General features: G+C 39.2%; 1 protein-coding gene across 1 annotated transcript; it reads left to right on the forward strand.

Annotated features, from left to right (window-relative positions):
- The first annotated feature begins 26,814 nt into the window (after nucleotides 1-26,814).
- LOC139178828 (sterile alpha motif domain-containing protein 1-like) lies at nucleotides 26,815-44,335 on the forward strand. Its single transcript, XM_070777612.1, has 4 exons — nucleotides 26,815-27,297; nucleotides 27,692-27,753; nucleotides 36,140-36,201; nucleotides 43,404-44,335. The coding sequence occupies exons 1-4, from the start codon at nucleotides 26,815-26,817 to the stop codon at nucleotides 43,424-43,426; spliced, it is 630 nt and encodes a 209-aa protein (XP_070633713.1). The 3' UTR covers nucleotides 43,427-44,335.
- The last annotated feature ends 27,754 nt before the right edge of the window (nucleotides 44,336-72,089 follow it).

Genomic DNA, 72,089 nt, shown 5'->3' on the forward strand with positions numbered 1-72,089 from the left:
AATTAACAAATACTTTTGACACGCATTCCAAATGACACCGTCCTCAAAATCTTGTCAAACAGCATCTTACAAACTGAAACGCCATTGGGCTTTTATGCAACAGCACCATAAGATTTGGAGGCTGCAATGTTAAACAACATTTGCAAACAGAATTTATATGTTGATATTTCCATATCAAACCTTCAAAAGACTATGCAATTCCACACATTACAGAATCTGTTCCATTCCTTATTAAAAATATAACTGCTGCTTCTTTCTCTGACCTTTTACCACAGCCCTTCCATCTCTGCCAGGATGGTTTATTACACGTTGTCAACCCTGCGTGTCATTCCTGCATCCATCACAGGAGAAGAGGAAGATCCTAGAGATTCCACCCCTCTGGCTTCAGTCAGCACCGCACCCAAATCATCCAGGGAAGACAGCTACACATCGTATTTCTAAAAATACATTTTGGGGGGTGATAAATTTTACTAACAATCTCTAGAATATTTTATTATGGTTTAATTCTATTTTCTTTAACTCAGCAGAGATGAGGAACAGAATAATTCCTTGAACTCACTTAAAAATGTTTGTATTGTCATATTTCTAAAATTGCAGGGTTTGATTATTCCACCAGTACCTCCACTTTCTTGGTGGTTTAGCAGTAAAGAATCGCTTACAATGCAGGATACCTGGGTTCACTCCCTTGGTCAGGAAGGTCCCTTGGAGAAGGAAATGGCAACTCACTCCAGTATTCCTGCCTGGAGAAGCCCATGGACAGAGGAGCTTGGCAGGCTACAGTGTATGGAATTATAAGAGTCAGACACGACTTAGTGACTAACCCACACCTCCACTCAGAAAGGATGGTTCATTTTCATTCTTCTTGTACCTGAGACGCCAAGAGACCCTTGGTGTCCCTCCTCTAGAGACCTCTCCAGTATAGCTGTTTTGCATTTTAAAAATGTGTTGCTTCAATTTAGAGCATAAACACTGACATTTACTCATTGCTTATTTTGCTATAGATACTGAAAAGTGTTTATTTCAGTCCTTCCAGTGACTATAGGATCATTCCTATCATTACCCCATTTTGAACTGAAGAAGCCAAGGTTTAGAAAGAGAATGTCTTTAGTTCAATTGTTGTTGTCAATATCACACTGCTAGTAAATGTGGCACAAAATCAGGATGGAATCCTAGATCTGTCTGATTCCACAGACACGGCTTTTGTCCACTAAGTTCTGCAACCTGGAGGACAGGGTTTGTGTTTTTAAGTCCTCTTGCTTTTCCAGGGTCCAGCACAAACTCTGATACTGAAGAGAATCTCATTCAAATGTACACTGAATGAAAGGAGAGCTAAACCAACTCTAAACAAAGTGTGAAATGTTTACATAAAAATCTTCGTTGTATCTCTAGCAGTGGTCATGTCTTGGTTTAGCTGTGACCAAGCAAGCCTGGCTACTTCACAATTTGTTTGAATGTCAGGAAGTGGCTCAGACAGTAAAGAATCTGCCTGCAATGCAGGAGACCTAGGTTCAATCCCTGGGTTGGGAAGATCCCCTGGAGAAGGCAATGGCAACCCACTCCACTATTCTTGCCTGGAGAACTCCATGGACAGAGGAGCCTGGAGGGCTACAGTCCACGGGGTCCCGAAGAGTCACACACAGCTGAACAACTAACACTTTCTTCAGGTCTGAACCAGACATTCAGAGAAAACAAAAAATTAGAGAGTAAATACACTTATAAATTAAACAGTACAAGGGAACAAATAAAGACAAGTTACTTGGGAGGACAAAATCAGAAAATAAAACTTGCCATCTCTTGAACTAGTTTAATTTTCAAACGTCTCATTATTAAGGCCTTTTTGTAACCATTCTTTTGGGTCATTAATTAATTGATAAAGGGTGGCAGAGGATGAGATGGTTAGATAACATCACCAACTCAATGGACATGAGTTTGAGCAAACTCCGGGAGATAGTGAAGGACAGGGAAGTCTGGTGTGCTGCAGTCCATGGGGTCACAAAGAGTTGGACACAACTTAGCAATTGAACAACAAAACCCATGTTAAAATCTGTTTCTCTCACTCCTTCCTATTGGAGTTGTTCCTTTACAGAAATAAAAGAATTCAAGATGCAAGTAGTTCTGTTGGGAAAGCCCATTCCTACAAAGTGTTTTGAGTGAACAATCTAATCTCCTTTGAATGGAGATTTTAAAGTGTCAGTTTTATTCCCAGTACCATGATTTCAATTTCAATTAATCAAATATACATTTAATTTATAGGTTTATAAATTATATGTATAGGCTTATTCTTTCATATCGTTTAATATTAGTCATAAACTAGCATTTCAACTGTGTTAACTCTATTATATTTAGGGATCCTTAAACTTCTTCAGCAACTTCTATTTTCCTTCCACTGTATGCTTCCAAGTTTACTGATATTATATTAGAACAGCTTTTTCAATTGTGCCTTCTTAAAAGTCTTTATTTAAATATGCAATATAACATCTGACTTATGATACAAGTTGTCAATTTTCAAATGCAATAAAATACACATAAAATGAGGTTTCCCCCAGAAAATATCTTTGAAACATAATAAAACAAAGGCTTATTTGAAATAAATGCTCCTTTCTAGGGTATATGAAAGCAAGCTGAGTTATTGAGAAGCTAGAGGAGCTCAGGTTACACTCTTAACTTCTGAAGAGAACATCATGAAGGAAAAAAGTAGATGTTCCTATATGTCCCCTGGCATCACGGCCATAAACTTAACATTTGAGATGTCCTGGATTCAAACTGTCAGAGCCTGAATACTGGGTTGGTTGGCCCAGGGCCCAATCACCAGGATAATTTTTTTCCTCTCTGCTTCTTATACAACGAAGAAAGACTTTAATAAATGAACCCAAAATGCGATTGTATTTGCTAGAACTCTCTCTTGCTTTAATGACTACAATGACTTTTTCAAAAGAACATAGCTGCTACGAATCACACCTGGCCAATTTCCAGTTGGGAAATTCAATTTTTTGTCTAGCTATGTACTCTGTGAAATGCCCCTGGATAAAGAACTAAATGATCAGTATAAATCTGTGTTGCCTTGATAATCACAACAGTTGGAGGCAAACTTCCTCTATTACCTTTGTCTAATGTACTCTTAGACCCTAACCAACGGAAAAAATGGAAGTTTGGTAGTTTTGATATTTTTATCACGTGGGATCAACCACACAAGCATCCTGGATTAAAATGAAGGTTTCTGTATTTTCTATTGTTGTTTAGTAGCTAAGTTGTGTCTGACTCTTTTGCAACCCTATGGACTGTTTGTAGTCCATCAGGCTCCTCTGTCCATGGGATTCTCCCGGCAAGAATACTGGAATGGGTTGCCATTTCCTTCTCCAGGAGATCTTTCCGAACCAGGGGATGAACTCAGCTCTCCTGCATTACAGGTGGATTCTTTACCACTGAAACATCAGGGAAGCCCTTCTGCAATCCTGGGGCATGATAAATTCTCATTTGCGTCCCACAGTCAAGAATCTTGGTTGAATTGAGCACACAGGTGCAGTAACACCTGGAGACCCTGTCATATATGAAGAAGAACCTTGTCTCATTAAGACGTTAAAAACAGCATTATGGTTAGAATGTTACTTCTTTCAGGGCACATAAATAATAAAAATTCCAAGGTTACTAGTTAGCTGAAAAGCATTAATGAACTGTTCTGGAACACTATTTGAGGAGCTGTGCATTTTGGAAGATTTAACACAGCTTCAAAGAAATAATATGAAAATCCCAGAATGAGCTCAGGTACTAGGGGCAATTTTGACTGAAATAAATAGCCAACTGTGAGAATAGAACCATTAATGAGAAATAGTTATCATTAGGCAATTGTTCAAAAGTCACCTATTTTCTAGCAAGTGCTTCCCCATTCCATTATTAGTTTCTGATTTCTGGGGAAAATATATTTTAGAAAGGTCAAAGTATTTCACTGGAAAAATGAACTATAAGTGTGAAGGACACAGGCATGACAACGTATAAAATGTGGAAAGGCTGATTTTGCTTAACGGAGCCTCATAAAATTCTCCCAGGGAAACCTATCTTCCCCATGTTACCAAAATGGGGAAAAATCAAGTTAGCAAATCGCATCCTCTCTCCGGCTTCCCCTAAAGCCGTGGAGGATGGCTTCTGTGATTTAGGAGGCCTTTTCCCTCCTTGGTGCCAAGGACTAGCTTTTGCAATATTACCTTGAGGATTTAGCATCTCACCACGGCTGTTTCTGACTCTCCAAAAATGAGGAAGATGAATTATTTAACATCCAGGAAGCACCAGCTGTGTTTGCTCCTAAATGCTGAGCTTCTCCCACCAATGGAATTTACAATTGAAATAGGTTTCTAATCTAAAATGGACTACAATTTTGACAAGCGAACAAGCCTGAAGAGCTTCTCCTCCTCTGAGAGGAGATATTGGCGAGCACGTCTTCGTGGATTTCACTAGGCGTCCTAGACATTCTCTGGAGATAAAAGCCTGACGCCCTGCCAAGTGGGCTGAGCACCCCTGACATGCAAGGCACATGCTCCCAGGCTACTGAAGAAGAGGATTTACAACATGCAATATGAGGGCTTCAGGTTAAATAAAGACTATTTTCCTGATGGTCTGTGTTACAGAAGGTGGGAAGAATTCTAAGAGGACTCTTTCCTTCCATGTTCAAAGAATTAGAGTACTGGTTCTCAGTGGGGAGCAATTTTGCACCCTTTGGGTGCTTACTATCTGGAGACACTGTTTTTGTTTGTCGCAACTTGGGAGAGAAAGCCAATACTACCACAGTCTACAGAATAAAGAGCAGGGATGCCCCTAAACACCATATGATACACAGAAAATGAAAAAAGGGTTAGTGGCTCTGTCGTGTTCAACTCTTTGCAACCCCATGGCCTGAAGACCGCTAGGCTCCTCTATCCATGGGATTTCCCAGGCAAGAATACTGCAGTGGGTTGCCTTTTCCTTCTCCAGGGGATCTTCCCGACTCATGGATCAAACCCAAGTCTCCTGCACTGCAGGCAGATTTTTTTTTTAACATCTGGGTCACCAGAGAAGCCTATGATGTACAGAACTGCCGCACAACTAAGAATTATCACACTCAATGTCAAGAGTACCTAGAAATCTTACACAGTTTTTCAGTTCTCATAAATTTGGGATACTCAGGGAGTCCTATAATTCACTGTTTCAAAAGGGCTTTCTATAAGTCTAATTAGTGTACCAGGGCCAGTTTGAGGAAAGAAAATAATTCTCATTTGTTTAATGCAAAAAAAAAAAAAAAAAATGCTGACTTACCACCCAGTGGGCACACTCTACAGACTGGCTCTTCTTTTGTCTCAAGTGTTATCCCTATACTTCTTCAGCTGTCTCTAACTTTTGCTTTTGGAACTAGCTCAAATCCTACTTTATCCTTAAAGCTTAGGAAAAGATAAAGGTGATCACTCTTCCGAATTCCTTTCTATAGCAAGCAGTGTCTGCATTCTCACTGGGCACTTACTGCCTTATACTCAATGTATACATGTGACATGTTAATGAAGTTGTAAATTCCCTGCTAGTAGGGACAGAAGACTGCTTCAGAAACACAGTCAACTCTGACTTTGCGCATAGTAAGAACTCTATCAATGTTTATTTGTCAGGTCTTCAAATATTATGGGTACCCTCAGCATAGTGGTTACTAAATAAAATTTAGAAGAACTTTAGCCGCCAGTTTCCTCCAGTCTAAATTTGGGACAGGAAGAGGTCATTTAAAAATTACATCAAATATGTTTCTACTTACAATGGTTCCTATTCCACAAAACTGGGATGTGGGCTTTGATTTCTGGTCTTTTAAAACACTGGGAATCAGCATGACTTATTAGAAAAAGAAGAATTATTTAGGGTCAATTTAAGTTGTTAATAGAAAAAGGAATAATGAATCGCCATAATAAAGAGAGAGAGTTTTATAACAGAAAAATGTCATGATATTAGGTTTATTAGGACTTTAGAGAGCTATTCCAAGAAAGTGGCAGAAATTCGATCAATTAAGTGAGGTGCACATAAATTGAACTTAATAAAACTGCCTAAATTGCTTTGGAAAAGAAATGCTATGGGGAATATACTTTTATTAGTTTTGGGTGAGGATGAATTGTGAGTCCTTTTCCACTTTTAATCTTGAGTTTCCCATGAAAACTTTCAGGAATAACGTTAGAAATATTATGTGCAGCCAAACTAGAGATTGAGAGACCTATATGATCAGTGGTCAACCGTGTGGTCAGTGGTTATAGGAGAAAGAGTGGCTGGCACTGCAACAAGGATGCAGGCTTCTTGTCGTCTGAATAAATTTTGACAAGTTACTTAACCATCTGTGCCTCAGTTTCTTCCTTGTGAAGAGATAAAAAATAATATAAGGTAGCACCTCACTCGACTGCTGGTGAGAACCAAATGAATTCCTGCCTGTTATCTGGAAAGGTAGCAGCTCCACATAACAGAGTCCTGGCTCTTTCACATTATATGTTAGAACTGCTCCCATGGACCTTCATCACGAACGCCATGGTCCATCCTTGGCTCCAAAAAACTCAAAGAAAAAGAGTTGCCAACTTTCAGTCGTACTATGTGTGAATTCAACAAACAACAACAAAATCTCAGAGAAGTAGTAATTACTAAGATAAGTAGAGCAAAATAAGTGTGGCTTTAGGACAGTTAGACAATTATGTCTCGATTTTCTATCCATAAAGATTGAATTCACTGGGTGATTTTTTAATGCTCCACTTCACTTTGTTAGTACAAAAAATCTTATGAAAAAAGAAGGCACATTTTCATTTTATGTTTCTCAACACAGAGACTTCAAGTCCTAGAATTTGAATATAAACATTAACTCTCCGAAGCATACATCTAACATCCTTTCGATCAGCAAAGACGTGAGATACATTTTGTTGATTTTATTTACCCATCCTGTTCCAGAGAGATTTAACTCATTTGTTTAGTGGAAACAAAATTGCTGATTTACCATCCAAGCAGGCATTAAGTCAGAGATGTTTATTAAATCAGACATTATCCCTCCGGCCCCAAAGTAAGAATTAACCTATTCTTTGCCCTTATTAAAAATGCTCAATGTTTTATCAGTGGTTTTACGATTTTGTTAAGGTAACTGTGGGATTATTTAGCCAGCAAAATGATGCATCTATGTAAGTACAAGGCGTCTTTAATAAATCGTGAAACAACCTTCTTGTACTTGCATAGATCCTTTATTTTTGCTGGTTAAATAATCGCACAATTACCTTACCAGTTACTATCACTTGGGAAGAAAGACCTGAGGATAGGAGGACTTGGGGGGATCATGGAAAGTTCCAGTATCCCACAATCTTCTGGCTAGATCTTGTGGATGGTGAATAACCCTCATGTTTTTCATTTTGATATTTCTTGGTCTGTACCCATAAAATTTTTCTGCTTTGTATTCACTTTTTAAGTCTACCGCATTATTGGGATTTTATGCTGACTTCATAACCTTCAGAGTAACCGATCACAGCAAAACATTTCCCTGCTGACAGAAAGCAGCTCTCCCCTGACCTTAGTTTTAATGAATACATTTCAAAAAATAAAACATTTATTACCAATTGAAATAAGCATTCCTGAAAGACCTCTCCCACTAGGAAAGAGTATTTGTTTTTATTATAGAGCCCTGGAGGATTCTGAATCTAATGCAACACCAGTTCTGGACTTTTCTGTGCTCTGAATCATTTTGAACTAACCTTTAAGATTCAAGTTACCATGCTCTACTGCTACTTTCCCACTTGGCCCTCTTCCTCACTAGTCTGTAGGTTTCTAGGAAAGAGGGTCTGTAACTTTTCTCTATAACTCCAACACCTAGCCCAGTGTCTGAAACAGTATAAGCATAGCATACATTTCTATTGAGAAAAGCTATTCACTGGGGTAAGACAAATACGGAGAGATTGTTTGGATCAGGGAAGATAATTTGTATATCTTTTGAACACAACATTGGTGTTCAAAACTCAGGATACATCAATTTCCCAAAACTTAAAAGTTTGCTAAAAACAAAAAGGCTGTGTAGTAGCAAATGAGGTCTATGCATAACAGAGTATTCAGTTAAACAGAAGTCCAAGAGAAAGTACTAGTCATTTCCAAGGTCATAGGATGATTAAAAAATGATAGCAAAGACCAGTTTTCTTTTTTACTGAAGGAAGAACAAATAGAAATACCTGTTTTAAATAGATATGAGGAGTAATTTTCTTCTGAAGAGATAGTGAGTAGTTTATTGAAGCAATTTATATATAACAGGGCTTTCTGAAACATGTAGGTTAGATAACCTTCCCAGATATCTTTCAATGAAGCCTTGTAAAAATATGTGCACACAAAACAAGGATTAGGTCAAACTCCCTTAAGGCATGTCACAGTAACTATTTGTGAAAAAGTAAGAAAAAGTAAAAAAATACTTTATTCTAGAACAGTAAATAAAAGAAAGGTCAATTCCTTATTTTATTATATATGTTTCTGCAAAATATAAGTATGGATTCAACTCTGTAAAATACTTTTACAGATATTAAGATAAAATATTTAATAAATGAATAAAATAAAATATTTAATAGAAAGTGACCGTGGGACACCAAATGTTTGGCTTTCCTTTTGCAATGTATAATTTCCAGTTACTGGTGGCCAGTGTTGCATACCCACATCATTCATATTGATGTAGAAAACATCCTTTCACCTCACTGTACCAGGTGATTTATAATTGCCATTTAAAAATAATAAGAGAGGGAGTATAAGATTTGTGAACCCACTGGGATGCCAATGGAAAGCTTTCTACTGACCCAGGAAGGGCACTTAGATTTTTATGGCTCCTCTGTAGTTTGAACTACTTTAAATATTCATTGCACTTTAATGAACATACTTTTTCTGTAATTAGACATCGTGTTAATATTGTTTTATATGAATGGACTTGCCACACCGATCTGGGGGCGCCAAGATCCGTTTATGAAGGAGTTAGAAGTCTCAGGCTTGCTAAAACTAGAGTTAGCCTTCCCAGAACTCATTCATCTAGAAAAGGATAATAGTATTTTCACAGATGAAAAGATAGAAGGTGTGGGATTTGGTTGAAGATTAAGTAAATTTCAACTAAGTTAAGACTGGGAGTATTTTGAAATTCTTTAATATGATACTCTCCAAGCTTGAGCATGCTCAGTCACTTCAGTTGTGTCTATTTGCCACCCCATGGACTGGAGCCTGCTGGGTCCCTCAGTCCATGGGATTCTCCAAGCAAGAGTACTGGAGTTGGTTGCCGGGCCCTCCTCTAGAGGATCTTCCTGACCCAGGGATCAAACCTGCATCTCTGATCTCCTACATGTAGTTTCTTTACTACTAGCGCCACCTGGGAAGCTCTTTAAAGCTTAATATGGCACAATTAAAAAGCCAAATAGTTAATTCACTTGATCCTTCATTTATTCAATACATATTTCTTTATTTCCTGCTGCTGCTGCTAAGTCACTTCAGTCGTGTCTGACTCTGTGCGACCCCATAGACGGCAGCCCACCAGGCTCCCCTGTCCCTGAGATTCTCCAGGCAAGAACACTGCAGTGGGTTGCCATTTCCTTCTCCAACGCATCAAAGTGAAAAGTGAAAGTGAAGTTGCTCAGTCGTGTCTGACTCTTAGCGACCCCATGGACTGCAGCCTACGAGGCTCCTCCATCCAAGGGATTTTCCAGGCAAGAGGACTGGAGTGGGTGCCATTACCTTCCTACTACATGCTTATTACAAAAATAGGCTAACAATGAATAGTATTAATTAACTGGTTACAAAGTAGCAAACACTGTCTCAGGATATGAAGGAATTTAGGTCATCCTAATGGGCTACAGTCCATGGGGACACAAATAGTCCGATACGACTGAGTGACTAAAACACACACACACACAATGGAAATCAAGGAGCTAATAACAGCTTCGTAAGAATTGAAAGCCTATACTTGAAATAGACTTATTTGAGCTATCAAGATTCATTTCCTTTGGCTCTATCACCATAATAATAAATATTTACAGGTTTTCTTATTAATCTCCTGGAAGAAGTATATTAAGAAAGGATGCCTTCTAAAGTGTCAAGGGATATATTTTCCCAATGATTGGCAATCCTGGACATCTTTGGAGCAGAGCAAAATGATTAAGACATCATATTTCTGGCCAATCAATACCGGATTAGGGAATTACAAGACAGAATGAAGTTGTTTACTTTAGCTACAGAGCTCTTGTGGAGGCAGCTTACGTGCCAAGGAAATGGTACTGTGATTGATTGTGTCAAGGCAAATGCTCTCTTTTTTGAGACCCAGATTAAGACTTGAAGTGGAGGGTCAAAGGAAGCGGTATCATTCCCTTATCTTTTCATCCTATGAATCTGTAAAGGAGGTGAGTAGGACAGGGGGATCTTTTTCTGGTCTAAGGTCTCTCAGTGTTTCTCAACCTGGTTATCCACTAGAATCATACAAAGAGCTTAAGAAAACACCAATTCTCAGGCCCCTTCTCCAGAGATTCTGATGCAGTTGGTCTGAGGAAGGGACCCAGACATCATTTAATAGGAAAGTTCCTGAAATGTTCCTTTTGAGAATCATTGAGCTATACCAAATGAAAAGCACTAAAAATCACTTTGTAATAGGACAAGCCACATGGTACTCTTATGAGCTTACTCTTGGCTGTGGTCCTTAACAAAGCAATTTACAGCATTTTGTAGTTGGTCTATAAATAAATCAGGTCCTTCTAATTTCTATCCAAGGTTTTCCTTGGGACACCTGCTCCCCTGGAACTTGTTGACCTAAATTTGTATCGTGCTTGCATAAGTGCATATACTTATGAAAGCTACATTTTAAATCACATAAGAAAATGTTCTTTTTCTCCAGCTTCTGTTGACAAGCCAGAATATTTTGCTTTCTTCCTTTTGTCTGCTAAGGAATGTGGAAATCCAAAAACAGTCCTAGTCTACTCTCAAGATAACAGTAAATGAACAATTAAGTAAATTATGCTACAATCACTTGCCAGGTTTTTGAGCTACAAAAAAATATTATGTAAATTTTTATGGAAAAATTTAACAGTCTCAAGAAAGACATGAACTCTGTATAGCATCTATGTACTTCACAGTCAAAGACTGGAAATCAATTGTTTATAAAATTGGTCAATAGGATTGTGAGTGAGTTTTCACTTGGTGTTTTTATGATGTTGATTTAGATTAAAAAGTTACAATTTATTAAGAAATCACTAAGTGTCTGAAAATTTCAAAATATGGAGAGTAGATACTAAAAACACTTTTAGTGTCATGTAAAAAATATTAATAATACTTTTTTACATAGAAAAACTGGGACAAAAACACTAAATAACACATCTAAGGTCATACAGTAATAAATGATAGAATTAGATTCACACATAGATCTATTTCCTTTTTACTACCCTCTTCATCATTATTTAATAATTTCAAAGGGGGGGCTCAATCAATTAGAGCCTCCCCCATCTCAATCCATTAAAAACTATGACCCATCTCAATTTAAAAAAAAAATTGCTGTTTTAAGCTAAATGGGTCACACTGTCAACGCTTATAACTTTAACATCATCAATAACTTAAGGATGCAGAGCTGAGGGCAAAAAGGGAAGTAAAAATCTTATGTCAATTTAGTTACCAACTACCAAAATATTTTTTCTGTCAAGAAGATGAGTAGGATAACATCAGTTTATAAACAACATTTTGAGATAAATTAACTAAAAATGTAAGTGAACATTGTTTAGCAAGAGACATGCTGATGTGATTAGTTGATAAAAGATGTCTTAAGTTTCATAGCCTAGAAAGGATCTAAGTCCTTAAAAATAATCCCCAAGGGCACAATGGTTGAAAAGAATGTAATGATAATAAAGTCAAGCAGCGAGTACCAGTTTTGTGTGCTATTCCCTTAGAGAGGCATGCTTGATCTACAAAGAGGGGTCATTAAGCTAGTGCAGCCACTGAGCTCCTCACGCCCCCCAGGGAGCCAAGCAGGGTGTTTGTCTCCAGGGGCACTTACTGGGGCCCCACTGACCCTAACCTCACGCTCCGTTGTTCAGGCTCTGCCTTGCCCACCCAGGAGTCTGTTCTAGAGAAATCATCCCCCAAACTGCATTGTGCAAGAAGACCTGGAACCTGGGAAGGGAGAAATGACATGCTAGACTTTTTGTCCCTTTCTTTTACAATATTGCTTCTGATTTATGTTTTGGCCTTTTGGTCAGGAGGCATATGGGGTCTTAGTTTCCCGACCAGGGTGTCGAACCGGAGCCTCTGCATCACCAGGAAAATCCTTCCCATTTCTTTCTAAGCAAGAAATGTGAAATGAAAAAAAAAAGAATATATGGACATATATACATATATATACATATGTATATGGAGAAGGAAATGGCAATCCACTCCAATATTCTTGCCTGGAAAATCCCATGGATGGAGGAGCCTGGTAGGCTACAGTCCATGGGGTCACAAAGAGTCGGACACGACTGACAGACTTCACTTTCACTATACATATGTAATTATATAAGTTTACCAAAAAAAATGTTGATTAAAATATACAACAGAATGGTGATTTCTTGCTTTATAAATAAAAGATGACTTGCAGATAAATTACAAACAGAAAGTTTATCAGTGCAGGGATGGGGGACTCATTACCTATTTTTAAATTGTTTTTGAGAGTAATTTTAGCAGTTTTGTTCAAATGATCCTTTTTTAAAGACTTATTTTTCTGAGTGGAACATATGTCACAAGAGAGGATAACAACAGCCCAATAAAAACATATCTGGTTATTAAAACAAGCTTGATAATCTTAAAAGAAAAATAAGAAGGGTTCTAAGTAGCCCATGTGCTTAGTGCTGGTGCACAGACGTTTAAGAGCATGCTTCATCTTTGATTTTAATGCCACATTTCATACACAGAAAGGGTAACCGATCCTGTCTAGGGGTTTAGCTTTGGCTTGCTAATATTCTCACTGAACAAATTTTCACTAACCTGCTGCATCATCTATTTTCTTTCTTCCTCCCTCCCTTCCTTTCTGACATAGGACTTCTGCTCTTCACTTTTTTAACCAATTCCCTTAGTTTTAAGAAATCAGTTTCACTCTTTACCATCACATGAATAGAAACGATAAAATCTCTTTACATTTTATGACCTTCAGTATTTCTGCTTAGGAAGTGTGAAAGTGTTAGTGTCTCAGTCACATCTGACTCTTGGCGACCCCGTGGACCGTGGTCTGCCAGGCTCCTCTGTCTGGACCGTGGTCTGCCAGGCTCCTCTGTCCACGGGATTCTCCAAGCAAGAAAACTGGAGTGAGTAGCCATTCCCTTCTCCAGGGGATCTTCCTGATCCAGGAATCGAACCTGGGTCTCAAGCATCGCAGGAAGATTCTTTACCATCTAAGCCACTAAGAAAGTTGAATTTCTGCTTATGATACTCTCAGTCCTACATTTAGCATGGGTAGCTAAATAAATATCCCTCTCTCCAATCGAATGATTCTCAAAATTGAGTAATTGAGGGACCCTTTTAAAAAAGAAGCAAACAAAAGTCTTCTGAAACTATTCTGTGGACCGAAATTATTTTATGTATCATAAATTAATGTTTTCAATATAGATATGGTTCTGGCAAATGTGGGCAGTTTTCTTTTTTAAATTTTTAAAAATTGAGATGGAAGTGACATATCACACTGTATTAGTTTTAAGTATACAATATAATGATTTGATATGTTTGAATATTGCATTAGTTAACATCCCTCTTTTAGTAACCTTCAAATATACAATACAGCATTGTTAACTATAGTCACTGTACTGCACACTGTATCCCCAAGACTTATTTATCTTATAACGTAGTTTCTTTAATTATAGTTCCATTTATGTATAAATATTTTCATCTTCTCATAGATAAAATATAAAACAAAAGACGTCTTCTAAATGGAATATTTATTTAGTGCAGTTTTGAATGGGTTTCTTTCATTTATCCATTCAGTTTTCATTTCACTAGCAAATGAAGACTTGGAACTATTAAAATGACCAGTGTAAGTTATGTTTCCTCAGGACAGAATACACATATGAAGTCATATGAAAAGGAACTTAAATTTCATCTGCTTGCATCCCTACTTGAATAAGACAGAAACTCTGGCCCCTGAAAACTTTGACCCATTCTGGGAGTCTTTAGAATATCTTTGTGCTGTGCTAAGTCGCTTCAGTCGTGTCCAGTTCTGTGCCACCCCATGGACTGTAGCCTATCGGGTCTCTCTGCCCATAGGATTCTCTAGGCAAGAATACTGGAGAGGATTGCAATGCCCTTCTCCACGGGATCTTCCCAACTCAGGCACCGAGCCTTCGTCTCTTACACCTCCAGCACGGGCAGGCAGATTCTTTACCACTAGCACCACCTGGGAAGCCCCTAATATCTTTATTATTTCCCAAATTGGCTTTCACGCTCTGCTCTCTGGCCCCCTGGCTGATGGTGACTCCTGTGCATTACAACCGGGGCTAGTCCCCTGGCATTCTGAAGTCTGTGCGTGGGTCTTCAGATGTGACTCTGTGAGTTCCCACTGTGCTACGCTGCCAGATAAAATACAGGACGCCTAGTTAAATCTGAATTTCAGATAAGTGAAGAATGCAATATTTAGAACATACTTATACTAAAAACGTAAATTTTTGTTTATCCCAAATTCAAATTTAACTGGACGTTCTGTATTTTTATTTGCTAAATCTGGTAACCCTTCCAGGTGCTCAAGCTGCCTCCCTGCAGGCTCTCCTGAGCTGAAGTCACACGTGTACCATGTACAAGTGGAGAAAGACTCTCCCTATTCTTGTGGCCCCTTGTTTCCTAAGCCCCAAACAATCTTGCTTGTGGCTCATGCATCTCAGGACTACTCAGAGAGGCAATTCTCAATGACGTTACCAGTAGCTATCTCTCTTTAAGGTTTAGGCACAGCCATAGAAGGCAATGGCACCCCACTCCAGCACTTCTGCCTGAAAAATCCCATGGACGGAGGAGCCTGGTAGGCTGCAGTCCATGGGGTCACTAGAGTCAGACACGACTGAGCGACTTCACGTTCACTTTTCACTTTCCACTTTCATGCATTGGAGATGGAAATGGCAACCCACTCCAGTGTTCTTGCCTGGAGAATCCCAGGGACAGGGAGCCTTGCTGGGCTGCCGTCTATGGGGTCACACAGAGTCGGACACGACTGAAGTGACTTAGCAGTAGCAGCAGTATAGAAGGGGAAGGGGATGACAGAGGATGAGATGGTTGGATAACTCGATGGACATGAGTTTGAGCAAGATTCAATAGACAGGGCGGCCTGGCGTGCTGCAGTCCATGGGGTCGTAAAGAGTCGGATATGAATGAGCAACTGAACTGAACTGATAGAAGGGAAGGCTGGCTGGGATGGGCTTTTTTTCCTGTTTGCTTTCAACTTCCCCACATACCAGCTGGCTCCACGTAGGCAAATCAATGTATGTAGTGAAAGCTACCAGCTCTACATCAGGCACATACAGTTTAACAAAGACTTCTTAGAAGTCTACAATACAAGTTAGAGTGTGATTAAGGAAATTGCCATCAAAGTACCTCTTAAAGTGTATAAAAGTGGGTTCTACCTTTGGAGGCACTTTGGAGAAGTTCCATGGAAAAAGCAACTTTTAAGAGATGTGAATTTGACAGTGTGAAAGAAATTCCAAGCAAAAGGAACATTATGAATGAAGGTAAGAAAACAGGAAAATTCATGGTGGGTTTTCTTTGGTTTGGTTGCTGCATAAGATGTACTGCAACCTGAAACTTCAAGTAAAGTTAGAGGCCTGGCTAAGCAAAGTTCTCAATGGCTATGGTCAGGAGTTTGCCATTTCTTCTCTAGGCAATGAGAAACTTTTGCAGGATTTGGTTAGAGGAAAATATATCAAGAGATGTATAACCCTATTACACAGGTTAGGTTCCAGGTGAGAGAAATCATGTGATAGAGACTAGATTATTACCTAGATAAAACAGATACAAGGTAATGAAAACCCAAGGGAGAGACAGTGAGAAAGAAAAGGAAAATAAATTTGAAAAGGAGAACTTAGTCTTCAACCTTGCTAATCCATTATAATCAACAGAGGAGATTTAAAAAATTTCAGTGTCCATGTCACCTCTTTACTGAGAACCTCTGGAGATGAGATCCACATATCAGCATCATTAAAGCTCCCCTCATGATGCCTACATTCAGCCAAGACTGAACATCTCTTCTGCACAAGAGAAGTTCTCATATTTCAGCAGGAATCAGAAGCACCTAGAGGGCTTGTGGGACCCAATCCTCAGTTTCAGCAGATCTGGTCCAAGAATGCACATTTCTAACAAGCTTTCAGGTGATCAGGATACTACTGATCTAAGGGCCATCTTGGCCTAGAATGAATCAGCTCCTACTGTTCATGTCTCTGCTGGGTGGGAGTCTAGGGAAGGGAAGAGTTAATCATAGTGACTGAGCCCGAGTAAACGACAGAATAGAGATGCCATTCAAGGAGTTATAGACGTGGAAGAGAACTGATGTTTGGCTTGAATGAGAATATTGAGAACACACCAGGAAAAAGACTGTTCCATGGGAATAATTATAACTGTGGAAGTAGCAAGGGGAGTCAGCCAGTAAGAAGCAAAGAGACATCAGAGATGTAAGAGGAGAACTGAATGTCACAGAAACCCAGAGGGGATAAAGGGGTCAAGGCTAGCTGTGCTGAAAGTGACAAGAATATACAACTTCTGAGATATTTCCAGACCCAGTGGACACTGAAACCAAGGTCTCAGTTTCCTTATTTGTTCATTACTGTCCTTAGCAAAGACATGTCACATTCAGAATGAAGGCAGCTCAAGTTCTTTGGAGCAAAAATCAGAGGAATCTATGCCTGTCATACTCTACTTACTAAGGAAATAGCAATGACTATAATAGGATAGAAACAACTTCAGTTTTGAGGACTGAAACAAAAAAATATTCATCTAATCAAGAGATCACTATAGAGAATGGACTGGTGCTTGTCAAGGGGGAGGGAAGTGGGAGAAGGTTGGAATGGGAGTTTGGGATTAGCACATGCAAAATGCTATATACAGAATGGATAAACAAGGTTCTATTGTATAGCATGGGAAACTATATTTAATATCCTGTAATAGAGCATAATGGAAAAAAATATGAAAGAGAATATATATATTATTACTGAGTCACTTTGCTGTACAGTAGTAAATAACACATTGCAATTCATCTATACTTCAATAAAAGATAAATTAAAAAAAAGAGTTCACAAGAAAAATCAATTAACCAATTCTGAATAAGGGCAGAATATCAGTGCTCGAAGAGCTAAGCTGAGAGTGTTTGTTAAGAATTTGCAACAAATAAGGTACTGTTCTAAGTGCTTTATACTCTTCTTGCTCAGTGTGGTCCAAGGACCAGAGGCCTCAGCTTGCTAGAAATGTAGAATTTCACTCCATCCCAGACTTATTAAATCAGAATCCACATTTTTGTCAAGATCTCCAGATGACAATCAGAATTTGAGAAGCCCTTCTTTAATTAGCCAACTGAATGATAAGAAGTCGGGGTTATGATGATAGAACTGAGTTACAGAGAAGTTAAAACATCTGAACAAAGTCATAGAGCTAATGGGACAGAGTAAAGATGTAAACTGGACTATCAAGCTTCACAGATCTTGATCTAAACTGTGTGACAGCAACTCTTAAGAAATTCTCAACACAGCCCTTAGCACCTCCACCATGACAGCGTTTTACTTCCACCCACAGTGGCTTTCATTCAATGTACCTAAGGTACTAGATGCTTCACCATCTAACCTCGACATCAGCTCACAGTTCCTTGCTCAAGAAAGTTGAGCAAGAGCCCACGACTTGGTATCCTCCTTTCACTGTTGCTGTGTGTCCTTAGTCCTTGGTGACCCCGTGGACTGTAGCCCGCCAAGCTCCTCTGTCCATGAAATTTTCCCTCTCACAGCACCAGGCAATTTTCCTCTGTGATAATCTGTAATGATACATTTATCTGATTTTTGTCTTTTGTATTAGACTCAAGCTCCTGGAGGGTCATGCATCACATCTCTTTTTGTTCTTTACTCAAGTCTCCAGCACCCAACACAGGGCGTGGCACAGAGCAGACACAATCTGTTACATTAGTTGAATGGCTTTATTTAAATTTTTTTTACTGAAGGATAACTGCTTTACAGAATTTTGGTGTTTTCTGTCAAACCGCAGTATGAATCAGCCATAGGTATACCTATAGTTGAATGGCTTTGAGTCTAAGGTGCACCTCACCTACTTTAGCATGATCCACGGTGACAATCAGAACTGAACATTCTCTTCCTCCACATAGGCGGAGGTGAGGTGAGAGAACAGACCTGAATGTTCAAAGGGCAGAGAGAACTTTGAGGCTGATTATGATCCACAGTGACAATGTACCGAGTGCTCAATGTCCAGGCAAGCCTCCATCTACCCTGAACACCTGGAACTGCTTTAAGACCCTCCTGAAGCTGTAAGAACCCTTTAAACAGGTTTCTGTTTTCCAGAAGCCGAGTCATCCTCTGCCTTTAGCCTTTGAGACAGCAGAGGGAAGTAAGCGTGGCCCAGATGAAGCCTCTTCTTGTAGAAGGGGATTTCTGAAGGGAAAACATCGGCTGTTCCAACGCAAAGCCTGTAACTAAACAGACTCATTCATTTTAAGTGCTGCTCATCAGGTACCTTTCAGAGGCCCTGAATTTCCCTGAATTACAGAGAATGAGCCTTGATTTCAATGAATGGCTTTGCCATAATAATCCTGTCTGAGAAAGGCATGGATTGCAAAGCCACTTCAAAAATCTACTCCACTCTAATTTTGTGTTTCACTTTCCCCAAATACCCTTGTGCCTATGTATAGTTCCTATACCTTGTGTTCCCATATAATATTAACATGATTAGGCTAACGAGGGCTTAATGCTGCTACTGTTGTAAACTAATCGCAAAGAGGCTTGAGAAAATCGCTGCTGATTTTTTTTCTTAAAGATACGGTTAGATTTAATTTCAACGTTTTTGGAAAATATTGACCGACAGTAATAGGCTTTAAGCTCAACCAGGTGACGGGCCCAACCACAGAGGATAAGGGTGAGCCTTTCTGTGTGGACTAGCTGCTTGATAATTCTCTGGGCATTTCTCTAATGTCTTTATCACATGTCTACATAAGATGGTGCAGGCTCAATTACTCAATTTTCTTAGGGTGTGTTTGGTCTAAGTCAACACACGTGACTTCAAACTCAACCTGTGAATAGGGAACACTAATGTGAACCTTGCATCTGAGACTTGAGTTTCCCAAAGTCTCAGGGGCCTGTGAGTCACTTGGGGAGCTGGTTAAAACACAGGTTTTGGTCAGTAGGTCTATGGTAAGACCTGGGATATTTCCATTCCCAGTGAGTTTCCCCAGGGATGCTGATACCACTGGTCAATACAGAACACTTTGAGGAAAAAGGTTTTAGAAACAAAAAGAAATTAATTCTGTAGCTTACAATACAGCTTGGCACGCTTTTAAATAAGAAGCATTGCCATAATGTTTCTGGGTGCCAGGGCTGTGATAGCTGTCTCCCTGTCCCCCAGCAGCCTAGCAGAAACAATCCAGAGATAGGAGTCGCTTCTGTGACCTCTCCATGCGGAAGGGGCTTGACCTGTTTGTTGAACTAAGTTAGGGAAGAAACAGGCCTGCTGTTTAATCTAGAGCTGTGTCATAAAAATCCAGAATCTTGGAATTTCCAAATGTCTCCTTTAAAAATGCTGATATTGAGCATGTGAAGAAATGTCTGGATGTATCTGGAATAGGTATGCACATCTGCTGATCAATCAACTCTAAAACTGAGATAAAACCAATGTGTTCCAATCATGTCCAACAGACATTTCTCCAGGCAAGAATACTGGAGTGGGTAGCCATTCCCTTCCCCAGGGGATCTTCCCAACTCAGGGATAGAACCCCAGTCTCCTGCATTGCAGGTGGATACTTTACCATCTGAGCCACCAGGGAAGCCCTATCATGCTGTGAGGGCTAATGGGTTAAAATGAAAATATTCTCCTAACACAATATATTCTGAAAAGCACAACACCATAGCTTGTTTCAGTTATAATAGCATTAAAGTAGAAAAAGATTCAGGACAAAGCTATTAAATTTAAGTATTGCTTAAAGCAATACTTAAGAGCAGTGACAGCAAAGGAATGTTTGTTTTTTCTTTGTTTAGGGGGCAGACATGGCTCTAGGCCCTCCTACACTTCCATCTTGCTCCGTGTGTCCACTCCAAGCCCTTGGTGGTTCTGAACCACTGGATCAGCTCAGCTGAGGGTAAGAAAATTAGAAGGGAGAAAGTCATTTCTCTGCTCTCTAAAAAATTCTACCTTAATGCTTGAATTCCAAAACTATGGAAAGAAGCATGAATAAGTACTTATGAAATTTACCTAATGTAGTTTAAAGTAGGTCTTTGTTGAAGCCAACCAGAATCTGTGTCCCAATACCAGGCAAGATTTTTGCCCACCTGGTTGCTCAGAAAAGTTTAATGCCTGAACTGATCCTGATACAGTGGCTTGGAAATATATGTACAACTATTTAGTTAGGAAACTATGATTATTGCTTAACAGCATTGTTCAAATCTAACTAATCAAGACATCTACTTCACTCCAGAGAAGAAATATTCTAGAAAAATCTCCAGATCTACTGCGATGATATTTATCTATGGCATGGTGGAATGTCACAGAGAAATCCCAGAGCTTGAGGCACAGATTGGTGACGAGACTTGTCCAATGTCACATAACTGGTCTTTACAGAACTAGGGTCAGAACTCAGGTCTCCTGAATATGTCTCAATTTAGTCTGCATTGTATTATCCCATCATATCTCATCAATTCTATTTCCTGATGCCAATTTTAAACAGAAGGACTCAAGCCTGCCTGGCACATAAGACCCTGGCTTGGAACTCGGTCACCTAACAGGCTTCCCACTCTCAGTGGATCATTAGTTTGTTCTGAGTTGATGTGAAATAATATGAAAGGTGAAATCACATGTTGGTAAGGAATCTGTTAAATTGTTTGTGGCAAATCCATGTACAATATGGATGGTAGACAGATACTACCTGCTCAGTCGTGTCCGACTATTTGCGATCCCATGGACTGTAGCCCGCCAGGCTCCTCTGTCCATGGACTTGTCCAGGTAAGAATCCTGAGTGCGTTGCCATTTCCTCCTTCAGGGGATCTTCCAGACCTGGGGATCAAACCCTGCATCTTTTGCATTGGCAGGTAGATTCTTTACCACTGCAGCACCTGGGTCAACATCGGAGTTTACCCAGACTGGAAGTATTACTCCTTTGTGGGTTAGTGAGGGAAGAGAAGCTTCACTGCACCTTCATCTGGGCTGGTCTCTCCAGTAAGCAAGGGGACTGGTATGAGAGAGCAGTGGTCACAGTGTGGATTTGAGATGGCTTGGGAGTTATAACCCTAGTTCTTCCTTAGTACAAGGGGTTGCTGTCTCAGAGAAAGATGCAGGATATGCAAGGACCCAATACAGTATTCATAGTTAAAAATATCAACTTCAGTGTCAGACAGACCTGGATTTAAAGCCCAGCTCCAACATGCACTAACATGGGGTCCTCTTAAAATTTACTTAATCTCCTGGTCTTTAGGTTTAGGTTCCCAACTCATAAAATGGGAATTAAAATATTCTTCCTGATTCATAAGCTTGCAAAAATGACATGCTGTGTATGAAATACCATGTCAGTTAAGACACAAACTATGTACTCAATAAGGTAGTGATTTTTTTTTTTTCATTATTAAGAGAGAGAATTAGGAATGCAAACTTAAATCTAAGAGAAGATCCTGACATAGCTAGTTTTTAAGGTTTTAGAATGAATTAGGGAAAGGAGTCTATGGAATAACTTTTCTTGGAAATCTTTAAAAGTAATGCTTGTTTTTTACTTTTCATGTTGGCTTTAACTGCCCTTCCATTAAGATTGGCATTGCACTAAATAATTAATGGCAACAGCTTCCAAATTAGGAAGATGTACTCAAAATGTGCCCAGAGAAACACTCTTTTAAGAAGCAGGAAAATCTATCTTTGTTCCTCTTCTTAAATGTGGTACCTTGGAAAATATATACTTCACTTAAACATCTGTTCAGAGGTATGTATTAATGGAATTTAATGGGGAGGACAGGCTACAGGGGATTGTTTCACTTCTTTCTTACCATTTGTCATGGACCACATTTCTCTGCTTCTTCATTACTTGGCCTTTTTCAGTGGCAAAATTAAAGAAACAGGGACATATGGAAGTTGGTACTTTCTTAGAACTAGCCAGATGGAAAAGTGAGGTCATCATGGCCTACCTAAGAAGTAAGGAATATTACCTGTAACCACCTGAGCCCCTGGAATTATAATGACAATATGTTTTGGAGTCCAGAGCAGTCCTTGCTTAAGGATTTTGAGTGCCTGTCTCATTTTAATCAGGAGACTGGTTCCAACACTATGTGTTTAATTTCAAAATTCAGCCTGGCTACACTATATCAATTTATACAATATGTATGCTTAAATAAGTGGGAAAAAATGGCCCCTGAATTAGTAGGGTCAAAAAATTTATAGAAATCTGGAGCGTGTAGAGAATATCTTTAAAGTAAAAGCACATCATAGAAGTTTGAAGGTTGATAATAGCTTTGTGATGTTACAGTATAAATGAACACATTAGTCAATGGACTAATCAATGATGTAAATATTGCCTGCATAGAACTGTACAGGTTGGGTTTGGGGGATGTGAATAGTACAGAAGGAATGTAAGACTTGAGCTTTGTGCCCGCTCAGGGATATAATAACATAAAGAATATAAAGACAGGCACAACAGTAGAGTTGGTATTATATAGGTGTAGGGATTTCTGATCATGGCTCCTTTCCCACACAGCATTTGAAAGTATATATGTTTCTTCTGTGGTATTCTAAGCTGACTGCTCCTTTTTTCATATCATCTTTATCTGAGCCTCTCTTTAGAATTCCATAGCAGCAACTTTCTGTGTTCCTGCCTGTCTGGATCACCTTGTCAAGATAATCATGTTTATCAGAAGTTCTAAACCTTTTTGTGCTCAGAACTACTTGGGTGTCTTAATAATATTTGGAAGATGTCCTTCCAATTGTCATAACCTAAGCTTTCTGACCTCTGCCAAAAAGCTTTCTGTCCTAAGCTTTCTGTCAATCAGTGTTTATACATCTTCAGACTATCCCCAGGCTCTGACCTACTGATCCTTCTATGTCAGGAGATTGCCAGTTCCTATCCACACCATCCTGCCCCTGCTATTTATTTTGAATTTTCCCTCAACTATTGATTCTCTGTCCACCAATGGCATTATCCAGCACTGAAATTTTCCATACTGGCCAGAGTTGGGAAGATTGGTGACCCAAGTGTAGCAGATGAAAGCAACATTAATTAAAGGGCCAAAAACTGTGAATATAAAATTTCTCTCAAATATCATACAACAGAAGTTCTCAAAGTTTACTATGGGTCAGCATCCTAGGGACATTCTTTGAGCATCACTGTTATGTATGAATTAAAATCATTTCCATATCACATATAAACAAAACAAAAGGCCATCTCACTTCGCTCTGTGTGAGGGAGTTCTTCACCTGAAAGTCCCTGGAGACTCTGATAGGATTCTAGGTGTCCCTGGAATTCCACCAGTTGTACTTCATATTACATTAGCATGTGTGATATTCCATCTGGATGCTTCAGAGAACCCACTGCTCTCAGAAAGTGAAAGTGTTAGTCGCTTAGTCGTGTCCAACTCTTTGGGACCCCATGGTATGTCCAAGGAATTCTCCAGGCAATACTACTGGAGTTAGCTGTCATTCTCTTTTCCAGGGGATCTTTCCAACTTGGGGATTGAACCTGGCTCTCCTGCACTGCAGGCAGATTCTTTACTATCTGAGCTACCAGGGAAGCCCACTCCTCTCAGAAGACATTTACCCCAAAATACCTTAAGGACCCCACTGACTGCATGCAGAAAGAGTCAAGCCAATGCACTGGAGGACACATTGATATTATTGATAGAATGTAGCAGAAAAAGGGCTTTGTATATCAGATAGCCAGTGTATAATTCTCCTGTTCTTATGGTTAGCAGAATAATTCCACTAATACTACGTGGCCCTTTGTAATCAATTACTCCATTCTTTTATGATTATCCACTGATTCCTATCAAGATGTAGATGAACCAACCAATCAGCCAGAAAGTTTAGATGGAGAACCTCTGGACCCAAAGATTAGAGTCCCTGCTTACAGATAATCAAGGGAAGGACCTTGGCATCGACAATTAAGACCCCTGAGGGTAAGAACTTTGCTTTTCTTGCTGCAGACTTGTCCCATGTGCCTAGAAGAGCATCCAGTAAATCATAGGAGTACAGTCAGTCATTATTAAAGAGGTGAATTAGAGGCCTTAGGAGTTTGTATCACACATATCATAATGATATTGCTGGATAAATAAAATGCCCATGGTGGCTGATTGGACAGAGCCCTTACACCTGGAGAGTACTGCTGACTAAACTAAATAAGGGGCTCAATTAAGCCTGCATATTAATAAACTGCAAACTTGCTTCAATAGGGAAAACAAATTGAAATTTAAATATGTCACAATTTCAAATCTTTCTTTACACCTGATGTTTGACATAGAAAAGAACTCAGATAAAGACAGTAGGTGAAGATCACCTCTTCACTGCGTCCTTCTCTTGAACGAGCAATAATGTTGATGGAAAGGGTCTGGGAAATGAAAAGCATGCAACCCGACCACATCTATTCATCATGCTCCCTTCAATAAGTGTGAGGCAGGCAAGCCCTTACCTAGATTTCAAGCTAATGAATCATCTGTCTAGTCTCACTAAACTCCAAGGGACTGCTCCTGTGAACAGGGGGCTGAAACCTTGTCAGCCTCTGGATCCATAAACAAGGGAAATATGTTAAAAGGACGCAGGTTATGGGATTTTCTGAGGAATCCCTAGTTTCCAAGTGCATTAATTTCTCCTTCGATTCAGGAAAAAGAGCCCTTTACCTCAAAAATCCTGAGAAATTAATTTTTCTAAATTGTGTACAGATGCTGATTGTATCAAATAAATTAATAGAAATATTAGCAATTTGCTATATCTGGCCACCCATTCATTGAAACTGGGATGACTTCTATCCCATGATTTCCCTAGAAGCACACACACATCCTCATACACATTAGAAGAAAGAAAATTCCTTCTTCTTGGGAAACACCTGCCTTGGGAATTCTTGACTGTGCAGCCTCTGAGCTGCTCAGGGCTGAGCATACAAATGGTGCAGTGACTCTTTTGGAAGTCACATTTGTCCCTGAAACTTCAGTCACCTGGAGACTGCATGCCTCATTGCCTGCAGCAGCTTAGTCCTGACAGTGTGGAATGAGTTTAGAAATCTCATTTGAGCAACAAAATCTGAATTGAGAGTTTAAACAGTACTGTCTATTTAATGCCACAATTATCATTCATGGCAACTTTTGCTGACTGTGGAATTTTTTCTTTTGCTATTGGGCTATTATAATAATCTTGCTTTGGTTTGGATTTAGTGTCTGTGTGTGTGGCGGGGAGGAAATAACAGGACTCAGTTAACTACTACATCAGTAAGCTGCACATCTCCATTTTCACACAGAGAAAATTCCTGCTTCTTTCCCTGTGCAAACACACACACACATAATTCCTGGAATCCTTAGCCATTCATACCCACTGCTTCCAGACACACACTCGCAGGGCAGCCAAGCACAAACTCCCTACATGTCAAAATCAAGCAAGGCTGAAGATGTAAAGGGGTGGATATGGCACCAGGTGGGATGTGTAATCAGTAATAAGAAATACATCGAGCCCCAGAATGAAAAGAAATCCCCCAAATTGTTCAGGATTCCCCCTCCCCCTTCCATTCACTGATTTATTAACCCTGAACAAAGATGTAATTGCAGGGTCTCAGAAACAACTTTTTTTTTTTTTTTGTCCATTTTTTTTCTCATTTTTGGCATTTGTTTGGCTTTGAATTGCTTAATATCTAGTCATGCCATTTATTGCCTGTTTTCTTCACTCGTTGCCCATCGTTCCCCACCACCCCGCCAAAATGAGAGAAGCATCAGCTTCTGAGTCTTAAGGATGAGACCTCTGCATTTTCTTTGCTTGTTTAGGGCAAGAAATGAAGTGCTGCCTCTTTAATTGGCAGAAGCATGCAGGAGGAGCATACCTTTAATTTAGTGTTGGGATACCTCACTTGCACCCTGGCTGTTGTCTTATTGGAGACGGCAGCCTGCCTGAGATCCTCTAGCACTGAAATAATATCATCCAGTACGCATTTCTTATCCTGATTTCTCAACACACACAGATGGGAAAAAGTATAATTATAGCCCTTGTAGTTCACCTTCATTTCCAGCACGGCTCGATGGGTCTGCAGGATCCCCTCAGCCTGGAGCAAAATATTGTCCCCGGGTGGGGAGAGGAGGATCACCCTGCCATACCTCCCGGGGGTGTGTAAGTCCGAATAGAGCTGGCTTTTGGACTGGTCCAGGGGGAAAAGGCTGCTGGCCAGGCTGCGCTCGATCTTGGCCAGGCTGTGGCTGGGAGCGACCAGGCGCTCCAGGTCGCCCTCGGGCTGGAAGCGGTTGAGCGCGCTGAGGCCGAAGGTGATGGTCAGGACTGCGGGCACGGTGAGGAAAAAGACCGGGTGCCGGCTCACGCACAAGCCCAGCCTGTGGCAGAACGACTGGAGCCCTCTGCGAAGCACCTGCCGCAGCATCCTCCACCAAATCCAGCTCGCAGGCGCTCCCGGCCGTCTTAAAAAGCACATGTGACATGTGTAAGCGCCGGGCTACCCCGCTTCTCTCCACGCCCCCCCGCCCCGTCTTACCCGCTCCGGGTCGGCCCCCCGCCCCACAGCCGCCGCCGCCTCCCCGCCCCCTCCGCGCTCCCCGCGCCCCCCCCCCCCCTTCCTCCGCCCGGTCTTTCCCCGGCCCCACCTCCATGCGCTCCTACTACTCTTTCAAACACTGCAGCAAGTTGCAGCAAGGCGGGCAGATAGAGACCGCGCGCGCGGGGGTGGCCGGCGGGCGCTGCAAGGGCCCCCGGGCCCACCCCTCCCCGCCCGCCCCGGCCGCCTCCCGCGCCCCCTTCTCACCGCATGAGCAGCGATCCCGCGGTCTAGCCCTTCATCTCGGTGCTGCAGTCCCCCGGTCTCCCTCTCTGGAGCTGGTTCCGTGCGGAGCGTCCCACAGATGTGAATTTCCTCTTCGTCCCGGTGGGGTTCGGCGCCTAACTGGAACCATGTGGCTCGGTGTTGTAAGAAGCAGACATGTGCCCCACGAAGGGGGGGTGGGGGGCGGGAGGAGGGAGAAGAGGAGGGCGGGAGCGCGGGATGGAGGGGGGTGGGCAGCTAAGCTTTTCCTTTTTTTAAGAGGCTAACAGTTATTTTTAGAGTTTTGTTTTCCCTCTTCCTCCTTCCCCTCCGGAGTGAATGGAAGAGGAGATGGGGAAGGCGCCGCCGGCCCATTGGAGCTGTGGCGATGGGAGCCTCAGAAGCGGGGTGCGGGGGGTGTGTGGAAGGAGGGACTCGAGGGCTTCCGGAGGAGGCAGCCTTTTCGCCCCTCCAGTTTCCCTGGGCTCTCGAATTCGGCTTGTCGGACCAAGAAAAGGAGCTGAGAGAATGATGCTGCATTTTTAACACACCACACAGCTTGCAAGGGATTTCCTTCCACGCTATCTTTCCCCGGGCTGCAGAGACCCCATCTATTGGCGGTGCGTTGGGGCTCTAGGGATCCTTCCTTGCTCTGGTGATTGGAGAGGAGGCATTTGCCAATAGCAGTCGCCTTTGGTTTTGGGTGTGTGTGTGTGTGTGTGTTTGTGTGTGTGTGTGTTGGGAAGTGAAGATCCGCAGGCAATATGTGGTTTCTCATAAAATATTGCATTCACTTCCGTACTTTTGAAGTTTAGGACCAAAAGTTCCTAAAATTGGTTTTAGTCTTTTTCTCCCATTTCGCCTTCTGCCCCTCATCCTTGAGGACTGAGAACCTATCTGATTTTTCTCCTCGGAGGGAAATTCCAGAAACAAAAGTTTTGGGACGCCTAGCGCCTAGTCTTTGTTTGAAGAAAGAAGGTGAGCTAGGTAGAAGGGATACACATTGGAGTCAGTTAATGTATAAAACCGGAGAAGGCAATGGCACCCCACTCCAGTACTCTTGCCTGGGAAATCCCATGGACAGAGGAGCCTGGTAGGCTGCAGTCCATGGGGTCGCTAAGAGTCAGACAGGACTGAGCGAGTTCACTTTCACTTTTCACTTATTTCATGCATTAGAGAAGGAAATGGCAACCCACTCCAGTGTTCTTGCCTGGAGAATCCCAGGGACGGGGGAGCCTGGTGGGCTGCCGTCTATGGTATCACACAGAGTCGGACATGACTGAAGCGACTTGGCGGCAGAAGCCTGTATAAAACAGTCACCTTCCCCATAGGGAAAAGAAAACCCCCAGGTCCTCCCTTAATATATACCCTCCACAGTGTGAAGGTGAAGAACCTTTACCTGCAAATCAGATCAATTTCAAAACCTTTAATAAATGTGTATATGTTGTTTACTATCTATTGGGACTTTCACAAATTCATGTTCTAGAAAGAATAGGAAGAAATTTTGAGGGCAGGTTCTAAAGTTTGATGGTGAACTGGAGATCTGCTCTCCATAGTTTCTATTCTTTTTGCATTGACCTAATAGAGATGATTCCACTCACACTCTCTTAATCACATCCTTCACAGGATACTTAGAGATGCACCCATCAAAGCATACAAACTAGCCAAAGGATTTATCCACCTAATTGATGCCTTTATTTTGGTTAATGAATCTGTTCTTCAGTTGAGAGACCAAGGAGACAGGAGAGAGCTCAGAAACAGGGTCACTGCTAAAGATGGTGTTGCTCATAAGAGTAAAGAAAAATCTTAGCCCTTAAAAATGGAAAGTGTTCTCAGTGACCATTCAGCTTGAATTCCTACCCAGGACAGAAATACTTTCTGTAGTATTCTCAATGGTTCTCTATCCAGCCCAGGCTGCAAAACTCTCACAACTAAAAACTCACTAATTTTTCTAGGAACCATTCTGTTGTTAGACATTTTTCTTAAGTTCAGCTAAACTCACTGTTCTTGCAACATTCATGGACTAGTACTCCCTCTTTTTCACTCAAAGAGTCCCCTGTGCGACCAACAGTCACTTTATGTAATGTATTCCATTAGTACCACATGACGGAGAATTGTTTTTGGCTATACAACAAAGAGGAAATGTATCTGTCGTCCATTTTCTACACCCTCTTCATTATATTAAGTATATTTGGCTGTATCACCTATGTGAAATTTTCTAAGAAATAGTCTTGTTGCAAAATATAGAATAGATTTCAGGAATGGAATTTTACTTGGGGTCAAGTAAGTTACCTACTTTATGTTATGGATAAAGGCATTTTGTAGATAAAGAACTATAGAGTGAAGTGACTTTAAGGCTACACTTAGAGTTATTTGCAGAGCTGATACCAGTGACTGGTCTTGGTCTCCTGTTTCTGGGCCCAATGCATTTTCCCTGGCAGCTCTGGATTGGGCCCATTCCTCTCTCTCTCTCACAATGAACAAATATGTCAGAATTGTTTCCTATCTTCTTACTCTGTCCATTTTCCATACCTCCTTCCTCAGTAAATTCAGTAGGATTAAAGAAGAATAGTTCAGTTCAGTTGCTCAGTTGTGTCCCACTCTTTGCGACCCCATGAATCACAGCACACCAGGCCTCCCTGTCCATCACCAACTCCTGGAGTTTACTCAGACTCATGTCCATCTAGTCAGTGATGCCATCCAGCCATCTCATCCTCTGTCATTCCCTTCTCCTCCTGCCCCCAATCCCTCCCAGTATCAGGGTCTTTTCCAGTGAGTCAGTTCTTCGCATGAGGTGGCCAAAACATTGGAGTTTCCGCTTCAGCATCAGTCCTTCCAATGAACACCCAGGACTGATCTCCTTTAGAATGGACTGGTTGGATCTCCTTGCAGTCCAAGGGACTCTCAAGAGTCTTCTCCAACACCACACTTCAAAAGCATCAATTTTTCAGCACTCAGCCTTCTTCACAGTCCAACTCTCACATCCATACGTGACCACTGGAAAAACCACAGCCTTGACTAGACGAACCTTTGTTGGCAAAGTAATGTCTCTGCTTTTGAATATGCTATCTAGGTTGGTCATAACTTTCCTTCCAAGGATTAAGTGTCTTTTAATTTCATGGCTACAGTCACCATTTGCAGTGATTTTGGAGCCCCCAAAAATAAAGTCTGCCACTGTTTCCACTGTTTCCCCATCTATTTCCCATGAAGTGATGGGACCAGATGCCATGATCTTATTTTTATGAATGTTGAGCTTTAAGCCAACTTTTTCACTCTCCTCTTTCACTTTCCTCAAAAGGCTCTTTAGTTCCTCTTCCCTTTCTGCCATAAGGGTGGTGTCATCTGCATATCTGAGGTTATTGATATTTCCCCCGGCAATCTTGATTCCAGCTTGTGCTTCTTCCAGCCCAGTGTTTCTCATGATATGCTCTGCATATAAGTTAAATAAGCAGGGTGACAATGTACAGCCTTGACGTACTCCTTTTCCTATTTGGGACCAGTCTGTTGTTCCATGTCCAGTTCGAACTGTTGCTTCCTGACCTGCATAAGGGCTTCCCTAATGGCTCAGCAGGTAAAGAATCTGCCTGCAATGCAGGAGACACAGGAGATGTCTTCCTTGGGTCAGGAAGAGCCCCTGAAGGAGGGAATGGCAACCTACTCCAGTATTCTTGCTTGGAGAATCCTATGGACAGAGAAGCCTGGCAGGCTACAGTCCATAGTATCTCAAAGAGTTGGACATGACTGAGCGACTAAGCACATGCACACAGAAGAATAAAGATAGTCAGTAGATAATTGACTAAATAATTTTGGATACATCCTTAAGATGAACTACCTTGATATGAATACAAATTATGTTGTAAGATTATAATGACATGAAAACATGTAATGACATAAAGTTTAAGTGAACAAGTATGTACAGGATGAAATGACTTTGAAAAATGAAGATAGACCCATTTTAAAAAAAGGTTAAATCAGCATTAAAATGTCTGTCTATTGCAAGATGATAGGATTAAGATTTTTTTTTGAAAAAATAACTTCTAAATTTTAGAACTGTTTTAAGTTATGGAAGAGTTGTGAAGACAGGGCACACAGCGCTCTTACATTTCACATTCAGTTCCCCGCTATCAATTTCTCATGTTAGTATGGTACTTGCATGACACTTCATGAACCAATATTGATACATTATTTTTAACTCAATTCCATACTTTATTCAGATTGTCTTCATTTTTACTAACATCCATTTTTTTGGTCCAGGATCCCATTCAGGACATCACATTGCATTTGGTTGTCCTATTGCCTTAGGATTTTCTTGGCTGTGATAGTTCTCAAACTTTCCTCCTTTTTTGGTGACCTTGATAGATTTCAGGAGTACTCGTCACATACTTTGTAAAATGTCCCTCACCTGGGAATTGTCTGATTTTTTTTTCCGTGTTTAGACAGGAGTAAGGAGTTTTGTTGAAGAAGAATACAGAGGTATTCTTTACCTCTTTCATTACAGCTGCTTTCATTACAGCTTATGGAGGGTACATTCTATCAATGTGACTTGTCACTGAGGATGTGAACCTTGAATACCCTACCTGAAGTAGTGCTTGTTAGATTTTTCCACTTTAAAGTTACTCTTCTTCCATTTGCCTTTCCACACTGTCTTCTTTGGAAGGAAGTCAATATATACAACCTACACTTAAGGAGTGGGAGTTATGGTCTACCTCCTTGCTCCTTGAGATTGGAGTCTCCCTAAGTTATTTGGAATTTTTCTACATGGAATACTTGTCAATTCTACTATGTTCATTTAGTCCATATTTTGTATCAATACAGACTCATGGATACTTCTAGAGAGTTCTTTTATATTTTGGGCTATAATTTTGATATTACTTTGTTACCCAAATTGTTCCAGTTTTGGTTATAGGGAGCTCCTTTGACATATCCCATTATTGTGGGATACCTTTTTTAAAAGTATTCCTTATTTTCTGGCACTATAAGATACCCCAGACTCGTCTTCTATCTTTCCTGCCCCAGTTCTAAAATCATCCATTTTTCCAAGGAGCCATGCTTCGTTTTATTGTACGGTGGTCATAGAAACAAAGATCTGGGCACCTTATGTGCTGCTTGCTCTTGGGATGTTATTGCTTCTAAGCCCTCTCAGCTGACAGAGAAAGGAAATACATGGGTCTTTACTAATCCCTGTATATGTGTATATATAGAGTTCTTTATGTAACTCTCTGTATCTATGTTAAGCTAAATATGAGTTTATATTTATGTCTCCAGCTATAATCTATTGCCAGATGGATAACTGTAGCCTCTTCCCCTTGCTTACCTGTAACTTCCCCCTCCAACAATGAGACACTGGCTCTGTGGGAAAATTTGAAATCACATTGCTATAATGAAAGCATACTAACTCATAATTAGAAAAAAAATATTTAAGAGAAAGAAGAAAAGTATGGTTTCTTAATTTCAGTTTTACAAAAAGTTAATGCCGAATATCATATTAGAAAGATAAATTATATGCCAAAATTAAAGGAGATGTTAGCAATATTCTAGATCAACCTACAGGTTAATTTGCACTAAACCATTCAGTACACAGAAGAACTGTACAAAAAAGATCTTCACGACCCAGATAATCACGATGGTGTGATCACTCACCTAGAGCCAGACATCCTGGAATGTGAAGTCAAGTGGGCCTTAGAAAGCATCACTACGAACAAAGCTAGTGGAGGTGACGGAATTGCAGTTGAGCTATTCCAAATCCTGAAAGATGATGCTGTGAAAGTGCTGCACTCAATATGCCAGCAAATTTGGAAAACTCAGCAGTGGCCACAGGACTGGAAAAGGTCAGTTTTCATTCCAATCCCAAAGAAAGGCAATGCCAAAGCATGCTCAAACTACTGCACAATTGCACTCATCTCACATGCTAGTAAAGTAATGCTCAAAATTCTCCAAGCCAGGCTTCAGCAATATGTGAACTGTGAACTTCCTGATGTTCAAGCTGGTTTTAGAAAAGGCTGAGGAACCAGAGATCAAATTGCCAACATCTACGGGATCATAGAAAAAGCAAGAGAGTTCCAGAAAAACATCTATTTCTGCTTTATAGACTATGCCAAAGCCTTTGACTGTGTGGGTCACAATAAACTGTGGAAAATTCTGAAAGAGATGGGAATACCAGACCACCTGATCTGCCTCTTGAGAAATTTGTATGCAGGTCAGGAAGCAACAGTTAGAACTGGACATGGAACAACAGAGTGGTTCCAAATAGGAAAAGGAGTATGTCAAGGCTGTATATAGTCACCCTGCTTATTTAACTTATATGCAGAGTACATCATGAGAAATGCTGGGCTGGAAGAAGCACAAACTGGAATGAAGATTGCCGGGAGAAATACCAATAACCTCAGATATGCAGATGACACCACCCTTATGGCAGAAAGTGAAGAGGAACTCAAAAGCCTCTTGATGAAAGTGAAAGTGGAGAGTGAAACAGTTGGCTTAAAGCTCAACATTCAGAAAACGAAGATCATGGCATCCGGTCCCACCACTTCATGGGAAATAGATGGGGAAACAGTGGAAACGGTGTCAGACTTTATTTTTCTGGGCTCCAAAATCACTGCAGATGGTGACTGCAGCCATGAAATTAAAAGATGCTTACTCCTTGGAAGGAAAGTTATGACCAACCTAGATAGCATATTCAAAAGCAGAGACATTACTTTGCCAACAAAGGTTCGTCTAGTCAAGGCTGTGGTTTTTCCAGTGGTCATGTGAGATGGATGTGAGAGTTGGACTGTGAAGAAGGCTGAGTGCTGAAGAATTGATGCTTTTGAAGTGTGGTGTTGGAGAAGACTCTTGAGAGTCCCTTGGACTGCAAGGAGATCCAACCAGTCCATTCTGAAGGAGATCAGCCCTGGGATTGCTTTGGAAGGAATGATGCTAAAGCTGAAACTCCAGTACTTTGGCCACCTCATGCGAAGAGTTGACTCATTGGAAAAGCCTCTGATGCTGGGAGGGATTGGGGGCAGGAGGAGAAGGGGATGACAGAGGATGAGATGGCTGGATGGCATCACTGACTCAATGGACGTGAGTCTGAGTGAACTCCGGGAGTTGGTGATGGACAGGGAGGCCTGGAGTGCTGCGATTCATGGGGTTGCAAAGAGTCGGACATGACTGAGCGACTGATCTGATCTGATCTGATCTGATTCAGTGGATACCGGTTGTGTGATAATTCTAGTGAATCTGATGTAAAATAAAGCTTAGTATAAAGGTGAAATTAGTGCACGTAGGGACCAGTAAGTAATAGCACAATAATCTATACTGTTTAGTTGATACAGGATTTGTCTTTTCTGATATATCTTGGTCAAGGTGAAATTTCAAGACTTGGAACCAAGTCAGATTTTATCCACTTGTCCTTTTGTAGGTTAGGATACCAGAAGGAGGTGAACTTGGACACAGAATGGTTGAGTTCTAGGTCAGCTCTACAAGTTACTTCATGGATATTTTGGACAGGACACTAAATCTCTGAGCCTCAGGTTGTCCTTATTTATAAACCTAGGTTATATTAACCTACTTGTTCACTTCAGTCATATCACTGTTCACCGAAACTGTGTACCTCTGCTGAATTAATTAATACTGTAATAAGAGCAATTGTAGCAAATAAAACAGTAAAACTCAACAGTGTAAAACACTAAAAGTTTATATCTTGTTCAAGATTAACAGTCTATTTTGGATATTCCTGCTGAGCAGATCAGGTAGAAGACAGAGGCCTGTTTCCATGGGGCACTCATCTGCCTTTAACTCATGGCTCCCGAGGTCATTCCTAATGCCATTTTCTAGCTAGCCAGCTGGATGGGGGAGAGAGCCTGGAAGCGCACATCTGGAAGGTTTATGGCTCAGTCTGGAGAGATGCATATATCACCTCGTCTTATATGCCTCCGATTAGTCACAAAAGAAGATGAATGATGCCGGTCAGCTGTGTATCTAGGGAGAAGAGATGGGTATGACGATCATGGTGCCAACTCTCTCATCCCTTTCCTGGACTCTCTTTCCTGTTTACCCTAAACCCCTGTTGTGTGTTCAAGGTGAACATCTGGCACCCTTTGCCATTTCACAGAGGACTCATTGCTCTGCACTGCCAGCAATGTTGGCTTTGGGGCTTGAAGGAAATACTCAAAATTGATCTCCTTCTGTAATGGCTTTAAGGAACTTTCCTCAGCTTTCCCACCCTTTGGTAAGGCTGGTTGTATCCAGAAAAAGCATGTCTGAGAGGGAAATTTTAGAGGCAGTTTTGGTCTTTTTTCATGTTGGATGTTTCCATTCGCAACTAGTTTAAGAAATAAGAACATTCCTTATACACAACAAGATGTCCAGAGGAATGGCAGTTATAGAACTGGTTAATCTGGGTTCTAGGGTGTCACTAGGAATCCAAGTCCTTTTTTCTCATTCTGCTTTGCACTGTGCATCCATCATGCTTAGTTGTTCAGTCACCTCCCACTCTTTTGCAACCCCACGGACTGTGGCCTGTCAGGCTCGTCTGGGATTTTTCAGGCAAGAGTACTGGAGTGGGCCTCCATTTCCTTCTCCAGGAGGTCTTCCTGACTCAGGGATTGAACCCGTGTCTCCTGTGTCTCCTGCAGTGCAGGTGGATTTTTACCCATTGAGCCATTGGGGAAGCTCATTCTGCTTTACCCATCCCTAGAGCATGGGCTCCAAGCTCCTGCTGACTATGGGCCATGCATCCACGCAAAACAAGATCCCAAAGAAAAGGAAGCCGCCTCTTTCTCTTAATCTCTTCTAAGAGTGAAGAACTCTTTCCCAGAAGACCATTATCTAAATCAGTCACTGGTGAGAGGAATAATAACACAGTAATGGACTTAGACCAATCTGGACTCACACTGTGGCTGGAAAAGGGGTGAGCCGCCTCTCTGAGCACTTCCTCAAATGGAAGTTTATGTGGGGTTCACTTTGTTAGTTTTGTGTTGTTGTTTTGTTTTAAGCAAAGGTTTTTGTTTGTTTGTTTGTTTTTAGGAAGAAGTATGGCAACCCACTCCAGTACTCTTGCCTGGACAATCTGTGGATGGAGAAGCCTGGTAGGCTGCAGTCCATGGGGTCGCTGAGAGTTGGACGCGACTGAGCGACTTCACTTTCACTTTTCACTTTCATGCATTGGAGAAGGAAATGGCAACCCACTCCAGTGTTCTTGCCTGGAGAATCCCAGGGACGGGGGAGCCTGGTGGGCTGCCGTCTATGCGGTCACACAGAGTCGGACACAACTGAAGTGACTTAGCAGCAGCAGCAGCAGCAGCATGGTGTGATGGCGGGGATGTTTGAATGTGGGTATCTGACACTAACTTTGGTGCTGAGTTTTTCTGTGTGGAGGAAATTATTTTGGGGGGACCACATTTTCTAAATGGAAATTAGAGCTCTAATCTAACAAAGGGATTGTTTTTCTGGTTTGAAATGTATTTATGCTAAAATACTATGTATACAATGAATATTTGGTATCTTAAAATTGCCTTCGTTTAAATAGGATACAGACAGATGTTACTCTCCTAGAAAATTCACTGTCTCTGATCACCATATTTGTATAGGATGAAACTGACTGACCCAGGTGTCTATGCAAACATCTTGCCTTAGTAAAAAGTATAAGGAGTTTGGACAGGATTTGCATTAATTGATAACCCAAATATTATCACATATGATTGTGCATCAGATGTGGCAGTATTCCATCTCCCTGCTATGTTGTTACACCCTGTATGCTTAAAACAATCTCTTTAACAAGTGGTGCTGGGAAATCTGGTCAACCACTTGTAAAAGAATGAAACTGGACCACTTTCTAACACCATACACAAAAATAAACTCAAAATGGATTAAAGATCTAAACGTAAGACCAGAAACTATAAAACTCCTAGAGGAGAACATAGGCAAAACACTCTCTGACATACATCACAGCAGGATCCTCTATGACCCACCTCCCAGAATATTGGAAATAAAAGCAAAAATAAACAAATGGGACCTAATTAACCTTAAAAGCTTCTGCACATCAAAGGAAACTATTAGCAAGGTGAAAAGACAGCCTTCAGAATGGGAGAAAATAATAACAAATGAAGCAACCGACAAACAACTAATCTCAAAAATATACAAGCAACTCCTACAGCTCAACTCCAGAAAAATAAATGACCCAATCAAAAAATGGGCCAAAGAACTAAATAGACATTTCTCCAAAGAAGACATACAGATGGCTAACAAACACATGAAAAGATGCTCAACATCACTCATTATCAGAGAAATGCAAATCAAAACCACTATGAGGTACCATTTCACACCAGTCAGAATGGCTGCGATCCAAAAGTCTACAAGCAATAAATGCTGGAGAGGGTGTGGAGAAAAGGGAACCCTCTTACACTGTTGGTGGGAATGCAAACTAGTACAGCCACTATGGAGAACAGTGTGGAGATTCCTTAAAAAACTGCAAATAGAACTGCCTTATGATCCAGCAACCTCACTGCTGGGCATACACACTGAGGAAACCAGAAGGGAAAGAGACACGTGTACCCCAATGTTCATCGCAGCACTGTTTATAATAGCCAAGACATGGAAGCAACCTAGATGTCCATCAGCAGATGAATGGATAAGAAAGCTGTGGTACATATACACAATGGAGTATTACTCAGCCATTAAAAAGAATACATTTGAATCAGTTCTAATGAGGTGGATGAAACTGGAGCCTATTATACAGAGTGAAGTAAGCCAGAAGGAAAAACATAAATACAGTATACTAACGCATATATATGGAATTTAGAAAGATGGTAACAATAACCCGGTGTACGAGACAGCAAAAGAGACACTGATGTATAGAACAGTCTTATGGACTCTGTGGGAGAGGGAGAGGGTGGGAAGATTTGGGAGAATGGCAATGAAACATGTAAAATATCATGTAGGAAACGAGTTGCCAGTCCAGGTTCGATGCATGATGCTGGATGCTTGGGGCTGGTGCACTGGGACGGCCCAGAGGGATGGTATGGGGAGGGAGGAGGGAGGAGGGTTCGGGATGGGGAACGCATGTATACCTGTGGCGGATTCATTTTGATATTTGGCAAAACTAATACAATTATGTAAAGTTTAAAAATAAAATAAAATTGGAAGAATAAAAAAAAAAAAATAAAGGAAAAAAAAAAAAACTTAAATATAAACTGTTCTCAATCTAACAGTAAAATATCCACACTACACATTCAAAAAAGGAACAGAAGGCTGTAGACATCCACGTTCTACCATTTATAAATAAATCATCAAGACTATTTTTGCCATAACTATTATTTTCTTATGGTGGAACATGATTAAAGTTCTGGAGAAGACTTCATGCAGCAAGGTTCTGCTTTTGTCTTAGTCATTAGTTAGTTTCTTCTCCTGCTTAACCGCTATTATCACCTTGGTCAAATCACTAAATGTCCATATGCATACAATTTATATTTGTAAATTAAGTTTTATAATTGAGCTAAAGTGACGTTAATTTCACTCCAGGTTTGACATCTCCATCCTTTTGGAACTTGACTTCATGGCGTTCATTTTCTAAGTTTGCTGCTGCTGCTGCTAAGTCACTTCAGTCCTGTCCGACTCTGCGCCACCCCATAGACAGCAGCCCACCAGGCTCCCCCGTCTCTGGGATTCTCCAGGCAAGAACACTAGAGTGGGTTCTAGGTTTGCTACATCTCAACAATTGTAACCTCTGATTTCCAAGTCTCAGTTTACCTTTCGTGGTTACTATTTGGGCCTCCCTGGTGGCTCAGAAGGTAAAGAATCTGCCTGCAATGCAAGAGATCTGGGTTTGATCCCCAGGTCAGGAAGATCCCGTGAAGAGGGAAATGACTACCCAGTCCAGTATTCTTGTCTAGAGAATTCCTTACTATTTATACAATATCAAATACAGAATCTCTGAGGGTGGGGAGAGACCCAGCATTCAAGGAGACCACAAGCTTTGCCATGGGTCTAGAAAAAGATAGATGGAGGCTGGAAAAATACTTAGAATACTTTGGCCACAGGGGAGTAGCTGGACTGAAGATTAAAAACTGCCTGCCAAAATACAGTTAGTGCAGAGTCTTATTGGATCAATGCACAAAGATGACATGCTGCTTTGTACACAGTCAATTTTCAGCCATTTAAATACACATTTTCTAACTTAGGTAGATGTAGACCACACTTTTTTTTTTTAAAGCATTTTAAAATTTTATTTTGCTTTTTCTTTTTTTTTTTTTTTTTTTAATTTTATTTTATTTTTAAACTTTACATAATTGTATTAGTTTTGCCAAATATCAAAATGAATCCACCACAGGTATACATGTGTTCCCCATCCTGACCCCTCCTCCCTCCTCCCTCCCCATACCCTCCCTCTGGGTCGTCCCAGTGCACTAGCCCCAAGCATCCAGTATCGTGCATCGAACCTGGACTGGCAACTCGTTTCTTACATGATATTTTACATGTTACAATGTCATTCTCCCAAATCTTCCCACCCTCTCCCTCTCCCACAGAGTCCATAAGACTGTTCTATACATCAGTGTCTCTTTTGCTGTCTCGTACACAGGGTTATTGTTACCATCTTTCTAAATTCCATATATATGCGTTAGAATACTGTATTTATGTTTTTCCTTCTGGCTTACTTCACTCTGTATAATAGGCTCCAGTTTCATCCACCTCATTAGAACTGATTCAAATGTATTCTTTTTAATGGCTGAGTAATACTCCATTGTGTATATGTACCACAGCTTTCTTATCCATTCATCTGCTGATGGACATCTAGGTTGCTTCCATGTCTTGGCTATTATAAACAGTGCTGCGATGAACATTGGGGTACACGTGTCTCTTTCCCTTCTGGTTTCCTCAGTGTGTATGCCCAGCAGTGGGATTGCTGGGTCATAAGGCAGTTCTATTTCCAGTTTTTTAAGGAATCTCCACACTGTTCTCCATAGTGGCTGTACTAGTTTGCATTCCCACCAACAGTGTAAGAGGGTTCCCTTTTCTCCACACCCTCTCCAGCATTTATTATTTGTAGACTTTTGGATCGCAGCCATTCTGACTGGTGTGAAATGGTACCTCATAGTGGTTTTGATTTGCATTTCTCTGATAATGAGTAACCTCGAATAGCCAAAGCGATCTTGAGAAAGAAGAATGGAACTGGAGGAATCAACCTACCTGACTTCAGGCTCTACTACAAAGCCACAGTTATCAAGACAGTATGGTACTGGCACAAAGACAGAAATATTGATCAATGGAATAAAATAGAAAGCCCAGAGATAAATCCACGCACATATGGACACCTTATCTTCGACAAAGGAGGCAAGAATATACAATGGATTAAAGACAATCTCTTTAACAAGTGGTGCTGGGAAATCTGGTCAGCCACTTGTAAAAGAATGAAACTGGACCACTTTCTAACACCATACACAAAAATAAACTCAAAATGGATTAAAGATCTAAACGTAAGACCAGAAACTATAAAACTCCTAGAGGAGAACATAGGCAAAACACTCTCCGACATACATCACAGCAGGATCCTCTATGACCCACCTCCCAGAATATTGGAAATAAAAGCAAAAATAAACAAATGGGACCTAATTAACCTTAAAAGCTTCTGCACATCAAAGGAAACTATTAGCAAGGTGAAAAGACAGCCTTCAGAATGGGAGAAAATAATAGCAAATGAAGCAACCGACAAACAACTAATCTCAAAAATATACAAGCAACTCCTACAGCTCAACTCCAGAAAAATAAACGACCCAATCAAAAAATGGGCCAAAGAACTAAATAGACATTTCTCCAAAAAAGACATACAGATGGCTAACAAACACATGAAAAGATGCTCAACATCACTTATTTTGCTTTTTCTAAAAAAATCCAAATATAGTACACTTTTGCCCTACAAAGATTGAAGAATTTCCTACACATTTTCCCTTCCCTCCTTATTTCCTCTCTTTTACCCTCTCTCCCTTCCTCTCAATATGAGTTCTGTTTGCTCAAATATTCCTGCCAAGGCCTTCTACAAATTGTTCTAAAAAATATCTCTTTCTTCCAGATGAACTCAGGAGGCTGTTACTTACATGTTATTTGAAAAGTTATACATTTTCTGAAAGACTTGAGTTTAAATTTGAAATGGGTTGTTGGTTTCCAAAGTGTGAAAGTGTTAGTTGCTCAGTCCGTGTCTGACTGTTTTCATCACCTTGGACTGTAGCCAGCAAGACTCCTCTGTCCATGGAATTCTCGAAGCAAGAATACTGGAGTGGGGATCTTCCTGACTCAGGATTGAACCTGGGTCTCCCACATTGCAGGCAGACTTTTTTGCCCTCTGAGTCACCAGGGAAGCCCTGAACTGGCCTTTTATTGGTGTTACTGCCCCAGGGAGAAACCTGTTCTTAAAGGACCAGCGGTTATTAATTACTGTGCTCATTACTTTCAGGTCTGACTTGAAAATCACTCCTATTCCCTGATAAGGCAGTTCTCCCATCAGATCTTGGCAAACTTATTTTGTGAAGCCATTTGCTGAGTGGAAGTGGGCATCCTATTTGCCAGGGAAGAGATATTCTACTAGGGAAGCAGTAGGATGTTGCCCCTTGATAGAGCTCCACCTTTACTATTGCAATGTAAATATTGCATCAAATAGCAACTCTGATGCCACTGTAAAGAAAACAGAGGGATGGTACGGGCAGGGAGGTGGGAGGGGGGTTCAGGATGGGGAACATGTGTACACCCGTGGCAGATTCATGTTGAGGTATGGCAAAACCAATACAATATTGTAAAGTAATTAGCCTCCAATTAAAATAAATAAATTTATATTAAAAAAAAAAAACAGCAGATGACAGCAACACTTCCTGTCTCTGGTTAACAGCAGCCTTTGTTCAGTAGGTGCAGGAGAAAGAGACTCCCTTCCTTTGCAGAAAGGGTGTGGTGCAGTGGGAATGGTTTAACCCAGTAGAAAGGAGGATTTTTACCACTGACATGGTTTAGACTGACAATATATGGGGATAATAAAAAAAAGACAAGGCTTTAATAAGTCCTATTATTTCTTTCAGTTTTGTACAACCAGTGCTATTACTGCCTACACTTAGGTGGAGGGCTTCCACCACTCTGCCCTCTTCCCGTACCTGGTAAATCACTGCTCCCTGGAATTGCAACTGTGATTTCTGAGCAAGTCCCTACTTTGCATATTCAATGCAGCATATTTCTGAAAATATTGGGGTGGCACATTTGGGATCATAATATGAAAGACTGAGCTGCAGTATTCATATGATTACAACCCCCGTCCCTTGGATGATTCCCCATCTCGCCACCTCCCACAGTGGTGTGGAGATTGTAGGGAGAGACACAAAAGAGCCTCACTCCTGGTGCATCAGGACCTGCATATGACTTAATTTCAAATAGAGTTTTCATGCTGGGGAAAACAGATTTCTTCAGAAAAAAATATAGGTTAAATGGCATTAGACATCAGATAAACTCAAACTATTTATAAGTGTGCTTGACATTAAAAAATTTGGTCTTCAGCCTGTCAAACAAAGTGAGGAATTCCTCTGTGACCTTTGGGAAAGATTCAGCCTTTTAGCTAGGTAAAGCCATGTCAACAAAATGAATTTATATTCAAATGGGAAAATAACAGTTTCCTATGACCGTTTACCTGTTCTACGTAAACAACCATGCATGTCCATGAAACATGTAGACTAAACATCGGGAGATTTAGTTATCTTGTTGACATAGGCAAAATCAATAGATGTTTATAGAAACTGTGATGAAACCTTTTTCTGCAAGCCCTCATCTTTGGCAAAGTACCCCTCCTTTGCTGTGCCGTCTGTCTTCTATTATACTGAAATAATCAATATCGTCTGCCTACCTATGTTGCAGTCTTCATAAGGGCAGTGGCTGATACCCACTGATCTTGCACCCTCAGTTTTTAGCAGGATGCTTGCATATAATAACCATGTAGTAGCATAATAGCTACTTAACTCATCCCAGAAAGGCTCTTCCAATCAATGAAAGGCACTAAGGTAGGTAGGACAGGTATACAGACAATATTTGATCCAGAGATTTGGTCCTCGTGGCTGATGACATAGGTGTGTACTCCTGTTTTTCTTGTGTCCGTTGTCCATTTGCCTTTTATTCCCAAGTATCTCTTTTTGACCCTACTAACTGCCCTGTCACTAGGCTCAGCTCTCCTCATTTTATCAGATTGTCTGAGTCTTGGAGCTTTTACCTTTCTTTTTCTCAGTGTTGTGCTTTTCTGATAACTGTTTCTGTTTTTGGTGATTTTCAGAATCTAAACAACATTCGTTATAGCTGGAGTGTAAATTCAATGGCAGCAGTTGGCAAGAGATGAAGCTGAAGGAACGGTCAGGTGTAAGAACATAAAGAAGCTGAAAACTAGGTTTGTGCACTGACTGAAGAGTTAATGAATAGCAAAAATGTGCAAAACTTCCTCTGCAAACTGCACAGGATGGCTACTGTCACCCAGAGCTTACATTGTAAGGGGAGCAAAAAGGGTTGGAGCTTCTTCCTTAGAGCCACACGGGGGCTACTGAAGTGTTATGGAAAAAGATTGGGTTTTAGAGCACAACTCTGCTGCAGTGTATACTGTGAGCTGGATGGCGCAAGAGTGAAGAGGAAGCCAAAGCAGCTGTTTGAGCCAATGACAAGGGCGTGCTAGACTAAGGTAATAGGCACAGAGATATCAAGGAATGAAATGATTTGAGGGTCCCTTGCAAGCGAAAATAGATACAATTTGCTGCTGGATTAAATGTGGATGTGTACACTGGAAAAAGAGAGTATACCCCATCAATGCACCTGCAAAGATAAGCATAAAAGCAATGGCAGTAATGTTGAGTCCTGCCCCAGGCCACAGGTGTGGGGTCTCATACCAAGGTCACAGAAGCAGATCCCAGAACCAAGGATACTTCCAAAATCGAGCCCCTTTGTAATAGTTGCCAAAAGCCCCTGAACATCACTAACAGGCTTCCTGACTCCAAATTGGGCCAAGATGCCCACTTCATGAAACACTCAAAGCTCCCCAATCACCTAACGCCAACCTTCCAGTGGGAATTTTCTTTGTCTCAAGGCTATAAAAATTGGCTATTAACTCATGAAAACTGTCGACTCTCCCTGGCCTGTCAGGAGTTGTCAGCCCACTGCGCTCACAGTGCCCACTTTATCTCTGCTCTTTCTTCTTAATAAACTCACTCCCTTCTGCAATACCCTGTGTCTGGAAAATCTCTTTCAAACCGTGGTCAGACTGCCCCAACAACTCTTCCCTTGCAGTTTTACAGGTGATGGCAGTACATGTAATGGGTGTCTGGCCTCTGGGTAGACACATCTGGTTCAAATCCCTCAGACCTCTTTTCTTCCTTCTTCTAGTGATATTACTTTGGCCAAGATATTTAATAACTACTCTTAAGTTTTTGCCTTTTCATCTGTAACAGTGGGATAATACAAGTTCATACCTCAGGTGCTAGTGTTCAGATAAAGTGAAATACTGAATGTAAATATGCAAATACATTAATAGAAGGATTCAGGTTTGTATAGAGTTATATGAGAATTACTAGATGTGCTTCTTGCCTTCAAGTACTTAAGGTGAAAGGAACTACATAATTGGAAGTAAAACAGATAAATTCATTTGTATTTATTTAAAAGTTGTATCTAAGTGCCTATATAGAGATAGGTTTAGATGTTATTTATAAGATTGCAGATACTTGAAAGGATGTAGTTTAAGGGGAGACATTTACCTTAATAGGCATAGAGCCTTGGCTATGTTGAATGTTTAATGAATGCTAAATATTTTGCTAGTTACTTTATATTCATTATTTAATTAATTGCTAAAGAATCCTGTGACCTATATATCACTTACTCACTGTTACAGATATTAGAACTGAGGTTCGTAGGCTTAAGGATTATTAAAATTTGAAATCGGTTTCCCCTACTTTAAAGCATGTGCTTATTCTGATATTCAGGCTGAGTAGAATTTCCTGTGTTATTAGTATACCGTGGATTTTTCCTTGTTTAGAAAAATTGCCTATCTATTGACCTTTTCTTGCTTTTCCTCCTCATGTATTCAAGGGAATTATTCCACCGCCTGCGTCAAATTTCCCGCTGGGGAAAAAAAGACCTTTGCTTAATTATTTCCCTTATTTTGGTGGAAAAGAAGGGCTTTCTACAACACAGCAGAATTCGGGACACTTCTCTTCAGGAAATGAGTGTAGAGAGAACAGGCTGGACCAAAAAGAAAATGTGACCTACAAAAGATTGTTTTCAAGTCCCGTGAGATTTCATTCAATTTATCTTTCTTTCACTTAAGCTCTGGCCGGTTTGGTCAAAAGGAGCAAATTTAGTAATGAGCTCTACTTCCAATTCTTCAGTCATTTCTGTTTTGTGGAGTATAATGATTTCTTGAGGAAAGGACAGCCTCCATGCCACGTTTCTTAAAGGAAGAAACCACAAACACACACGCAGACACACACACACACACACACACACACACACACACACATGCATGCACAATTCCTATTTTTACACTGTTATCAAGGTAAAATCAAATAGTACACAGACCTTATAATGAAAAGCAAGGCTCTCTTCTCTAAAAATCCCCACTTTCAGTCTCACTCCTGAGAAACAACTCATTATTTTTTATCCTTTTCTTCTGAAAGATTTCTCCACATCTCTAAACAATAGTCATAGAGTTCTATTTCAGGATTAATCATTTTAGACTTTTTTCTATTGCTTTTTAAAATGTTCTCACAAAATTAAGTCAATTATTTTTATAAAAATAACTTAATTATGGTTATGTCTTTAAATATTATAAATAGGCATAATTAAAAACGTTAAAATTCATATAGTCAATGATGATAAAAATAACATCATTTATTACAAAATAATTTTAGTACCAAATAGCTTTACCCTACTTAACCATTCTCTTATTGGTACATACTTAACTGCAAATTTTGGCCTCTATAAATGATGCTAATAAAATCTGTTGCTAAATTTGAACATACACATCCATAATTTCCTAGGAAAAATTCCTAGTGATATAGTTCCTAGTACAGTTTTCTGTTTGTTTTTGTCTTCTTGGTTTTAGTTATTGAAACACATTGTTAAACATCCTTCCAGAAAGTCTGGGCTGACTTATTTTTCCACTAGAAGAGGATCAAAAAACTTTCTGTAAAGAATCAGATAGTAAATATTTTAGGTTTATAGGCCAAAGGAAAAATTGAAGATATAAGAAGGTATTTATATAACAAGAGAGAACCACATTCCCATACATTTTTATTTAACAAAATGCAAAGTATAACAATAATAAGGAGAATAAGAATAAAGGACAATATTTTTGTAACACAGATCTGCTAATAAAAAGAATAGATTCTTTTTGGGAAATAGCATTTTGCTTAGTTATATATGTTAGGCAGAATAATGACCCTACAGATATGTTCACATCCTGGTCCTTAAATCCTCTCTATATATTAATATGTTATATATCAAAAGGGAAGTTGCAGATACAATTGAGACTATGGATATTAAAATAGATTAGTCTAGATTATTCATGGTGGGTAGGTTTAGTTGAATCAAATGAGCTTTTAAAAGCAGAGAGAATACCAATACTTGGAATTTCAAAACCAAGAGATGCAGTGGAAGAAGTTGTAGAGATTAGAAACATGAGAAGGACTTGCCCCGTTGGTGGAGGGGCCATATGGAAGGCATGAGAAAGATCATGGTGGGTATCTAGGAGCAGGGATTGGCCCCTTGACAACAATCAGCAAAGAAATGAGGGCCTCAGTTCTCCAATCATAAGGAACTGAATTCATGCAATATCCTAAATCAGCTTAGAAGTGAAATCATTCCCAGCACATGAAGAAAAGAACATAGTTTTGCAGACACCATGATTTTGGCTTTTTGAGACTTTGAGCAGAGCCATCATTCTGAGCTGCCACTCAGACTCTGATTTACAAAACTGAGATAATAACTGAGTATTGCTTTAAGCCACTAAGTTGTGGTCATTTGTTAGAGCAGTGACTGAAAACACATGACAAAATTTGGGCTTTCACATTTTGTTTACTGTATCATCAAAACTCATTGGGAATGTCCATCTGTCAGTGTTGATCTGAAATGAGATTTTGTATATTTCATCAGTGAAATGTCTTTTTACACAAGCAGGTACTCCCAAATGCTGTTAACAATCCACAAATATATGTGTTTTAATTGAACATATTCATCTCTTGGGAGGAATTTATAGACTGATAGGTGCTCTTCTTAATGTTTGCCTTTTAACATGTCATTACCTTGCAGACTGACCATGCCCAAAGAAGCTTAGATGGAAGCTCCTCAGCTGAACCATTAAATTGATTTCAAAATATGGAAAATTTCCTTGCATATTCATTAAGGGCAAATACTACTGTGATTATAATTTTAGCTCAAAACTCTAAGTTAGCCCACTACCAATTCATCTAAGAATGGAGATCTAGCTTGTTGTTTTAACTTTTGACAGCGTAAGACTTATTAAAAAAAGTTTGATATTACTAGTGATTCAGCAACATCAGTTGTTGTGTAAATGACCATACTGAAGTATGCATTTTACATATAAGTACTATTTTGCTTTTCTTCATGTTCATTAAGAAACATTATCAAGTTAGCAGCAAAGCTAATTTCAGAGCTGCTCAGGATTTGATAACAGTGGTTAAGAGAACTTCTCATTCAGAAAAATCGGTCTTGAGTTCAAAATCATCCAACTGACAATGATTAAGTCCACAAGAGTGAATGAAGTTCACTGTTGACACCACTGGTTCAGTGATAGCAGAGAGATTCAAATATTCAATATTCCAAGTATGTGTTGATGAATAATGCAGGGAATAACCTTAAGCTTTAAACACTTGAATTCATCAAAAGGTCTGTGAATTAATTAAAAAAAAAAAAAAAAAAAGCCCTTTTCTGCTCCACATGTTTTTACCATCATCAGTGGTAACACATTTTAGCAGATTCCACTTGAGGTTGTACTGAATTAGTTTTCTTCAACTTCCTTGAAAATATTCTCACCTAACTATGTTCCATCCAGCTTGGTCCCAGAAAGTAATTCTTCAATTACTTCTCTGATAAGTGACAGCTGATTAGTAGTATGTAGGAGACAGGAAGAATAAAAGAAAAGCAGGCCCTGGCAAGGGCTGCAAAAGAAATTTATAATTATTGATAAACTGGATGCTATAAGGCATGAGACTCTTGGAACAAGTCCAGAGGGAACAGTTCATAATCTTGAAAACAGGATATGATCCTGGGGTTGGAAAACTGACCCCAGAATGTTTCTCAACTGGCGTCTCAGAGTCACATGTTTTACGTATCTGGTGGAAAATCTATAGATGAGAATATTAGTCCCACAGCTTTCTTATCCATTCATCTGCTGATGGACATCTAGGTTGCTTCCATGTCCTGGCTATTATAAACAGTGCTGCAATGAACATTGGGGTACACGTGTCTCTTTCCCTTCTGGTTTCCTCAGTGTGTATGCCCAGCAGTGGGATTGCTGGGTCATAAGGCAGTTCTACTTCCAGTTTTTTAAGGAATCTCCACACTGTTCTCCATAGTGGCTGTACTAGTCTGCATTCCCACCAACAGTGTAAGAGGGTTCCCTATTCTCCACACCCTCTCCAACATTTATTATTTGTAGACTTTTGGATCGCAGCCATTCTGACTGGTGTGAAATGGTACCTCATAGTGGTCTTGATTTGCATTTCTCTGATAATGAGTGATGTTGAGCATCTTTTCATGTGTTTGTTAGCCATCTGTATGTCTTCTTTGGAGAAATGTCTATTTAGTTCTTTGGCCCATTTTTTGATTGGGTCATTTATTTTTCTGGAGTTGAGCTGTAGGAGTTGCTTGTATATTTTTGAGATTAGTTGTTTGTCAGTTGCTTCATTTGCTATTATTTTCTCCCATTCTGAAGGCTGTCTTTTCACCTTGCTGATAGTTTCCTTTGATGTGCAGAAGCTTTTAAGGTTAATTAGGTCCCATTTGTTTATTTTTGCTTTTATTTCCGATATTCTGGGAGGTGGGTCATAGAGGATCCTGCTGTGATGTATGTCAGAGAGTGTTTTGCCTATGTTCTCCTCTAGGAGTTTTATAGTTTCTGGTCTTATGTTTAGATCTTTAATCCATTTTGAGTTTATTTTTGTGTATGGTGTTAGAAAGTGTTGTAGTTTCATTCTTTTACAAGTGGTTGACCAGTTTTCCCAGCACCACTTGTTAAAGAGATTGTCTTTAATCCATTGTATATTCTTGCCTCCTTTTTCAAGGATAAGGTGTCCATATGTGCATGGATTTATCTCTGAGCTTTCTATTTTTTTCCATTGATCTATATTTCTGTCTTTGTGCCAGTACCATACTGTCTTGATAACTGTGGCTTTGTAGTAGAGCCTGAAGCCAGGTAGGTTGATTCCTCCAGTTCCATTCTTCTTTCTCAAGATTGCTTTGGCTATTCGAGGTTTTTTGTATTTCCATACAAATTGTGAAATTATTTGTTCTAGCTCTGTGAAGAATACTGTTGGTAGCTTGATAGGGATTGCATTGAATCTATAAATTGCTTTGGGTAGTATACTCATGTTCACTATATTGATTCTTCCAATCCATGAACATGGTATATTTCTCCATCTATTAGTGTCCTCTTTGATTTCTTTCACCAGTGTTTTATAGTTTTCTATATATAGGTCTTTAGTTTCTTTAGGTAGATATATTCCTAAGTATTTTATTCTTTCCGTTGCAATGGTGAATGGAATTGTTTCCTTAATTTCTCTTTCTGTTTTCTCATTATTAGTGTATAGGAATGCAAGGGATTTCTGTGTGTTGATTTTATATCCTGCAACTTTACTATAGTCATTGATTATTTCTAGTAATTTTCTGGTGGAATCTTTAGGGTTTTCTATGTAGAGGATCATGTCATCTGCAAATAGTGAGAGTTTTACTTCTTCTTTTCCAATTTGGATTCCTTTTATTTCTTTTTCTGCTCTGATTGCTGTGGCCAAAACTTCCAAAACTATGTTGAATAGTAATGGTGAAAGTGGGCACCCTTGTCTTGTTCCTGACTTTAGAGGAAATGCTTTCAATTTTTCACCATTGAGGATAATGTTTGCTGTGGGTTTGTCATATATAGCTTTTATTATGTTGAGGTATGTTCCTTCTATTCCTGCTTTCTGGAGAGTTTTTATCATAAATGGATGTTGAATTTTGTCAAAGGCTTTCTCTGCATCTATTGAGATAATCATATGGTTTTTATTTTTCAATTTGTTAATGTGGTGTATTACATTGATTGATTTGCGGATATTGAAGAATCCTTGCATCCCTGGGATAAAGCCCACTTAGTCATGCCAGGACATGGAAGCAACCTAGATGTCCATCAGCAGATAAATGGATAAGAAAGCTGTGGTACATATACACAATGGAGTATTACTCAGCCATTAAAAAGAATTCATTTGAATCAGTTCTAATGAGGTAGATGAAACTGGAGCCTATTATACAGAGTGAAGTAAGCCAGAAGGAAAAGCACCAATACAGTATACTAATGCATATATATGGAATTTAGAAAGATGATAACAATAACCCTGTGTACGAGACAGCAAAAGAGACACTGATGTATGGAACAGTCTTATGGACTCTGTGGGAGAGGGAGAGGGTGGGAAGATTTGGGAGAATGGCATTGAAACATGTAAAATATCATGTATGAAACGAGATGCCAGTCCAGGTTCAATGCACGATACTGGATGCTTGGGGCTAGTGCACTGGGATGACCCAGAGGGATGGTATGGGGAGGGAGGAGGGAGGAGGGTTCAGGATGGGGAGCACATGTATACCTGTGATGAATTCATTTTGATATTTGGCAAAACTAATACAATTATGTAAAGTTTAAAAATTAAAAAAAAAAAAAAGAATATTAGTCCTAGTTACTGATTTGTTATTGATTACTGTTTCCTAATTACTCAATAGTTAATGATTATTTTGTTCTTTGGCCCTGAAGGCCACATGAGTTATAGTTTAACTCCCCACATATTCTTTCATTCACAGCTAAAAGTATAATAAAGCTGGCTTGGATTCAGTTTCGCCACCTTCACCTTGGAGCAGTGTTGGTCCCCTGACCCTCGCTTTTCTCTAAATTCTTGCGTCTCGTTTCTCATTCTCTCGCCGTATTGCGCGTTCGAAAACCCTGCTTGTCGAGCTGGTTTTGACAGAAGTAGTAATATTTTTTGACATTAAGTGCCAAGGAGTGCCACTCAAGACCATTTGCCTTGTTTATAATTGACTATTGATGTCACTCTGTTTTCAACGCCTTGACAAACTGTTCTTGCTAAAAATTTGATAGTCTTACTTTCTCTCATTACATTTCTTCAATTGCTAAGTCAATTTACCAATTGCTAATTGGTAAATTCATTTCTTGCTTGGCTAATGAGTGAGCTGCTGAGGAATTTCATTGTACCCTCATTTTTAATTTTTGTGAATAAATTCTACTGTGATTATTCTACTTAAATTTTTCTACTTCCCCTGGTTGTTGTTTTTCCATGAGTAGGAGATGTGATGAGTGCATAGTCTGAAAAGATCAACATTTATTAAGTATCATTGCTTAATAAAGAAATATTTTGTCATTTAATTTGATAATGAAATAATCTATAGTCTACTGTACCATTAGATTGCAATATTCAAATTCCACTTTGTTCTTATTTTGACATGATATGTCATGGTAATAAATGCTGTGGTATAGTGATATTCGTGGCATCAGAAATGCCATAGAATTAGAACTGTCACTGTGATTTTGTAGTGAACGAAGCAATGATGCAAAGCAAAGAGAGTATAACATATGGTCTGTGTCACGACTACTCAACTCCAGTGTTGGAGCAAGGCAACGGGCATAGGCAATGTGTAAACAAATGGGTATGTTTGAATTCTCACAAAACATTTATTATGGATGCTAACATTTGAACTTTATATAGTTTTCACATGCCACAAATAATTATTTTTCTTTTGATTTTGCTTCAGTGATTTAAAAAGGAAAAGCCTGTTTAAAGCTCAAAGCTCATAATCCATACAAAAAGAGAAGTTGAGATTTGGCCTTTGGGCTGCAGTTTGCAGACCCGTGTACCAGAAGAATATCCTTTAATAAAAGATCAAAAATTTCAAGCAGGCATGTGTGTTTGTGTGTGTTAGTCACTTAGTCGTGTCCGACTCTTTGCGACACCATGGATTATAGCTCACCAGGCTCCTCTGTCCATGGGATTCTCCAGGCAAGACTACTAGAGTGGGTTGCCATTTACTTCTCCAAATAAACTTAAACCACTAAATATTCACCACTTTTTTTTTTTTTTTTTTAAATAGGCTTCAGTGCAAAAGTAGTTGGGAAAAATGGTGAGTATGGAGGTTGAAGGAGAAGGACATTGACTTATGTCTCAGGGCAATCTCTGCTTATAGATGAACTAATAAACTAAGAATTCAGGTCACTATGAGGAGATGGCAGTAGATGAACATAAATGAAAAGTGACATTTGGATTTTTTTTCCCTTTAAATTTTCGAATTTCAGTTGGGTGGGGGAATGCATCAGCTCAAGAAAGTGAAAATGCCTGCAGAGGAAAATATCACATATACAGGAGGAAATAAACATTCCCACCACAACTCTCTACAATTAATAGTTTTGTTTTGTTTTTGCACAAATGATCAAATTTGTACTAGATTTTGTAATCCCTGTTGTTTTCTAAAAATGCAAATAAGAAATCATTTATATCAATATTCTTGTTAATCTAAAGGAGGTAATGAGAAGAATCCCTTTATCTTAATATTCTAAGCTTCTGTAAAGGGCTCTTTGTATCAAAGTAAACATTACGCAGAGATGGAGCAGCCTGGTATTTAAAACATTGAAATGGAAGACATGGAGGCTGCTCCAACTTCACTCCTGTCACCTACCCATTGCCCAGCTACCCCTCCTTAGGCCTGGTTTTATCTGTGTAGTGATATAACACGGCATTTGTTTCAGAACAGGGCTAGGCTGAACCTAGATAAATTGTGAAATGGGGTTTGGTGTTTGTCCCTTGTGACAACCCTCAATGCTTGCTTCTTCTGGCCTCTTTGATGCTTTCAGAAGTCCCAGTACCAGGGTCTCATACTTAGTACTAGTTTTCAGGCCCTATGACAGGTTCTCAAACTAGTACCTTTTGGTGATACAATAACAAGTTTGATAAACCAAGTTGTGCTATCGTAATACTTCTTATTGATAAATGCTGAATACTCCTTGGAAGGACTGATACTGAAGTTGAAGCTCCAGTACTTTGGCCACCTAATGCAAACAGCTGACTCATTGGAAAATACCCTAATGCTGGGAAAGATTGAAAGCAGAAGGAGAAGGGGGGCAACAGGGTAAGATGGTTAAATGGCATCACTGATTCAAAGGACATGAACTTGGGCAAACTGGGAGATGGTGAGGAACGGAGAGGCCTGGTGTGCTACAATCCATGGGGTCACAGAGAGTTGGACATGACTCGGCGACTGAATAGCAACAATATTAATAAATCAATTATAATGCTAATGATCTCAGTCATAATAATGAACATTCATGGCACCCTTACTAAGAGCCAGGACCTTTGCATGCACTGTTTTATTTCTCACAAAATTGCTGAGTTGATGGTATTCATTGTTATAGGGTTCTAGATGAATTAATTGAGGCTCCCAGAGAATAAATGACTTTCTTAAGTTCTCATAACTGCTAGATAGCAGACCCTAGATTCAATCCAGATGTTTTTTTGTTCCAAAGCCTGTATATAGATTCTAAAGAGAAAGCTGATGAGGTAAATGAAAACATTAAACTATCTAAAAAAAATTAATCTGCTATTGTGTGAAATGTTATTTCCCTCAGCTCTCAATTATTAAAGAGAGGCAGCCAAGACAAGGGTCAATTATAATGTATATGTATCTCTATTTTCAATGTATAATGTATCAATTATAATGTATATGCCTCTCTATTTTCAGTGAAACTATTATGTGGTAGCCTCTTGGTAAGTTAAATGTCAGATGAAGTGGGCAGTATACAGAATATATTAATGTAAGAACAACTCAGATAAAATGTAAATGTTATTTTATGCTATTGCAATAAATTGGGAGTATAACCACTAATTATATTTATTTCAAAACCAAAATAATTTTTTGAGTGGACGTGTTAGGTTACAACACTGTTAATAAGAAACTCAGGGTCATAGATTCTTTGTCCTTTCTTGTGGAATTTTTATAAGAAAGCATCCGTCTTTTGGTTGATCTGATAAAATGCAAATAATATTCCATATTTTTTAGAAGTCTCCATTGATAGCATTTTGGTGTGCCCTATTTGGAAGACTGGGCCTCACCTCTCCGGTCAGCTGATTGATTTACCCCATGTAGTTTAGCTGCTCCAAAGTCGATTTGATTTTAGAAAACTTATTTTATGAAAACTCCAAGTTCTAAAATGGGTAAGTTTCCAATACCTCTTGTCTCCATAAAAAAGTAGTTGACTTTTTAGCCTCTGTTTAAATCATTATCAATTGATTGGGTTAAAGATGACTATGGAAGACATTTTTTTTTTAAAGCAGTGCTTGAAATGACTACTCATAAGTCTGGGTGGTTGTGTAAATGTGAGTTGTTGAAGTGGTCTTATTATTTCAAAGCTGTGAGCAAAAAAACTCTAGAAAATTCTAACATCATTTAAGAATATCAGTAAGTGTTTGGAGGACTAAAGAGCTCTGTGGTTTTAATGCGGTGGAAATGTACATATTTCACAAAGTCTAAGGGACCTGTATTGTTTCTCAGCATGCAGGCTTTGCCCAAATTTCTAAGTTAAAGAAACACGGGTAACCATCACTCTGATGAAAGCTTGCCCATGTTGAAAACAAAGGGATACTGACGCCATAATGGGGTGAGGTCAATAGTAACAGGGCTAGATAAGGTGGACATTCCTAGAAGGTTGACGGCAATTAAATGATAATGACAGCAGAACAATTTACAATGTACATATTCTAGGATAGACAGGGTTTTAAGGATGCTCTAAATATTATTTATTTAATACTTTACATAACAGTGGACTCTAAGACTATGGAAAGTTATGGTCACTAAATCAGTGGTGAATTGGGTATACAAAGTTTATTAGTCTGTCTCCATAAAACCAAGAATCACAATTAGCTATACCTATGTAGAACTTACTGTTTTAACAGATTCTGACTGATAGTAAAATATTAACACATTTTAGAATGTAGTCAACCATACAGTCATTGTAAAGACCACCAATAATCATACTCATATGAGATGAGAAATCTTTTGAGAATGAATATTGAGATTACTGGTTTAATTTTGTCACTCATTGTCATAACCCCATTGTTGAACTGTACTCTTGAGTAAAATTTTGGAAGTTTTTTTTCTTAAATTTCCTTAATCAGCTCTTTTATATAGAGTATATATATCATTCAGCAGGTTGAGAAAAATCTTTTCATTGGGTAGTATTCAATACATTTATCAACTGCATTACAACTTTTTGTTCCCAGTGTTATAAATTGGAATTTTATCTCATGGGTGTCCCTTCCTCTGCCTCCTGTGTTGCTTATTTTTCTTATTGTTCACATCCTGCACCACTACATGATTACTTTACCTCTCTTTTCATTTCTATTTGTTCTTTTTCTTTAATACTCTCCATCTACCTTCTTGTATGGAAGTTTGTTTTGGTTGAAGAGTCAATTTGATGTATCATTTAATGTTTCATCACCATTTTACTATAGCTTATCAGAGCTGTTTTATAGATTTCAATTCATTTCAATAATTCTTGGTATATTAAACTTTGATTTAGTTAATAAATACTTAGAACCTACATTGTTATTATAAGAAAATTAATGTCTTTCTAAAGTAGGTCTTTTAATGTTAGTTACAGTTCCAGACCTAATTATGAACAATATTAAATAAATACACATTCAGAAATGCACACAATTTTTTATAAATCATCACTACTTAACTACTTACCTGCTATCTTTTGTGTCAATATTGATAAATTAACAAGAGTTGTTTTACATGATCATTGGGTATTTGGCTGGAGAGAAAGTCATTCCCAGGGAAGCTTATGAAAACATTGCTTCTCCTTAGAAAACTGCGGCTATCAGCTGGGCACTTTACAGGCTGCTTAGCTTACATTGTCTCTAATCCTCACAGCAGCCCTGCCGAGCAGATATTTTCACTGCCATTTTGCAGCAGGCTCATAGAGGTCATCCTGCTAATGATTATCAGTGCTAGGATTTGAACTGAAACAGCCTGATTTGAAAACATACATTGTTTTTCCACAGTAGGCTGCAAACAAATCTCAGGAGAAAAAAATAATTATTCCATGAGAACATCAGGCTGCTAACGGCTGCAGATCTCTATCCTTTGCCATCTAGCCATGCATAGCACTGGCCACTCAATACTGCAGACAATACGTCAAAATACAGAATGAGCATTGGTAGCTACCTTAGTAGCCATAAATGTTCAAATAATAAAACAAGTCATGTGTAATATTCATCAACTATTGCACTTCCGTCTTGACTTTGCTTCATTCTTGAAAGAAGTAAAGTTCAATAGTGCTCAGTCATCTTTTAAAAGAGCGTGCTCCCTAGTACTTTAATTCTTCACAGCTTTCAATTCACACCAAAAATTTCACTGCACACTTATTATATAAACAAATGTCTAGCAAAGCATGTTTTTCTATTAAAACTTCCTTAAAAATTATACTATAAGCTATTTCTGATAGAGCCTGTATTCTGAAAGTTTACCATCTCTTGGTTTGATGGTATCCAGCATCAAGGTATATATGGGCAAAATCACCATAATTTAGATAACTGAGGGCTTCCCTAGTGGCTCAGTGGTTAAGAATCCACCTGCCAACGCAAGAGACCTGGGTTCAATCCCTGGCTCGGGAAGATCACCTGGAGAAGGAAATGGCAACCCACTCCAGTATTCTTACCTGGGACATCCCCATGGACAGAGGAGTCTGGCGGGCCACAGTCCATGGGGTGGCAAAGAGTTGGACATGACTTAGCGACTGAACAACAACAACAAAGGATAATTGAGGTGAAGGAAAATACAGAAAAACAAAATCTTTATATTTTAGCACATTTTAGTTAGCCTTTTTTATTGTTGAAATATAGATGACCTGCAATATTACATCAGTTTCATAGTGATTCAGCGTTTGCCTACACATTTAGTCTAGTGGCCATCTGTCCCCACACAAAATAATTAAAGTATTATTGACTATATTCCTTATGCTGTATATTATATTCCTGTGGCTTATTTATTTTGTAATTGGAAGTTTCTACCTGTTAATCTACTTTACCTATTTCATCTAAACCCTCACCACACTCCCCTCTGGTAAACACCTGTTAGATCTCTGAATCTATAAGTCCGTTTTCATCCTGTTTTTTTGCTTGGTTTGGTTTTTACATTCCACATATATGTGAGATCATAAGCATTTGCCTTTCATCTACATTGTTTCACTTAATATGATATCCTTTAGATCATCTGTGTTGCAGCCAATGACAAGATTTTGTTCTTTTTATGGCTGAGTAGTATTCCACTGAATATAGATACAACATCTTTATCCATTCATCTGTCAGTGAACAGTGGGGTTGCTTCTGCATCTTGGCTATTATAAATAATGCTGCTATAAACATTAGAGTATATGTATCTTTTCGAATTAGTATTTTTATTTTCTTTGAGTAAATATCCAGAAGTGAAATTGCTGGATCATATGTTAGTTCTGTTTGTAACTTGTTGAGGAAGGTCCATCTGTCCTCTGTAGTGCGGCACCAATTTACATCCCACCAACAGTGGGATATTTGCCGGTGACAGTGTCATTCAGGTAGAAAGAGCTCCCCCAGATGGCTACCACCAGCATCTCAGTCCTCAGGAGGAGTCTCAGTTGTGTCCTGCCTCCCTGGGAAGCTTTCCAAGATCAGCAAGTGGGTCTGACCCAGGCGCCTTTCAAACTACTTCCTCTGTACTTAGACTTGGAGCATAGGCATTTTCTACATGGTTTTTGAGAGCATGGGCTTTCCTGGTGGCTCAGAGGTTAAAGTGTCTGCCTGGAATGCAGGGGACCTGGGTTCGATCCCTGGGTCAGGAAGATCCCCTGGAGAAGGAAATGGCAACCCACTCCAGTACTCTTGCCTGGAGAATCCCATGGAGGGAGGAGCCTGGTAGGCTACAGTCCGTGGGGTCGCAAAGAGTCGAACACGACTGAGCGACTTCACTTTCACTTTGAGAGCATATTCTGTTTCCTGTAGCCCTGCAGCTTTCCTAAACCTAAGCCCCACTGGTTTTCAAAGCCAGATATTCTAAGGACTCATCCTCTTGATTTAGGACACAGGGAAGACTGATTCAGGGCTTGGACCTCTTTTTCCTTGGGGAGAACTTCTGTGGTTTGAAATCTCTTTCATTTAACTATCACTGATCTGGGCTTGGGGTTCTGACTATACCAGGTCTCCACCCCTCCAACCCATTTTGTTCAGGGTGCTTCTTTATATCTTTAGTTGTAGAAATCTTTTCTGCTAGTCTTCAAGTTGTTCTTATAGACAGTTGCTCTGTTCAGTTCAGTTCAGTCACTCAGTCATGTCCTACTCTTTGCGACCCCATTGACTGCAGCACTCCAGACCTCCCTGTCCATCACCAGCTCCTAGATTTACTCAAACTCATGTCCATTGAGTTGGTGATGCCAGCCAAACATCTCATCCTCTGTCGTCCCTTTCTCCTCCCACCTTCAATCTTTCCCAGCATCAGGGGCTTTTCTAATGAGTCAGTTCTCGCATCAGATGGCCAAAGTATTGGAGTTTCAGTTGCTCTGTAAGTAGTTTTAATTTTGGTGTGCCCTGGGGAGAAGGTGAGCACAAGGCCTTCCTACGCTGCCAGCTTGGGGAAGACCTCTACTCACTTTAAATTTTTAAAAATGTTTGTGACTTTTACTCTCCTTTACCAAAAACAAAAGCACAACTTCTTTTTCATTGCTCAACATCTGGTGATGGTGGTAATAAAAATGAAATTATATAAGACATGGTGCATATAATAGGGGGTTTCCCAGTTGGCTCTAGTGGTAAATAACCTGCCTTCCCAAGAATACTGGAGCATATTGGCCAATACTGGTTGCCATACCCTTCTAGAGCATTATATTTTCTGCTGCCCTAGCTGTCAACCTCTCTGAGTACCTGATGCTGCCAGAAGCCCTGCAACCCAAGCAGCTGTATTAGCTTTCTCTACATCTGGCCCTCACAGGGCAAACCCAAGCCCTACAAGGCAGCCTCAGAAGCTAAACCCCTGCGAACGACCCACATGCAGAGGTGGAAATGAGGCCACAATTGAAACCCAGGTGCAGTGTGGCTAAGGAAGAAAACCCAAAACCCTCTCACCAGCTGTACAAGCTACAGATTAAATCCACATGATCAACTATGCAGACTCTGTGTCTATAGAATATATAAAAGTCCATTGAGAGCTCCCACAAAGGAAAATGCACTAGCTCTGATAGCTCTGGACATTGGAGGCAACGACACACAGGAATAGGACCAGATTAGAATCTGAGCTGCCCCACACAGCAGGTCCAGAGATCAGCACAGTGTTGGAGGACATCCTAGGGAGGTAATTTGGGCTGTGACTTCCAAGGGAAAGGACTCTGACAGCAGTGACTCAAGAAAAACACTTATTATTCTTATTTTTTGACTTATTCTGTAGATTCTTTTGGATTTTTTCCCCCTCCTTCTGTTGTAGTTGTCAATTTCACTGGCAATAAGAAATCCAATTAAGCTTTTGAGCTTTTTTTTCCCCCTCAGTCACAGTTTTTATTGTTGTCATAAACCTCTGCCTCTATATTGGGCTTTTGCAGTTCTCTGGAGTTTTCCTCTTTTTTTTTTCTTTTCTCTTTTTTTATTTTTAAACCTATTATTATTTTTTCTACATTTGTTCCTTTGTTTGCTTTTCCTACTGTTCTTTTCCCCTTGCAGTTAATCTTTAACATATATAAATCTTCTTTATCTACCACTATCTAATTCTGCATATCTATTCCTTCTTTTTTTTCTTTGTCTGGTGTCCTTTCAACATTATTGTTAGTTTTCTTCACATTACTTTATTCCCCAATTGACACCTTACTTTAGTTTTGTTTTCCAGCTTGTGCTTTAATTAGTTTTGTTCTGGTAGATACAATTCTTGGTTTCCTTTGTTTGCTGGGTCAATCTATTGTACTTTATTTTTGTTGGACTGTTTTGATTTTGCTTATGGGTGTATATATATGTGTGTGTATATTCAGTCACACTTTCTCCTGTTGTTACAAACCTCTGCCTCTACATTGGGCTTTTGCAGTTCTGTGGAGTTTCCCTTTTTTTCATTTTTTCTCTTTTTTATAAATTTTTAATTTTTAAACCTATTATATTTTTTCTACATTTATTTTTTGTTTGCCTTTCCTACTGTTCTTTTCCCCTTGCAGTTAATCTTTAATGTATATAAATCTTCTTCATCTACCTCTATTTAATTTTACATAGCTATTCTTTCTTTCCTTTCCTCTCAACATATGTGTTGGTTTTGTTTTCATTGCTTTATTCCTCCACTTAGCACCTTGCTTTAGCTTTGTTTTCTAGTTTGTGCTTAAGTTAGTTTTGTTCTTAACTGGTAAATATAATTTTTGATTTGCTTTGTTTGCTGGGTTAATCTACTGTACTTTATTTTTGATGGACTGTTTTCACTTTGCTCATGGGTGTATATGTATATGTGTATATTCCATTATTTTAATTATTATTTGCCTGATTTTGTAACTACCATTTGTCTGGGGTTCATCTTTGGTTTCTTGTTTTTGGATATTCGTTTTAATCTCACCTAATGCCATAACAAACCACTTGTGGAATCTTCATTCCTGACCAGAGACCAAGCCCTGAGCCTTTGGAGTGGGAGCACTGACTCCAAGACCCTAGATTGCCAAAGAACTAACCCTAGGGAGTACCAAATAGTAAGAACTCACACAAAGGAAACCACTTGAATAGAAGACCCAGCATCATCCAACCACAAGTAGCACCCTGTGCAGGACACCTCATCCAAACAACAAACAAAGCAAAAATACAAACCCAATCATCAGCAGACTGGATTACAACCTCACTCAGCCTTGCCCAACAGAAGGAAAACAAACAAACAAAAAAAGCAAAAACTCAGCACAAATCTCACCCTATATGAAGTTCACACAAACCACTGGATGAACCTTAGGAGGGCAGAAACCAAAAGGAAGAAAGAATTCAAATGTCTTCAAGGAAAGAATTCAACTTTCCTTGAAGCCTGGGAAAAGGAGATCTCAAACACAATAACTTTGTAAAAAAGTAATGAAAAGGCAGAGAAATACTGCAGAAATGAAGGACCAAACTAGAAACACAGAAGTCCAAATAAATGAAGAAGGAATAGGCAAACTATCTGAAAAATAATTCAGAATAATGATAGTAAACATGACCAAAAACCTTGAAAACAAAATGGAGAAAATGGAAAAATCAATTAACAAAGACCTAGAAGAGTTAAAGAATAAACATGCGGAGACAAACAACACAATCATTGAAATTAAAAATACTCTAGAAGGAATCAATAGCAGAATATCTGAAGCAGAAGAATGAATCAGTGAGCTGGAAGATAAAATGGTGGAAATGACTTCTGAAGAGCAGAATAAAGCAAAAAGAATGAAAAGAGCTGAGGACAGTCTCAGAGACCTCTGGGACCATATCAAATGCACCAACATTCAAATTATAGGGGTTTCAGAAGAAGAAGAGAAAAAGAAAAGGTATGAGATAATGTTTGAAGAGATTATAGTGAAAAATTTCCCCAACATGAAAAAGGAAATAGTCAATCAAATCCAGGAGCCACAAAGAGTCCCACACAGGATAAACCCAAGGAGAAATATGCCAAGACACATACTAACCAAACTAACAAAAACTAAACACATAGAAAGAATATTAAAAGCAGCAAGGGAGAAGCAACAATAACATACAGGGGAAACCCCATATGTTTAACAGCTGATCTTTCAGCAGAAACTCTGCAGGCCAGAAGGGAATGGCAAGATACATTTAAAGTAAAGAAAGGGAAAAGTCTGCAACCAAGATTACTGTACACGGCAAAGATCTCATTCAGAATTGATGGAGAAATACAAAGCTTTTCAGACAAGCAAAACTTAAGAGAAATTCGGTATCACCAATCAGCTTTACAACAAATGTTAAACGGACTTACATAGTCAAGAAATATAAGAGAAGAAAAAAGATCTACAAAATCAACCCCAAACAATTAAGAAAATGGCAATAGGAACATATATATCAATAATTACTTTAAATGTAAATGGATTGAATGCTCCAACCAAAAGACACAGACTGGTTGAATGGATACAAAAAACAAGACCCATATATATGCTGTCTACAAGAAACCCACTTCAGACCTCAAGACACATACAGACTGAAAATGAGAGGATGGAAAAATATATTCCTTGCAAATGGGAAGCAAAAGAAAGCTGGAGTAGAAATCCTCATATCAGACAAAAATAAACCTTAAAATAAAGAAGATTACAAGAGATAAGGAAGGACACTACATAATGATCAAGGGATCAATCCAAGAGGAAGACATAACAATTGTAAATATCTATGCACCCAACATAGAAGCACCTCAATACATAAGACAAACACTAACAGACATAAATGGAGAAATTGACAGTAACACAATAATAGTAGGAGACTTTAACACCCCACTCACACCAATGGACAGATCATCAAAACAGAAAATTAATAAGGAAACACAAGTCTTAAATGATAGATTAGATGAGATGGATCTCATTGATATCTTCAGGACATTCCATCCAAATGCAGAAGAATACACCTTCTCAAGTGCACATAGAACATTCTCCAGGGTAGACCACATCTTGGGTCATGAACCAAACCTCAGTAAATTTAAGAAAATTGAAATCATGTCAAACATCTTCTCAGACCACAATGCTATGAGTCTAGATATCAGTTACAAGAAAAAAGTGTAAGAAACACAAATACATGGAGATGAAACAACACATTTCTAAATAACCATCAGGTTACTGAAGAAATCAAAAGGGAAATCAAAAAAATTCTAGAAGCAAATGACAATGAAAACAGGACAACTCAAAACCTATGGGATGCAGCAAAAGCAGTTCTAAGGGGGAAGTTTATAGCAATACAATCCTACCTCAAGAAACAAGGAAAACATAGAATAAACAACCTAACTTTACACTGAAAACAACTGGAAAAAGAAGGACAAACCCCCGCCCCCACCCCCAAAATAAGTAGAAAGGAAGAAACCATAAAGGTCTGAGCAGAAATAATGAAAAAGAAATGAAAGAACAATAATAAAGATTAATAAAACTAAAAGCTGGTTCTTTGAGAAGATAAACAAAATTGACAAACCTTTAGCCAGACTCATCAAGAAAAAAAGAGTGAAGAATCAAATAAACAAAATTAGAAATGAAAAAGGAGAGGTTACAACAGACAAGGCAGAAATACAAAGGATTATAAGAGATTATTATGAACAACTATATGGTAACAAAATAGATAACCTGGAAGAGATGGACAGATTCTTAGGAAAGTTCAATCTTCCAAGACTGAACCAGGAAGAAATAGAAATTATGAACAACCTAATTACAAGCACTGAAATTGAAGCTGTGATCAAGAATCTCCCAAAAAACAAAAGCCCAGGACTCAATGGCTTCACAGGAGAATTCTATCAAACAGTTAGAGAAGAGCTAATGCCTATCCTTCTAAAACTCTTTCAAAAAACTTCAGAGGAAGGAACACTTCCAAACTCATTCTATGAGGTCACCATCACCCTAAGACAAAAACCAGACAAAGACAACACAAAAATAGAAAACTACAGACCAATATCACTGATGAACATAGATGCAAAAATCCTCAACAAAATTTTAGCGAACAGAATTCAGCAACACATCAAAAAGGTCATACACCATGATCTAGTTGGGTTTATTCTAGGGATACAAGGATTCTTCAATATATGCAAATCAAAGTGTGATACACCATGTTAACAAATTGAAATAAAAATAAAAACCATATGATCATCTCAATAGATGCAGAAAAAGCCTTTGACAAAATTCAGCACCCATTTATAATTAAAACTTAAAAAAATGGGCATAGAAGGAACCTACCTCAACATAGTACAGGCCATATATGATAAGCCTACAGTAAACATTACTCTCAATGGCGAAAAACTGAAAGCATTCCCCCTAAGATCAGGAACAAGACAAGGGTGTCCACTTTCACAGTTATTCAACATAGTTCTGGAAATCCTAGCTACAGCAATCAGAGAAGAAAAAGAAATAAAAGGAATCCAGATCAGAAAAGAAGTAAAGCTCTCACTGTTTGCATATGACATGATACTGTACATAGAAAACCCTAAAGACAGTATCAGAAAATTACTAGAGCTAATCAGTGAAATTAGCAAAGTTGCAGGATACAAAATCAATACACAGAAATCACTTGTATTTCTATATACTAACAATGAAAAATAAGAAAGAGAAATTAGAGAGTCAATACCATTCACCATTGCAACAAAAAGAATTAAATATGTAGGAGAATTAAATATGGAATTAAATATCTATTTTGTCTCTAAGGAGACAAAAGAACTATACACAGAAAATTATAAGATACTAATGAAAGAAATCAAAGACAACATAAACAGATGGAGAGATATTCCATGTTCCTTGGTAGGAAGAATCAATATTGTGAAAATGACTATACTACCTAATGCAATCTACAGATTTAATACGATTCCTATCAAATTAACAAAGGCATTTTTCACAGAACTAGAACAAAAAACTTTCACAATTTATATGGAAACACAAAAGACCCTGAATAGTCAAAGCAGTCTTGAGAAAGTAGAATGGAGCTGGAGAAATCAACCTTTCTGATTTCAGATTATACTACAAAGCTACAGTCATCAAGACAGTATGGTACTGGCACAAAAACAAAATATAGACCAATAGAACAAGACAGAAAGCCCAGAGATAAACCCATGCACCTATGGGTACCTTCTTTTTGACAAAGGAGGCAAGAATATACAATGGGGCAAAGACAGCCTCTTCAATAAATGGTGCTAGGAAAACTGGACAGCTACATGTAAAAGAATGAAATTAGAACACTTCTTAACACCACACAGAAAGATAATCTTAAAATGGGTGAAAGACCTAAATGTAAGACCAGAAACTATGAAACTGTTAGAGGAAAACATAGGCAGAACACCCGATGACATAAATCAAAGCAAGATCCTCTACGATCCACCTCCTAGAGTAATGAAAATAAAAACAAAAGTAAACAAGTGCGACCTGATAAAACTTAACAGCTTTTGCACAGCAAAGGAAACTACAAGCAAGATGAAAAGACAGTCCTCAGAATGGAAGAAAATGAAAGCAAATGAAACAACTGACAAAGGATTAATTTCCAAAATATACAAGCAGCTTATACAACTCAATACCAGGAGAAAAAACAACCCAATCAAAAGGTGGGAAAAAGACCTAAACAGACATTTCTCCAAAGAAGACATACAGATGGCTAACAAACACATGAAAATATGCTTTACATCACTCATAATTAGAGAAATGCAAATCAAAACTACAATGAGATATCACCTCACACCTGTCAGAATGGCCCTCATCAAAAAGTCTACAAACAATAAATGCTGGACAGAGTGTGGAGTAAAGGGAATGCTCTTGCACTGTTGGTGGGAATGGAAACTGATATAGCCACTATGGAAGATGGTATGGAGATTCCTTAAAAAACTAGGAATAAAACCACCATATGGCCTGGCAACCCAACTCCTAGGCATACCCTGAGGAAACCAAAATTGAAGAAGACACATGTATCCCAAAGTTGGAGCACACTGTTTTCAATAGCTAGAACATGGAAGCAACCTAGATGACCACTGACAGATGAATGGATAAAGAAGTTGTAGTGCATATACACAATGGAATATTAGTCAGCATAAAGAGGAACACATCTGAGTCAGTTTAATGATGTGGTTGAACCTAGAACCTATTATATACAGTGAAGTCAGTCAGAAAGAGAAAGATAAATATTGTATTCTAACGCATATATACAGAATCTAAAAAAGTGGTACGAAGAACTTATTTACAGTGGAGAAACAGACAGAGAGAATAGACTTATGGACAGGGGGAGAGGGGAGGAGAGGGTGAGATGTATGGAAAGAGTGACAAGGAAACTTACATTACCATATGTAAAATAGATAGGCAATGGAATTTGCTGTATGGCTCAGGAAACTCAACAGGGGCTCTGTATCAACCTAGATCAGTGGGATGGGGAGAAAAATGGGAGGGAGTTTCAAAAGGGAGTGCCAGGCAGGAGATGGTAAGAGATATGGTTCGATCCCTAGGTTGGGAAGATGCCCTGGAGGAGGGCATGACAACCTACTCCAAATTCCTGCCTGGGGAATCCCCATGGACAGAGGAGCCTGCAGGCTACAGTCCAGAGGGTCTCAAAGAATTGGACACGACTGAAGTGACTTAGCACACACACAGATTATGGAGAAGTGAAAGTGAAGTGAAGTCGCTCAGTCGTGTCCGACTCTTTGCGACCTGTGAACTGTAGCCCACAAAGCTCCTCTGTCCATGGGATTCTCCAGGCAAGAATACTGGAGTGGGTTGCCATTTCCTTCTCCAGATTATGGAGAAGTGCTGCTTAAAATATGGATCTCATGCAGTAAACCAAGCATTTCCTGGAGCTTGTTAGATGTGTATATCTCCACCACAGACCTACTGAATCAGAATGTACAAACTGCTGATGGTCATCTACTATGGACAACATTGATTTTCTGTTTTCGATGGTTTTAATTCTAACCCTGCCACTGGATATTTATGGAAAATGAAACCTAGAGAGTAATTAAAATAGTAATCCACCAATGGGCTAAGTCTATGGACCATGGTTCCCTGAAATTTGTTTTCAGTCAAGCCCTCCAGGGGATTCTGATGCATGATCAAGTTTGAGGAGCACTGTTGTAGATCTCTGCTATTCAACATGAGGTCCTCAGGTTAGAAGCATCAGCATCACCTGTGTGCAGAATCTTTGTCTAGATTCAGCTCATTGTAATTATATTTTATTAGATGCACATACTAAATGTTATTATTAGTGCACATACTAAATGAAGATGTAAATAAGATCTCACTGGACAACTGGCTTCAATATATTTCTATCTTCTGTCCTAAAACTGCGGATGTTCCACTATTATGAACAAAAATGAATCTCTGTTTTTGATGGTTTTAATTCTAACCTTGCCATTTCATATTTCTGGAAAATGAAACCTAGAAAGTAACTTAAACAGTAATCCACCAATGGACTAAGTCTATTGACTATGGTTCGTTTATTATTCCTAAATGGTGAAGTGGAGTTTCTACCAGCACTTTTAGATTGGTGTACAATTTTTTCTCCACTGCCCTTGCCAAGGGGTAGATTATTTTCTTCATTCAACCTTTTGTGTTAACTCATTGAAAGCTTTTGTCAACATGCAGTTAGGTGATCTGTTATGCTCTCAAATAGTATTGAGACTAGAATTAATTTTTAAGATATTAAGCCGTGGTGAAATAAGCATTGGTTATGAGTCACAGAATGCTATTCAGTCCTGGTATAAATATGCATTAATTGTGATTTTTTGATAGTTCATTGACTACCCTGAAGCTCAATTTATTGACAAGAGAAATATGGGGAAAATTGAATTAATGATTTTTTGCTGTCTTGAATTCCAACTCAGTGATTCAGTAATCACTTGTTATTTTAGATAATCAAAACAGGGTCATCAAAGAGGTTTTGCAGAAGGAATCAGGCAAAGAAAGGTTCAGCACAAAGTGGAAGGTTTTGGAGATACACTACACAAGCAGGCATACAGACATCAATTCTTCTTCCCTGGCATGTGAATGAGTGTTAGCAGGCTATCAATGCGTGATCTTTTCATGGACCCTTTTCTGTAAACTTAATGTTTGAATGTACATGTTATCACTTCCATGTTTGAATTTCAGGAATATTTGTGCTCTCTACTCATCATAATTTCTGGATCTATTAGAGGAATTCTTGTTCTTTTTTGTCCCTTTCTGAGTCTGTGTTGGGCATAGGCAGTGCTGGGAACTCTCACGGCAGCTATCCCCAGACACAACAGACTTCCCTGGCATGCTTCATTTAATAAAAATAGTTTGGGGCACTAGCATAAAACCTTTCATCCTTGAGTCTTAAATTATTTCACAAACATTAATTCTTGAAGAATTCCTGCAAGGTGGATATTATAGAGTCACAGATTCATGGAGACTTGAAGATAAAAAGAACTTCAGAGATCATCCACTTCAAGTTACTTCATTTATCACATGAAAAAGATTGAAATCCTCAAAGGGGAAGTGACTTGCCCAAGGAGTTCTCTCTCTCTTTTTTTTTTCCTGGTGACTTTATTTTTTAATTTTTAAAATTTTTTTATTTGAGTAAATTCCACAAAACAACTTCTGAATGCCGGCAGAGGACATCAGGCACCCAGAAAAGCAACCCAACTCTTCGAAAGGAGAGAGAAGAAATACAGCTCCACCCACCAGAACACCGACACAAGCTTCCCTAACCAGGAAACCTTGACAAGCCACCTGTACAAACCCACACACAGCGAGGAAACACCACAATAAAGAGAACTCCACAAACTGCCAGAATACAGAAAGGACACCCCAAACTCAGCAATTTAAACAAGATGAAGAGACAGAGGAATACTCAGCAGATAAAGGAACAGGATAAATGCCCACCAAACCAAACAAAAGAGGAAGAGATAGGGAATCTACCTGATAAAGAATTCCGAATAATGATAGTGAAATTGATCCAAAATCTTGAAACTAAAATGGAATCACAGATAAATAGCCTGGAGACAAGGATTGAGAAGATGCAAGAAAGGTTTAACAAGGACCTAGAAGAAATAAAAAAGAGTCAATATATAATGAATAATGCAATAAGTGAAATTAAAAACACTCTGGAGGCAACAAATAGTAGAATAACAGAGGCAGAAGACAGGATTAGTGAATTAGAAGATAGAATGGTAGAAATAAATGAATCAGAGAGGATAAAAGAAAAACGAATTAAAAGAAATGAGGACAATCTCAGAGACCTCCAGGACAATATTAAACGCTACAACATTCGAATCATAGGGGTTCCAGAAGAAGAAGACAAAAAGAAAGACCATGAGAAAATACTTGAGGAGATAATAGTGGAAAACTTCCCTAAAATGGGGAAGGAAATAATCACCCAAGTCCAAGAAACCCAGAGAGTACCAAACAGGATAAACCCAAGGCGAAACACCCCAAGACACATATTAATCAAATTAACAAAGATCAAACACAAAGAACAAATATTAAAAGCAGCAAGGGAAAAACAACAAATAACACACAAGGGAATTCCCATAAGGATAACAGCTGATCTTTCAATAGAAACTCTTCAAGCCAGGAGGGAATGGCAAGACATACTTAAAACTTTACATAATTCTATCAGTTTTGCCAAATATCAAAATGAATCCACCACAGGTATACATGTGCTCCCCATCCTGAACCCTCCTCCCTCCTCCCTCCCCATACCATCCCTCTGGGTCGTCCCAGTGCACTAGCCCCAAGCATCCAGTATCGTGCATCGAACCTGGACTGGCATCTCGTTTCATACATGATATTTTACATGTTTCAATGCCATTCTCCCAAATCTTCCCACCCTCTCTCTCTCCCACAGAGTCCATAAGACTGTTCTATACATCAGTGTCTCTTTTGCTATCTTGTACACAGGGTTATTGTTACCATCTTTCTAAATTCCATATATGTGCGTTAGTATACTGTATTGGTGTTTTTCCTTCTGGCTTACTTCACTCTGTATAATAGGCTCCAGTTTTATCCACCTCATTAGAACTGATTCAAATGTATTCTTTTTAATGGCTGAGTAATACTCCATTGTGTATATGTACCACTGCTTTCTTATCCATTCATCTGCTGATGGACATCTAGGTTGCTTCCATGTCCTGGCTATTATAAACAGTGCTGTGATGAACATTGGGGTACATGTGTCTCTTTCCCTTCTGGTTTCCTCAGTGTGTATGCCCAGCAGTGGGATTGCTGGATCATAAGGCAGTTCTATTTCCAGTTTTTTAAGGAATCTCCACACTGTTCTCCATAGTGGCTGTACTAGTTTGCATTCCCACCAACAGTGTAAGAGGGTTCCCTTTTCTCCACACCCTCTCCAGCATTTATTATTTGTAGACTTTTTGATTGCAGCCATTCTGACTGGTGTGAAATGGTACCTCATAGTGGTTTTGATTTGCATTTCTCTGATAATGAGTGATGTTGAGCATCTTTTCATGTGTTTGTTAGCCATCTGTATGTCTTCTTTGGAGAAATGTCTATTTAGTTCTTTGGCTCATTTTTTGATTGGGTCATTTATTTTTTGGAGTTGAGCTGTAGGAGTTGCTTGTATATTTTTGAGATTAGTTGTTTGTCAGTTGCTTCATTTGCTATTATTTTCTCCCATTCTGAAGGCTGTCTTTTCACCTTGCTAATAGTTTCCTTTTATGTGCAGAAGCTTTTAAGGTTAATTAGCTCCCATTTGTTTATTTTTGCCTTTATTTCCAATATTCTGGGAGCTGGGTCATAGAGGATCCTGCTGTGATGTATGTCAGAGAGTGTTTTGCCTATGTTCTCCTCTAGGAGTTTTATAGTTTCTGGTCTTACATTGAGATCTTTAATCCATTTTGAGTTTATTTTTGTGTATGGTGTTAGAAACTGTTGTAGTTTCATTCTTTTACAAGTGGTTGACCAGCTTTCCCAGCACCACTTGTTAAAGAGATTATCTTTAATCCATTGTATATTCTTGCCTCCTTTGTCAAAGATAAGGTGTCCATATGTGCGTGGATTTATCTCTGGGCTTTCTATTTTTTTCCATTGATCTATATTTCTGTCTTTGTGCCAGTACCATACTGTCTTGATAACTGTGGCTTTGTAGTAGAGCCTGAAGTCAGGTAGGTTGATTCCTCCAGTTCTATTCTTCTTTCTCAAGATCGCTTTGGCTATTCGAGGTTTTTTGTATTTCCATACAAATTGTGAAATTATTTGCTCTAGCTCTGTGAAGAATACTGCTGGTAGCTTGATAGGGATTGTATTGAATCTATAAATTGCTTTGGGTAGTATACTCATTTTCACTATATTCTCTTTTTAAGAAAGTAAATGCAAGACAGGTGAATAACTCCAAGCTATAGAATGAACTTTTAATTATCAAAAAATTTAGCTTTAAATTTCATTTACTAGTCTTCGGAGAAAGTTTATTCTATCTTTTTAAAGGCAAACTTAGGGGGTAAAGAAATGGGCAGACATGGGTTAATTGAATTGTGTGTCAATAATGAGTGATAATTTAAAGTAGCATACCAGTGAGCAGAAGAAACAATGTTATTTCTACTCACTTAATTTTAAGATGTGGGATGAGAGAAATTGCTAGAAATGAATCCCTCTTGATTATACCTGACAACCTCTCCTCCCATCTTTAATCCTAGATAGATCTAATCACTTCTTACCATTCTGTCACTCCCTTTTCCCACCTCCATGTATTAATCATCCATCACTTTAAAGGAAGAAGGAGTTTGGGAGGAGAAGAAAGAAATTGGCCCCAAAGAGACCTACTGGTCCATAAGGTTGTTAATGAGATCATCATAGAAACTTTGTGCTTCTGTTCAGACAAGGTAGATAGGCACAAAGCCACTGAAATAGTAATATCTATCCTTAGGTGCAGCCATTTTCAGGGATTCAAACCTGCCATTTGAGACTTCACATGCAGCAGAAGGATATCTTATACATACTTAAGCCTACCACAAAGTTATTGGTACTAAATGCATAAGACTGGTACAAATGAAGTGGTATGGGAGCACATGGAAAACA

The sequence above is a fragment of the Bos indicus genome, chromosome 23, assembly GCF_029378745.1.
Source record: "Bos indicus isolate NIAB-ARS_2022 breed Sahiwal x Tharparkar chromosome 23, NIAB-ARS_B.indTharparkar_mat_pri_1.0, whole genome shotgun sequence".
Lineage (NCBI taxonomy): Eukaryota > Metazoa > Chordata > Mammalia > Artiodactyla > Bovidae > Bos > Bos indicus.

What these genes read in the sequence shown, in the direction of transcription:
- LOC139178828 (XM_070777612.1), top strand. Translation starts at nt 26,815, where the DNA reads ATGTGTAAGCGCCGGGCTACCCCGCTTCTCTCCACGCCCCCCCGCCCC. An exon ending in AGAGACCCCATCTATTGGCG is followed by an intron (nt 27,754 to 36,139) that starts GTGCGTTGGGGC and finishes GTTTGTTTTTAG; the next exon opens with GAAGAAGTATGGCAACCCAC. An exon ending in TCTGTGGATGGAGAAGCCTG is followed by an intron (nt 36,202 to 43,403) that starts GTAGGCTGCAGT and finishes GGTGATTTTCAG; the next exon opens with AATCTAAACAACATTCGTTA.